General features: G+C 39.8%; 1 protein-coding gene across 1 annotated transcript; it reads right to left on the reverse strand.

The window, feature by feature from the left end:
• Nucleotides 1–28,757: 28,757 nt before the first annotated feature.
• LOC138885923 (protein pxr1-like) lies at nt 28,758–29,501 on the reverse strand. Its single transcript, XM_070166927.1, has one exon. It carries the CDS (start codon nt 29,499–29,501, stop codon nt 28,758–28,760), a length of 744 nt encoding a protein of 247 aa, XP_070023028.1.
• Between the last annotated feature and the right edge of the window lie 42,588 nt (nt 29,502–72,089).

Genomic DNA, 72,089 nt, shown 5'->3' on the forward strand with positions numbered 1-72,089 from the left:
AACAGAATTCCTTACCCAGATTTCTGGTTCGCGGACTGTTAAACAGAGTCAAACTTTTTCCTTGATTCGGGATTAAACCGGTGACTTGGGACACCATAAATCTCCCAAGTGGCGACTCTGAATTTTATTAAAAAAACAATAAATTCGGTTTCGGTTGTCCATTAATTGGAAAAACTCCCTTATATTTATACCCTTTACGGGGTGTAGAAGAAAAAAGGAGGTGTGACAGCTCTAGCGACTCTCCTGGGGATAAGAACCCAGAACTTCTGATTCAGGGTTCAGAATTTGATCTTAGATGAATTGTTATATTTGGCTTTATTTATTATCTGATTTTATTACATGTTCGGGCCTAATGTGCTAAATGTTGCTTTTACCACTTTGATATTATCTGAATTGTACATAAACTACTACGAAACCCCTCTCTTCCCTCTCCTGAGGAGTGCACGCTAGTCATGACTTCTTTCTGTTAGTGTCAAATCCCAAATAGGACGATGTTCGGACAAGTTGCAAAGCTGGATGATCTTTTGGTTACTGGTATGCAGCCCCCCCCGGCTCGAGTTGTCCGCTCGGGTAAGCCAGGTCTAGAACAAATAAACCCAAATTTTTTAAAACCTAGTATAACAATACCTTATGCCGGATCCCTAGTAGGAACGTTTATTTGCATCATGTGCATTTTGACTTAGGGAACTCAACACAGGGGTTGGGTCTGTCTAGGACAGGTATACCCCAAAAAATAAAAGACCATCCTAATGCATCTTATGTGCTACATATTGCATTTATTCAAGGGTAAAAGGGTCATTTGGCGGACCAATGACAGCTGAGGGTAGATGAAGAAATGAAAAAACAGAAAGAAGAAAAAAAAAAAGAAAAAGAGAGGGTGAAGTGTGAAGATAAAGCGAGTGGGGCCTAATTATTTTTTCTGTTACATTTTGTTAAGAAAAAAAAAGAGCTTGAAAAATTCAAAAAATTTTGTACTTTTTCATCATTTTTCAAAAATCAAAAATCAAAAAAAAGGGGAAAAAGAAAATAAAAAAAAAGAGTTTACATGTTTCATCATTTTTCAAAAAAAAAGAGAAAAAAAAGACAAAAAACATATTTTCTCTAAATTAGTTGTTATTTTTATTTTTCGCCCGTATCCAATCTTCCCGAACTACGTGAACTTGATTCTCGCCTCTCGAGGCGGGATACGTAGGCAACCGACATAGGGTCCGGTCTTCCTAGTAAATCTTAAGTTCTTGGCTTTTCGGGGTTTTAGCCAAATTTTGCACTTCTAGCCACCATTTGACCAAATAAGTAATTTTGCAAAAAATAGTCTCAATTGTGTCTTGCATGTGTCTTAGGGAATGTTATTGTCTCACATAGTGTTGGTTTAAAGTTTTCTCAGGTGTGGATTTATTTACCGAAATTTAAGCATGACAGACACCCCGTGACCATCCGGTCAGCATCGCTCAGGCAGGAGTTGCTTAAGGAGATTTGTTTTATTTTTATATTTTGAGTCTGTTCTTCACTTTATGTCGTCTTTTACTTTCTAATTTTGTACAGTAATGTCAAGCCTTTTGTTATTGTATTTTCTGCTTTATATTTGAAAAATATGCTCTAACTCAAAATTCAAAAAAAAAGAGATGTTGCATTTTATATTTTGTTATAAATTTTCTTTAGAATACTAATTCTAGAAATGAAAATTTGTTGAGGTTTTTTTTTTTCTTTTTTCTTAGGAAATTAATATCTAGGACTTAAAATGAATTGTTTTTATTCAAAAAAAGAGAATTTTCTTTTAACACTTCTTTAAAAGCTTTCTTTAGGGTGTTAATTCCAAAATCCAAAAAGGTTTTCTTTTGAGGTGTCTCTTTGAGAAATTAGTGAAAAATGAGGAAAAACCATTCTTTTATTTTCATTAGAACTTTAGGATATTGTACATGGGAAAAAATACTTTATCTTTTGTTTATCATTAGAATTTCTTTTTAGATAATCAAAATTGAAATCCAAAAATATTTTGTCTTATTGTGTTTATTGCTTGTTTCGAAATCTTGCGTCAGGATATCAAATGAAGATTCAAAATATTTTTCTGTTCTTTTATTCCTTAGATTTCCTTCACAAAAAAAAAAGAGAGAATCAAAAAATATTTTTCTCTTTTAGGGTTTTTCCTTGATAATTTCTCATAGAATATCTGTTTTAAAAAAAAGAAAAGAAAAAGAAAAGAAAAGAGAATGAAAATGTTAGTTTGTTTACTTTATTTCTGATCTTCCAAAACTACGTAAAGATCTGATTCATGCGGTGTCATGATACGTAGGCAACCTACATAGGGTTCGATCGAATCATTTTTTTTAAATGTTAAAAGAAAAGAAAAAAAGGAAAAAGGGAAAAAAGAAGGAAACAAAAAAAAGGTGAAATTGTGGGATGTGAGATATGGGAGAAAGAAAAAAGTGATAATAAAAAAAAGAGAAATGAAGGAAAATGGGCAAGCCAAGAAGTGCTAGAAAGACAAAGAAAAGAGAAGGTTAAAATGGACAAATTGGGATGATGCCAACTGACCTTTGTACCCTCGAAGTCATTTTAGAACTGATAACTGTGGTTAGGTGCATTGCACGTAAAGTGAGATTATATTATGTTAAATGCCCTAACGCTAACGTGATAGATTCTTTTTGTTATATTCATAGCAGAAGGGTGATTGGTTTGTGGTTTTTAAAGTGGTAACTCTTCTCTACAACACAAAGTCAAAAGGCAATGGCAGACAACAACAGAACTGAGTTGGTTGATACCGACGCTCGAAAGCAGTTGGTTGAATAGAACAATGGGTTGATTGAAGAGGTAAAGATGTTAAAACAACACATGGCTGACATGTATCAGGCTTGAATGACTGGGAAGGTACCACCCCCGCCACCACCTAGCCTCTTAGATGTCGTCCTTACCCAAGCTCCGAACACAATACCAGATGATCCTCCATACTCTCCAGATCTACCCGCTTATCACAGCTTTCCCAACCGTCTTAGTAGCTCCATCACTCATCCTCCAATTACCTCTCCCCAAAATCGCCCTCCTGTCACATCTACTATCCCCGATAATGAATACTCATTCAAAACTCATTATGCCCAATATTACCCCTCAGAGGTTGCCCATAAGGTTCCCAACTCATACAAGTAGGGTCCGCGGGATGGGTCTCATATTGTAAATGAAGAGTTCACAGGAAGAAAAGGGCTAGATGGGATACTCAGGAGGCTAAAAGGCATAGAACAGTCTTCAATGAACAAGCAAGGAACGGGAGACCAGGGTAGCATGTCTTACAAAGAATTGTCTATGTCCCCAGACGTTCATCTGCCTGCGAGGTTTATGGTGCCAAAGTTTAACTTGTATGATGGGTGTGGGGATCCGGTAGCCCATTTAAGGGATTATTGCAATAAAATGAGAAGTGTTGGCGAGAAAGATGATTTGGTACTTCAGTGAGAGCATGACTGGGGCAGCATTGGAATGGCATAATCATCAAGATGTTGGTAAGTGGCCTACATTGGGTGACATGGCTCAAGATTTTGTTCGATACTTTCAATACAGATCAGGTGTTACCCCAGACCGCTCCTCCCTATCTAAAATGGAAAAGAAACCGGAGGAAAGCTTTAGAGAATTTGGACTCAGATGGAGGGAGCAGGCTGCTCGAGTCAATACCCCGATTGGGGAAGAAGAAATGGTTGAGCTTTTCCTACGAGCCCAAGGGCCCACCTACTTCAGTCATTTGATCCCGGCCTTGGGAAAGCCTTTCAAAGATGTGTTAAAAATGGGGGAGCTAGTAGAAGAGGGAATCAAGTCAGGCAAAATCATGAGTTGTTCGAAAGACATTCAGAACATCCCAGTAAGCTTGGGTGGAAGAAAGACAAACAGAAAAAATGATCTGATGGGCTTTCCCGATCAACACTTTCAACCTCGACATCATCCCCATGGATATCCATGTGCACCAGATGATCCCCCCAATACCACTTCTCTCCATAGAACTCCCAAAGTCATACGGCCTTTTCCCAGTACCCAGCTCCACGAAATGCCTATCCACCCCCACGAGCCTACCGAAAACCCCCTCCATCAGGTTTCCGTCCCAATCAAGCATTTAAGAATGAGAGGTTGCTGAAAAAAGAAAAGGCTTTCACCCCTATTGGAGAATCATATGTCAGTTTATTCCAAAAGTTGAAGGAATTGGACATGTTAAAGCCGATCCAGATAAAAATGCCAAACCCTCCTCCAAAGAAGTTTGATTTTTCTCAAAGGTGCGTATATTGCTCAGATGCCCCAGGGTATGACATAGAGAAGTGTTGGAATCTGAAGAAAGCAATTCAGAAGCTTATTGATGCAGGTGACATTGTCGTGCAAAATCCCGATGCAGCAGACACTAGCCAAAGTCCGTCGCCTGAGACGCATATGGTGAGTATGATTTGTTTTGAAAAGGAATATGAAAATTCTTCTGAGATCCTCGAAAGCCCACGCGCTTCAAAGTTTTCAGTGCTATCAGAGGTTGATCTTAAGAATGAGCCAGCAAAGGGAACCCAAAAACAATTTGTTAAGAACCATGTGATGGAAGTTTGTGAAGGTCCTAGTAATGTTGATGCAGAATTCAGTGGCTAAGATGCCGAGCTTGGCAATTGGAAAGACGCTCCTGTCTTGGTTAGCCAGGGATATCGTCTTGTGACTCAAACCCTTCTTTATTTCAGGGTTATTTCAGGGTTGTAGTCCAGATATTGTCTTGTGACTCAAACCCTTCTATCCTCTTATTTTGCCTAGTTTGTTTAGTCTAGTATCCTATTTAGTGTTGTCTAGGTTTGTTCTAGGTTTATAGCCCCAGTTTAGTTTGTTTGTTTTGCTGTCCAAACCCTATCACCATCTGTCTAATGCAATTTTCTATTTTCTGTGATTTCTAGTCATTTTCGTTTAGTTCTCTTTTCTTTTATAGTTCTTTTCCTGTTGACTCTAGTAACATGACATGTATGCGTAATTCTCGGCCTGGTCTTAAAAATTCAGTTTAGTCATGAAGCAATGAATGAAACAATTTTGAAGATGATAGGGACATTTGAGGGAAACAAGTAAAGGCATGTTGAGATCACTTCAAGCCCGAATTGTGTGAAACTGGGGCAGATAGAACATAAAGAACCCCTATTGAAATGCATCATGCTGCATCAATTTGAAGATAAAAGCAAGTTTGCCCCAAATTTGTAGGGGGCCGTTCGTGGTAATGAGAGTGAGAGTGTTGTCTACTGGTGCTTTGTATGTAACAGATGTAGAATCCGAATGTGTGGATATGGTCATCAAGTCTGGCGCAATCAAAAGATGTTACGAATGTTTTCCTTGGTTTGTTTAATTGTGTTGTTTGTACTTGACATGTTTTGAAGATTGGAATGACGAAGGTATTTTGTTCTGCTATCTAAACACCTTATCCTTCGTTACCCCTTTGAGCCTTGTTTATTTTCTTTCATACCCCCCTTTCGGAATCAATAGCAAAGATCAGAAACACAAGCATGAAAGATAAGTAAAGGAAAAAGACAAAAGAAAAGAATGAAAAGGGAGATAAGAAAAAATGAAAATTGTAAAAAAAAAAAGAGAAAAAAGGAGAAAAAGGGAAAAAGAAGAAAGGAAAAAAAACAACAATTCAACAAAAAGAGAAAAAGGAAGAAAGAAAAGAAAAGAAGAGAGAAAGAGAAAAGAAAAATCACAACAACAGAGCAATTCCTATGTCATGAACTACGTTCGACCTGATTCCTTTTAAGGATACGTAGGAAGCCTCACGGTTCGGTCTCATCAAAACAAAAATCCCAAAAGTCCCCCATGCAAGAAACTGGCGTAGAAGTTGTGTATGTTGTGAGAAACCTGATTCCAAAAGTTGTAACTTTAACCCATTTGAATTGTTTTGAGTCTTTTATACCCTTTCCTTCTAACCCTGTCCAAAAGCCCACATTACGGTCCAAAGAAAGACCTTCTGATCAGTCTTTGAGAAATGCCAAGTCGAGCAAGTAAAGGTAATTCATGTCAGGGGCAACACTCTGGTTCAAGCAGGAAAATAAAAATGAGAGAGTCTTATTGGTGAAAACCCTCACGGGCACTATAAGGCGACGAGAGCTGAGAGAAATAAAAATGAGAGAGTCTTATTGGTGAAAATCCTCGCGGACACCGTAAGGCAACAACAAGTTGAGAGAAAGATCAAAATGAGAGAGACTTGATGGTGAAAACCCTTCAGGCACTACAAGTCGAATAAGGATTGTGAATCAAATTGGATAATCGGAGCATTAAAGCCCAGTTTCACGGTTCAGGGGTATAACAAGAGTTGAACATCATATTTGTTTGACAGATTAGGCCATTTAATCAACATGTACATGTCATGGTCATTAGAGTTGGTATCCATATCTGATAGGTTTCTACTCTGTAGTTTTCTTGTTAGGAATCATCTCTTTCCCTTGTCCTTTACTCTGTTCCTTTTGTCTTGTTTACCTCCTCATTCCGAGTCTGTTTGGTCAGAACAAGTAAGAAATAACTTCAAAATTTGCCACCAGTTTTTCAATTGCACAAAACGGGATCTGGCCAGTACATCAAAGTGTCATAAGTCAGGAAAGAATAACAAGCGCATTGAGCTGGTAATAATCAACATGCTATGGGATCCTTATGAAATACAAAGGTTTGTTACACATCAATTTAGTAACAATGCAACAGATGGAGGGTGTTAGGTGAACGGATCGAAGGTAGTTTCGGTGAAAAATGACGGTTTGGTACATATCAATTCATAAACAATGCAACAAGATGTAGGGGTTTGGCAAACGGATCAAAGGTATTTTTTGTGGTAAGATCGACAAAAGGTGTTTAATCAGTGACAAGCGAGGTCCTCCGAGCAGAAATCAAAGTTATCGTGGCAAGTGAAGGAACAACAGACCTCAAGGCTAGGGCCAGTGGTTTAAGTCAAGAAAAACAACATACTCGATGAGTGGGTGACAATGGTCGTGCTTTGAGATTCATGAGAAACACAAAGGTTTAGTACATGTCAATGCAATAGATGAATGGTATTGGGCTGGAATGGATCAGAAGTATTTTCCATGATAAGGGTGACAAAAAAAGTAGTTAATCAATAAACAAGGAAGGTCTTCGAGTGGAAATCAAAGTTATCATGGGAAGTGAAGGAGCAACCGTCCTCAAAATCAAGGCCACAAACCAACCACCACATTTTAAACTGACAAAATTTTTCTTTGATTAAAACAGGGGCAGAAAAGTTCGTTTGTTTCAGAGGAACTCTCCGTGGAGAAAGGCAGTCACCAAACAGGTTTGATTTTTTATTTTCAGGACCCCCTGGAAAATGGGACCTAGTTTAAAGTTCAGAAATAGCATAATCTAGCATAAATGTATCCCAAAGGAACATAAGTTGGTTTAGAAGTTTGCATGCTTGAGATAAGAATCAATTAAGAGTTTTCAGGACCCTCCTGAATAATGGGACCTAGCTTTAAGATTTCAATTAGGTAACAATATTTAGAGTAAAGTCTGTTGTAGGGTAGTATAATTCAGCTGTAAAAGTTGTCACTCTTAAGATAAAATTGGACTTTTGATTTTCAAGACCCTCTTGGATAATGGGGAGTAGTTTAAAGATTCTCTTAGATAGCAAGATTTAGCAGAAGTCACATATGTAGAAGATATAACTTAGATTTTAAATTGTCGTTTAGTTAAGAGTTGTCAGGACCCCCCTGAATAATGGGACCTAGATTTCAAATCTTTAGTAATACTTGGTAATATGATTTAGTTTTACAATCACATCTGTCCCCAGCCACCAAACTGGGGCAGAAAATTTTCTTTGTTTTTGTCTGTTTTGTTGAAGTCAGGAGCCCGCCTGGAGGGCAGGGAATACATTTCAAGTTGAAGTCAGAAGCCCGCCTGGAGAGCAGGGAATACTTTCAAGCGCAGCAGTCAGGAGCCCGCCTGGAGAACAAGGGAGTACAATTTAAATTTTAGCTTTTAAATTCTTTGTTTTGTCTAGCTTGAAGTCAGGAGCCCGCCTGGAGAGCAGGGAATACATTTCAAGTCCAGCAATCAGGAGCCCGCCTGGAGAGCAGGGAATACATTTCAAGTCAGCAGTCAGGAGCCCGCCTGAAGAGCAGGGAATACATTTCAAGTTAGCAGTCAGGGAGCCCCGCCTGGAGAATAGGGTCAGTTTTTACTTTAGTCAAGCTTAGTTTATAGTTTTCCTAGTCTATTCTTTAGTTTAATTTCATCACTGCATCAATAGTACAAGTGGTTTACAATTTTGCTAACAACCCACAAATCTTCCTAGTGCAAACTGGGGCAGAAAATTTCTTTGTTTTGTCTATTTTGTTGTAATCAGGCACCCACCTGGAGAACAAGGGAAAATAACTCAAGTTTCTAGGGAAGCAGTGTTGAAGGAAGACAACTCGAGTTTCAAGGGAAAGCAGTTTTGAAGGAAGACAGTTCAAGTTTCAGGGGAAAATGGTTCAAGGTGCAAGGGAAAATAGTGTCAAGTAACAAGAGAAGACGGTTCGAGTTCAACAGTCAGGCGTCCACTTGAAGAAAAGGAAAAGCATTTCAGATTGCAATTCAAGTCAGCAACCAAAGAATATCACGGCAAGAATGCGAGGCAACAGTCCGAGGTTATCAACAGAAGTTAGTCACAATAAAGAAAAAGAGGGAAAGGCAAGAAGTGAATCCAAATGCAGAAGTTGATGAAATATGTGAATTGCTTAAGACATGGTGGAAATCACAAGCACTACATGTCCGGTCTTGGTCCGAAAATCTGAAGAAGAACAAGCTAGCACCTGCAACTGGCAAGCGCCAAGGTTCAAATCTAAAGTCTGCATGAAGAACCATTCAAGACTCAAGATCAAGCTTCAGAAGACTTACAGATAGGAATCTTGTAACTCGTAGTTGATAGGCTTGGCTAGTCTTTTTCATGTTTTGATTTTGATGTAATAGCAGGACTGCGGACCGGAACCTCGACGGAACGGCACCTCGACCGGCTCTCCACCTCGGTACACTCCATCACCTCACCCATCTCTGAACTCCACGTGGCCTGATTCCTTTATAGCCAAGGATATATAGGCAGCCCAGATATCAGGGCTTGGTCACACTCCCTTCTCTCTTAGCTTTAGTCTCTCCAAATAAGGGTCGGGTCAAAAACCTGTCTAGTCAGTCTTTGTCTGAAAACTCTGTACGTTTCCAATCAAAGAGGGGCAGTTGTAGACAAGTGATTTTTGACCCTCCCAAAGATTTTTCATATTTTAGCGTATAAATATTTAATTTAGGCATAATATAGATATTTTAAGTAATTTTGACTCTTTTACTTTTTTTTATTACAAGAAAACAAAAAAATCACAAAAAATAGGTTCATTAATGTTTTGTAGTCATTTTTAATCTTAAAAAAATCTTAAAAAAAAATAAATACAACAATAGTATCGTATTTTTATTTTAATATGATATTTGAAAATACCAAAAATAGATTTGTTTTAATGGTTAGTTTTATTTTAATAATTATTTGAATAGTAGGAATAATTAACAAATGGGCCCGTATTTTTAATCTCGTTCGCAGCGAAAGAATAGAGCTTGGGCTCGAGCAACCTATCTTTAGGCCTAATTTTGGACCTAGCCCATAATTGCCAAGCCCATAATTCCTAGGCCCATACCCATTAACCCAAAATCCTACCTAAACCTAGACTATATAAATAAAAGAAAAAACAAAAAATAACGGAGGAGGGTTGGGAAAGCAAAATACGCAGAAGCTGCGCACCAACGAACCTCGCCCCCCTTGCGTCGTCTTCCTCGCGACCCCCCTCCCCCATCGGAGCCTACCCTTTCCCCCTTTTCCAGAACTACTTCTCCAACAACCCCCAAAACCGAGAACAACCCAGCTCGCCAGAGAAAACACCAATGACCCCTGAACGTTAATCATCAAATGACCTCGCCTCAGCCTGAAACTCCCCGAAAAAATGAGCTCCACCAGCTCGTCGGATCAACAAGTTATAGAAGCGACAAACAGAACCAAACGACCTCACCCAGCTCACCATCGTCGTTGGACCTCCGTTCACCGCGAAGCTGCCATTTCCGGTGAAGCTTCACGTCACAAACGACCAGTCAACACCATGAACAGCCACGCACAGCAGTAGCCAATCTCCTCCCGTCCATTCTGTTATGAAAAACACGACCTTCATCTCCCTCTCACCTGAAAACACTTACATATAGCCACACACACACACAGAGCGGGAAAGGGACAGTAGCGAACCCATCGAGTTTTGTGAGCATGAGAGGCACGTGAATATGGTTTCAGGCTTCGCATTGTTTATTACAGAATATCGTCCATTCAATCTGTTGAAATCGCGATCGAGGTATAGTTGGAGATTCGAGTTTGCCATTGATGTCGTCGTCGAGTTCTCAGGTCAGTAAAAGTCCCGCTAGAATCGCTGACGTATGTTTTGGTCGGGCGTAGGTCAGTTGCCGTCTTTCCATCCAAGGTCGTGGTACCATCGAGGTCCATTGTTGAGTTCCGTTGTGGCTCCGTTGAGTTTTGCTAAGCATTTTCAGATTCAATTTTAAAAAATATATTATCTCAGGTCCATTCTACTCCCTTCTTAGTTGCTTCAATGTTTGGGTACATTTTCAACGTTGAATCTTGAACTCCCCTGTATGTTTGTTTGGTTTTACTGCTTATTTGTGTTGGTTTACTGCTTATTGGTGTTGTGTTAGATTTAATACGTCTAAATCATGTTTAGTTTAAAGGAAATGGGTTGGTAATAGTTGTTTATAATTATTCAGGTTATTGTTTATCTCTTTAATTGTTGGGATCTTGTGTTGCCGTAGGGCCATTACGATGAATTCATGCTTAATTGCCTGAGAGTATTGGTTCATGTACAATATTGTTCTCGCTTACTACTTATTCTAGCCTACTTAGTCGAAACATTTACCTTTCTGCACTTAATCGAATTCATGAATGAAACTTTGGTTAGTTTATGTTGAGTTTTAATAACATAGGCATGTTGATTTTTCCCTTATAGTTAATAACATGATGTAGTTTTAAGTAGCGGTTATGGCCCTCGAAAGTTTGGTTTTGGATTTCCTTTTGAAAGTTGGAACTAAGGTGTGTCGTGCCAAATAAAAATCTTAAAACGCACGGCCCTCGCTTAATTAATACTTGAATCTTTAGAATTCAAGGCGTGCCATTTAGTAAATTTCCATGGCCCTCGCAAAGTTAAAAACGCGTAGTTGCTTTAAGTGCGACATTTTAATAAAGTTATTTCCCTAAATTTGGGTGCACATTTATGTGACCCAAATCCAAATCTTAATGATATTAAAGTATGTCAAGGACCGCGGGTGCATTTATGTGACGTGGTTCGAGACATGTTTTAATAACGTTCAATCTTCTTTAAAAATCAATTAAAAGCGGTTAAAAGGTTAAATTTGCACATAGGTTCAAAATGTTCTAAATTCAGATAATTAAGCCAATTATAACAATTGAGCGACCGTGCTAGAACCACAGAACTCGGGAATGCCTAACACCTTCTCCCGGGTTAACTGAATTCCTTACCCAGATTTCTGGTTCGCGGTCTGTTAAACAGAGTCAAACTTTTTCCTCGATTCGGGATTAAACTGGTGACTTGGGACACCATAAATCTCTCAAGTGGCGACTCTGAATTGTTTTAAAAAAACAATAAATCCCGTTTCAATTGTCCTTTAATTGGAAAAACTCCCTTATATTTATACCCTTTACGGGGTGTAGATGAAAAAAGGAGGTGTGACAGAGAGGAAAAAGAAACTACCTATTGGCCCTCCGTCTGCATAGGATCCTGAGTCTGAGTCCCTGGGTCCTCGGTCTGCTCGGGAACCTGTGATTGGCCCTCTGTAATCTATGTATCCACTGGGACCTAGGCCTGGACTGAATCCTGGGCCTGTACTGGAATCTAGGGCTGGCTAGAGGAACCTTCTTGCGGGTCCTCCAACTCTATAACAGCGTCATCAGTACGGGGAATCACCCTCTTCCTCTTGGGTGGCCTCTCTGTCTCCTGCTCTAGCTGGGGCTGGGCTGTTGGATCCAGGTCATGCAATAGAAGATCCAGAGGCAAGTGATCAGCCTTCAACCTCTCTACCTCCACCCTTAACTCCTTCACCGACTCCTTTGAAGCACGAGCCTTTCTCATTTTCTTTGCCTCCTTAGCAAGCTCCTTCAATGCCTTTCCATGAGAATCAACAGCATCCATGAGCTTCTTCTGGTTTTCCAGAAGCTCCTTGAGAGTGTCCTCCACTGACTGTGGGACCTGTGGTATAGTCGGTGCAGACTGGGCTGCCACCGAAGTAGAAAGTGCAGACAGCGTGGAAGTGGCTGTCTATATCCAGTTGTTGATACTGGCAAGGGTCTGGCTCAGTCAGTGGGCAGTAAAAGGATATGCTACGGATGATGGGATCTCCAGAACTATAGAAGTGGAGTGGCAGAGGGAGGCTGAGTAGGAGCCACTACTACTACTGGCTCTTCAGACTGGCCAGTTGAAGTAGTGGCTTTTCCCTTAGGGTCCTTGGGGTTGTCAGGACCCTTGGTGTTGTACTAGGAGAACGATGCTTTTGGTTTCACTTTCACATCAAATCTCCGCTTCTCCACATCAAGGTCCTCAAAGTACATGGTCAGAAAATTGGGGAAGCGGTAGGATCTACCACCTTCATTCACGACCCGTGTAATCACCCTCGACATCACATTCCCGATGTTAATCGTGTACCTCGCCATGATCGATGCCACCAATATAGCCCGGGAGATCGGAAGGGAGTTGTCGTAAGTGGTGGGGTCTAGCCGGCTACAAAAAAATGTCTCCCACCCTTTTCTTTCAAAATTCAATGTTCTCCTTAGAATTTTTACCAAACGTTGCCAAGTACTCAGCTAGCCACAGACGGGCATCCTCCCCCAAAGCTACCTTGTCTAAGTAAAAGGTCTCATCCTCCTCTGGGAAGCCCAGGAAGTCATTTATAGTTTTTCCAAAATTTTACTTTCAAATTCCGCACTTTAGTCATTGTGGTACCCTTTTTGATGTGGGCAACATTGGTGTAGAATTCTTTGACTAAGTGCTCATTGGCATCCTCCACTGGCCTATGAAGTAGTCCTAACCTTCTCTCTCTCTGAACTGCCTCAACACATTGGGGTTGTGAGGCATAAAGTCCCCTGTGATGAATTTTCGCTCAGGTATTAACTTCTTCTCGGGCCACCATTCTCTGAATTTGTGGTAGGCCACTTCACTCAGGAAACTGTCCTGCCATGCCTCCGGGTTCCCGGTTCTCTGTATCACTCCTACTTGGGGCTCACCCTTTCATACTTCTTCTCCTTCTTCTTCTACGGGCCCCTCCCTAGATAGTGAAGCTGTAAGTGGGGTGGAATATTCATTGGCACTACCTGCAGCTGAGCCTTCAGACGACTCAGAAGATATGCGCACTGATGCTTGGGCAGTGGGAGAGCCCAGAGATGTATCCCTCAATTTATTCCTCTCCGGCCAGTCAGGAACATACTCTGGCATGGAGTCTGAGTCAGATGCCTCCCGGGAAGGCTCACATTAACTCCCGGATTGGTCAATAGCTCTATCAGCAGCCTTTATGAGCCTTCTGGTGTTTTTGATGTTTTGTCGTGCTTGCGGGATCAATCTAATCATGCCTTGTCCCCTACCCCATGAGGGATATCCTTTCCCTTTCTGTTTATCACCTCTGCCTCGTGATTTCACCATGATCTGCAAAGAATATTCAGTTGAGCTTTGTTAGTATCAGCAGAATCAGTGAAGCATTGCAGAAAAATATTACAGACAGTCAGAATTGCAAACCACGGACCGCACAAAATGAAGTGCGGCCGCAAAGAAGCTACTGCGGACCGCATAAAATCCACCGTTGTCCGCACTGAGGTTGTGATCATACTACCCACTCTCTGATTCTAGGCACCGCAAACCGCACAAAATCCATCGTGGCCACGGTCCTCAATCATTAGATTTCAGAACATTCACCACCGTGGTCCACACAAAATAGCATTGCGGACCACACAGAAGCACCGCGAACCGCACAAAATCCACTGCAGTCTGCGGCGAACACCCAATAGCAATACTAACCTATGGTTCAAATTTTTCACGTTTTTAGTTCAAATTTTCACCTATTATTGATCCCCTAGGTGTTGAATCAGTGCTTTTAACTAACTATTCCTAATTTAAACATGATTAAACAAACCTAATTTACATAATTGAAAGAAAATGGGAAGAAAAGAAGAAAAACTAAGAAAAATAAAAGTTAAAGGAAAATAGCAAAATTAAACAATTAAGAAAGAATTAAAGCTACCAGAAGTGAGATGCAATGTTGATTAATTGAGACTTAGCAGTTGAATTCGTGCAATTAGATGAGATGAACAGTGATTTTTAGCTTTTGAGTACAAAGGGTCGAAAAGTTTAACTGAGGGCCTCAGGTCCTATTTATAGAAAAAGGAATTGGGGCCCATCTCACCTACCCACCGTGGACCGCACAAAATGGCACCACACTCTGCGGTGCTGAAAAACAAGTGGCACTGGGGAAATGACCACTACGGACTACAAGAAATGCAAAGCGGCCACAATGGTTCACCGCGGACCACACAAAATGCAATGCGGCCGCGGTGGAAAACTTCTGAGACTCCTCACTTTGTACCAATCAACTTTATGGTCCGCATTGAATTTGTGCCCCCGCACACAAAATGCAATGCGGTCGCAGTGCAAACTTCAGAGAGTGTGCATTTTTTCAACTTAGTCCTGCACTGCATCAAAACAATCTTACAGCAACTCACAACCAGTTAGTCCAAAAGCAAATCCTATACTACAAAGAAAATCAAAGAAAAATAAAAACAAAGACACATGGGTTGCCTCCCAAGAAGCGCCTGATTTAATGTCGTGGCACGACACAGGTTACCATCAAATCACTTTAGATGGAGTAGTGCCACCACTTGTCTATCATCAATCTTACCCAGGTAGTGATTGACCCTTTGCCCATTAACTCTGAAAACCTTCCCATTTTTGTTCTTCAAGTAAAGTGCACCAAACAGAGTCACAAACACCACTTCAAAAGGTCCACTCCATTTCAGCTTAAGCTTTCCCGGAAACAGACGTAACCGAGAGTTAAACAAGATAACCAAATCACCCACTTTGAACTACTTGCCACGAGCATATTTATCATGAGGGTACTTTATCTTGTCCTTGTACAAGGATGAACTGGAGTAGGCATGGAATCGGAATTCATCAAGTTCATTAAGCTGCTCCACACGAAGATTTATTGCCATATCCCATTCAAGATTCAGCTTCCTCAACGCCCACATCGCCTTGTGCTCTAATTCAACCGATAGATGGCAAGATTTCCAAACACCAACCGGTAAGGAGACATACCAATCGGAGTCTTGTAAGCAGTCCTATAAGCCCATAGAGCATCATCCAACTTCTTTGACCAAACGATCCTATTTGAATTGACCATTTTTGACAATATACTCTTGATTTCCCTATTTGAGACTTCAACTTGGCCACTCGCCTGAGGATGATAAGGAGTAGAAACTTTGTGATTGACACCATACTTTGCAAGCAAAGTGTCAAAAGCTCTATTACAAAAATGAGATCTCCCATCACTTATGATTGCACGAGGAGTGCCAAACCTTGTAAAAATGCTCTTCTTGAGAAACGCAACAACACTCCGGGCCTCATTGTTGGGTAAAGCCACGGCGTCAACCCACTTTGAAATATAGTCAACCACCACAAAAATGTATGTGTTCCCACACGAGCTAACAAAAGGGCCCATAAAATTAATGCCCCATACATCGAAAATATCAACTTCAAGAATGATAATGAGAGGAATCTCATCTTTCTTCGAAATTCCACCCGCTCTTTGACATTCGTCACATTTCTTCACAAGTTCACTTGCATCTTTGTATAAAGTTCGCCAATAAAACCCACAACTAAGAACTTTTGAAGTCGTCCTCGCCCCACCATGATCGCCACCATAGGGAGAGGAGTGACAAGCCTCTAAGATACTCAATTGCTCCTCCTCTAGGACACACCTTTGGATCACACCATCTGTGCAGATCTTCAACAAGTACAGCTTATCCCAATAGAAATCCAAACTATCCCGTTTGAGCTTCTTCCTTTGGTTAAAAGAGAGCTCACACGGGATTATACTAGTCACAAGAAAATTAGCAACGTCCGCAAATGATGGCATACCATTCACCGACACCAAAAGGAGTTGCTCATCGGGAAATGAATCATTGATCTCTAGGCCATCACGAGGCCTCCCCTCCTCCTCCAAGCGGGACAAGTGGTCTGCCACTTGGTTTTCACTACCCTTCCGGTCAACAATCTCCAAATCAAACTCTTTAAGTAACAAGACCCTTCGCATCAATCTAGCTTTGGAATCCTTCTTCAACATCAAGTACCGGAGTGTGGCATGATCGGTATGGACTATGACCTGGGCACCCATAAGATACGGGCAAAATTTCTCCATTGGAAATACAATAGACAAAAGCTCTTTCTCGGTCACCATGTAGTTCACTTGAGCATCATTCATTGCCTTGCTCACATAGTACACCAGATGAAATATTTTGTTCACTCTTTGACCCAAAACCGCCCCAACCGCAAGATCGCTCGCATCACACATGAGCTCAAAAGGCAAGCTCCAATTCGGTGCGGTAATAATAGGGGTGGTGGTAAACTTGTGCTTGAGAAGTTCAAAGGCTTGCATACATCTCTCATCGAACACGAACTTGGCATCTTTTTCCAATAACTTGCACAAGGGATTCACTACCTTTGAAAAGTCTTTGATAAATCTCTGGTAGAACCCCGCATGCCCAAGAAAACTTCTAACTCTCTTGACAGAGATAGGGGGAGGGAACCTTGAAATCACATTAATTTTTTCTTTGTCCACCTCTATACCATGCTTTGAAATTTTATGCCCAAGAACTATGCCCTCCTCAACCATGAGGTGGCATTTCTCCCAATTAAGAACAATATTGGTTTCTTCACAACGGGCCAACACTCTATCAAGATTTTTCAAATATTCATCAAACGAATCACCCACAACACTAAAGTCGTCATGAACACCTCCAAAATATCCTCCACCATATCGGTGAAAATGGCCATCATATACCGCTGAAATGTACCCGGTGCATTGCACAACCCAAAAGGCATCCTAGAAAAGGCAAAGGTGCCATATGGACAAGTGAATATGGTCTTCTCCTAATCTTCCAGAGCAATAAAGATTTGATTGTATCCAGAATACCCACCCAAGAAACAATAGAAGGCACGCCCAGCAAGTCGATCTAACATGTGATGTAGAAAAGGCAATGGAAAGTGATCATTGCGGGTCACTTTATTCAACTTGCGGTAGTCCATGCATACCCTCCAACCGGTGATGGTCTTGGTAGGAATCAACTCATTTTGTGAATTTGCAACCACGGTCATGCCACCCTTCTTCGGTACACATTGCACCGATAAAGTCCAAGAGCTATCAAAGATAGGGTACACAACCCCGACATCCAACCACTTGATCATCTCCTTTTTCACAACTTCTTACATTGCCTTATTCAACCTCCTTTGATGTTCCAAGGAGGGCTTTGCATCATCTTCCAGAATAATCTTGTGCATACGGAATGTGGGGCTTATCCCCCGAATATCAGTTAAAGTCCATCCAATTTCCTTTTTCCACTTTTGGAGCACCGCCAATATGGCATCAAACTGCATGTTAGTAAGACAAGAGGAAAGAATAACTGGCAAAGTTGAACTAGGGCCTAAGAACTCATACATGACGTGTGGAGGCAACGACTTCAACTCCAACACCGGAGGTTCCTCGATTGAAGGTTTTGTTGGTGGAGTCTTCCTATTTTCAAGATCCAAAGAGAGTTTCCTAGGCTCATAAGAGTAAGAGTCCATTCCATGTAAAGCATTCACGCACTCCACTCGTCCTTCATCCTCATTTACATCAAGATTCAACAATACTACCTCTAGAGGGTTCTCCGCATTGATCATTGCACTGGTATCATCAACTATCACTTCCGTGAAAAGGTCCACAAAAGAAGCACACCTCAGAACTGTTGGGCTGCTTCATTGACTTGCACACATGAAAGACCACTTTCTCATCATCCACCCGGAAGGTGAGTTCCCCTGCTTCCACATCAACTAAGGCCTTCCCAGTAGCAAGGAAAGGTCTTCCTAATATGATTGAACCTTTATAATCTACCTCACAATCCAAGATCACAAAATCAGCTGGCAAGATAAATTTATCCAGCCGGACAATAACATCATCAATAATACCAAATGGACTCTTCATAGTTCTATCCGCCATTTGCAATCTCATGGAAGTCGGCCTCGGTTGGCCAATACCCAAAGTCTTGAAAACTAAGTAGGGCATCAAGTTGATAATTTTCCCTAAATCACATAGAGCTTTAGCAAAGTCCGCACTCCCAATGGTGCAAGGAATGGTGAAAGCATCGGGATCTTCAAGCTTCAGGGCCATTGAGTGCACTATTGCACTAACTTGGTGGGTCATCTTGATAGTTTCGCAATCCATGGATCTTTTCTTTATCACCAAGTCCTTCATGAATTTAGCATAACCCGGTATTTTTTCTAGAGCCTCCACCAAAGGCACATTAATGGATAAGCTCTTCATCATGTCAATAAACTTTTTAAACTGATTCTCTTTTTTCTACTTTGCGAGCCTTTGAGGATAAGGTGGAGGTGGCCTTGTCAAAGGAGACTTGGATTTTGGCACAACCATTTCTGGCATGTCTATTACGTGTTCCCTAAATGGGTTCACGTCATTATGAGTCTCCACCTCGGCATGTTATATATCAACCCTCAATTCTTCATTCACCTTCTCATCAATCACATTTTCAACCACCAAAGGAATCGCATCTTCTTGCAACTCAACTTCATCACTTAAAATTTGTTTTTGTTTGGAGGCATTCACATCACCGCCTCGTCCACTCCTTGTAGTTACCGCCATAACATGATTATACCCACCCTTCGGATTAACTACCGTATCACTTGGTAGAGCCCCCTTAGGGCGAGTATTCAAGGATTGTGAGATTTGGCCTAATTGAACCTCCAAGTTTCTGATTAAAGTATTGTGGGAAGCCAACTGAGCATCAGAGTCCGCATTCTTTTTCATCATCTGTTCAAACATCATTTCGATTCTCCCCATTTCATTATTGGAAGAACTCGGACCTTGGGATGGAAATGGGGGTGGATTGTTCGGTTGTTGATACATTGGGGGCCTTTGAAAGCCTTGCCCCCGATTTCCCAGATTGACATTGTTCCAACCTCCCTGATTGTTGTTAACACCCCAGTTGTTGTTGTTGCTATTCAAATTACCCTGATTGTTCTGATTATTGTTCTGATTGCCCCAATTGGAATTTTGGTTGTTGTTCCCCCAATTATTATTCCCTTGTTATTGTTGATTTCCCTAATTGCCTTGGGGTCTCCATTGGTGTTGGTTGGAAGAATTTCCCCTTTGGCCTTGATAGTTGTTCACGTATTGCACCTCTTCATTCTACCCATCATGACCATCATCTTGGAGTCCACCACAATCATTGTCAAATTGATCCAAACTCCCTTGGTTCTGTTGACCTCTTTGTCTTCTTTTGTTGACTAGCATGTTGACACTCTCCATAGCATTCACTTGGAGAGGATTTTGAACTTGTTGAAACTGTGTCTTTGCTAGTTGATTCATTGTAGTTGTCAACTCAGCTATAGCCTGCCCATGATCATGTAACTCTTTGTGCAAATGAGTGACCATAGGGTCATCCTGGGGCACATTGGCTCTACTTTTCCAAGCAGAAGAAGTGTCAGTCATCTCATCAAGAATGTCACAAGCCTCATCATAAGACAGCTTCATGAAGTTGCCCCCAGCAAGTTGGTTCACTATGCACTGGTTTGTTATGTTAATGCCCCGATAGAAAGTCTATTGGATCATCGCCTCAGTCATATCATTATTGGGGAATTCCTTTACCATTATTCTATAGCGCTCCCAAATCTCATGCAATGGTTCAGTGGGCTCCTGCTTGAAAGCCAAGATATCATCTCTCAATGTTGTCATATGCCCCGGTGAGAACAATTTTGCAATGAACTTGTCCGCCAACTCATCCCAGGTAGTGATGGAATGGGTGGGAAGTCGCTCAAGCCAATCCAATGCCTTCCCTCTAAGCGAGAATGGGAATAGTCTCAACCGAAGTGCATCCTAGGACACATTAGTTTGCTTGCTCCCCCAACCGGTATCCACGAAACCCTTGAGATGTTTGTAAGCATTATGATTGGCAACACTCGTGAAATACCCACGCTGCTCCAGCAATGTCAGCATCACATTTGTAATTTTAAAATTGCCCGCCCAGATCCGGGGTGGGAAAATTATACTAGCATATCCTTGGTTGGGAAGCACTCTAAGAGCCACTCTTGGAGGTGGCGGGGGAGGGTCTGGAATATTATCATTGGCCTGGCGGCCTCCCCTTTGGCCTTGAGGTACAATAGGAACCTCATCATCAACATTGTCATCTACCTCCTCTCTCGGCGGAAGATCTTCAAGAGGTGCGTTGTTTGCTGCCATTTTGTACCTGAAGTTGTGACACACAAAAATTAGTTACACAAAAGGAAAGAAGAACAATACACAAAACTATTTAGATTGATAGCCAAAATTGTTAGCTCCCCGGCAACGGCGCCAAAAAGTGATCGGTGCCAGCCCTGCACTACTACAAAGTAGCGAGAGTGGTCGAAGCAGCTTTTACCCGAGATGGTCGGGATCGAATTCCAAAGGGAGATAGAAATAGGAATTGGGTTAAATTAGAGATGCGTAATTGCTCTTAGATTCACTTCTAATCATAGTTGGTCTTTTGATTACTTCTAATATTGTGCTAATAAGATGCTAAATTAAGCTAAGAGTAAGCTAAGAGTAAGATACTTGAAAGGTTGTCTACATAGTTAAGGAGACACTAGGGAAGTGACTTTCTCCTAGGTGGATATTTGACGGGTTCTCGAGTCTCAGGCAAGGTTGCCATGTTGGGGATTACGATATAACCAATGCACTAAACTTCTCACTCTATACCTCTCGGTAGTTTGAGTGATTTTGCCCTAATTGACTTTCTCAAGACCAATTGGGTATGATAATTTGTGCAAGCAATTTAGGTTGAAGTTGGGTATTACTATCTCTAGGTTTAACCCTTTAATTGGGGCAATCAATCTCTTGAATACGCCATAATTCCTTGTTGGACTAATTTTCCTAGACTCGAGCTCTCTTTCTCAAGAAGAACCCAAGTCAAATAGGCACAAATTAGTGTTTGCAACCACTAATTCAACATGGAAAACACAAATTAGTCCAAATATCAAACACCCATAGACACTCAAGCCTTAGAACTCAAGACCCATCAAATACCCACACTAGGTTTGATCCACAACCCTAGCTAATGGGTCTAGATACTCATGATAATAGAAGAAAACTGAGAAATAGATGAAGAAAAACCCATAAGATTTAATTACAAGCTAATAATTGAAGACAATGATAAAACTACTCTAAAATTACTCAAAATGGTTAAGAACTACTGTTCACGAGCGCAGCTCAACATTAGAATACCACTCATCCCCTAAAAATAGGAAAAGAAACTATTTATACTAGGCCAAATTTTCTGGACAAAAATACCCCTGCGGGGGTAGTGCGGTCCGCACAAAATTGAGTGCGGCCGTAGTGAGGCTTCTTGGCTTTATACTATGCTCTCTGAACTTGGCCATTGTAGGCCGCACAAAATGCACCGCGACCACAATGGATTCTATTGCGGTCCGCACAAAAAGGACCGCGGACTGCATTGGCATTAAGCTCCAAAACTTCAACTCTCTGAACTCCTTCTTTGCGGACCGCACAATATCGAGTGCGGCCGCGGTGAGTCCATTGCAGTCCGCATAATATGCTTTGCAGCCGCAATGCTTGAGTCTCCGAAATAGCACCTCTCTGAACCTCCTCATTGCGGACCGCACTAAATGGAGTGCGGCCATAGTGGACCTGTTGCAGTGTGTCTGACTTGTTCTTGGTACTTGTGCATGTTTCACTCCTTTGTGAGTTGGTTTTGACTAATTGTCACCTTTTTTACTAAACCCTGCAAACAAGTACAATATGTAAGCCTTTGGGACTATTTTGTACACATTTTTAATCAAAACGCAAGTAAGAAGGAGTGTAAAATGAACCAAAATCCCTAGTTATCAGATCCCATCTAGAAGAAAATCACTATACATCACATGCTCCTCATTCCACTAGGTAATATATATCTCTAACTGTAGTAGAAACCATCAAGAACTCTCCGAATCCCATTTGCACAAGACCAAACCATCAGGACTGAATCCTCCTAACTCAACCAAGCTACGCAGGTCACCAAGAACCCAAGAGCATTGCCACGAAACACCTGTAGAAACTCATTACCTTAAAAGCACCCAAAGAACTAATCATATCCCTTACCACGCTGATCCAACCTACTACCAAGTTGTCCTATTTATTCGAGTTCCTTCTAAATTACCTTCAAATTGATACTTCTCCTTGCCATAATACCACCATCCTCAACCCAGACTCACCACACAAGACCCAAGCATAAAACCAGGCCGCCCTAAGGCCCATAAGCCGCTGAATACTCTCTTAAATAACCCTAAAAGTACCACATTCAAAATACTTACCATGAAGAGACTTCCTGCGAATCCAAAGACATTACCTTCCTGATACTGATATGTAGAATCCATAATGATATAGGAATGCCACAATTCATGACACCATCCAATGTAAACCTCAGTTTCTAGCCAATTATACATTCTAAAGATCCCCACTTGTTACATATAAATCTTGAATCCATTAGAACCATTCTCGAGAGTTATCCACACTACTCAGGTCTCAATTAACTAATCAAATGAACCGAACGACATGAGGCCCATTAGTACAGCAACACCTAAGGAAGTAACCCACTCTTCTAAGCCACCGAGTGATTTCCTACTCCATGAACGTTACATCCCTTACAAACAACAACTAAATCATCCAATGTTTCTCAAATACCCATAAAGCATAACACAAACCTTATCCAAAATTTCCTTTACTAAAGTCGTCCTCGATCTCAACCTCTATAAGCCATAACGGATTCACAGTATACCCCAAACTAAAACCAATACAACACATAACCGTGTAATCAACTAATCAATAGCAGACTCCCCCACTTTTCTCAAAGCCATATATTAAAACACAAAATAACTCATGATGCCCATACTCTATCACTACCATAATTCCATAGTGAGATTCAACTAAATCCTTCATAAGCTCATGCAACACAACCCATCTAATGCCTCAAATCATTTGTAAAGCTCGTATTCATCCTCGTAGCAGTCAGCCAACTCTCATGAGTGATCCAAACTCAAACTGCAGGACATATAATTCACTGGTAAAAGAGGACTCACTAAAAAATAACATAGGGATCACACACCCTCAGGACACCCTACAGGAGATAACCCACCTGCTTCGCCTCAAATGAATATGTCTTTATACCCTTCCACTGTCATAAACCTTACGCAATCACTTAATCTTCCTGATTCTAAACTCATATCACGACATGAAATCTACTTCACTCCCCAACTAAACAACATGAAAAGATCTTTCAACACACCCATAACCTGGGGCTATACTTTAAATCAAGATGGAAATCAAGCTCCAAATAGTTCTTTCTACACCTCACGCAAACCCTTCTCATCACATGAACGGATCTCATAGTCACTTCATACTCATCACATAGCCATCCAACCATCAATTCCACTAATAGGGACACTATCGGACATATAAATCCAAAAGCACGTGCTCACACAATTAATACCTTAGTGTTCGAGCTACAGTCATAACCCAGTATCAAGTCCTCCAGACCGGCCCATCATCAACATGCAAAAATCACATCTCGCACCTCAACCATGCAACTCACAAGCCGTCAATGCGCAGCTAATACCGAGCATTCATATGCGCACTGAATGCGTGGAAGGAATTCAAGGAGTTACACTTCAAGCTAAATCAATGTCGCATGATAAGAATTTAGGAATGTGGAATTTCTTAAAGGTCCTACAGACTCTTGAAGATAAGTACAAACGTCTCTATACCAATCCGCAAGACTCTACTAAACCTGCTGATGACTCGTGATACTAACTTCTCACGACCCAAAAACTAACCATGTCGTGATAGTGCCTATTGTGGTACTAGGCAAGCTGACACATTACCAAAACAAACGATATTTTCATTTTATTTTCAAGATAATCCCAAAGACATTTAATATAATACCTTCATAAGAAGTTCAAATCAAAACAAAAGTGCGGAAAAAGAAAGCCCGACATCAGGGTGTCACTAGTCATGGGCATCTACTACAATCTTCTGACAATATCAAGACTAACATAGTCTGGAAATAACTGAATACAACTAAGGGAAGATAAAGAGGGAGTAAAGAAGGGTTGCGATCGCCAGGCAGCTACCTTGCTAACTTCGATGGATCTATAACTGAATAATCAACACCCGCTACCTGGTCCAGAAATGCCTAGATCTGCACACAAAATGCAGTGAGTGACATGACTATGCCAACTTAGTAAGTAACAACGGTAAATAAAGAATGAGAAGTAGTGACGAGCAATAATGCAAGTAAAGTACATATCACAGAAACTCAGTAAAATACAGCATGCTTTTAAAACCATAGTTATCAACTTGTCTAAAACCAGTTCCAGTAAAATCTTTTAAAATATCTTCCAACAGTTTTCGAACAAAGGTTCAATGCAAAAGTGAGTAAAATGATGAAATCATGAACAACCCTCAAGCAAACATCACTCTTATACAGCCCCTCGGGCAAACATCACTCATATACAGCCCCTCGAGCAAACCTCACCATCACTCGTATACGACCCTTAGGGCAAACCTCACCATCACTCATGCCTCCCAGTCACTCGGCACTCGACATCGCACTCAGTAGGTACCTGCGCTCACTGAGGTTGTGCAGACTCCAGAGGGGCTCCTTTAGCCCAAGCGCTATAACAAGCCAATCATGGCATAAATCAATTAGGCCATCGGCCTCAGTCATGAATCAGTAAAACATACTACGACATGCAGCCCGATGCCATAAATATCCTCACAAATTAGTCCCTCGACCTCACTCAATCATAAATCAATAAAACATGTTGGGGCGTGCAGCCCGATCCCATAAATATCCTCACAAATCATGCCATCGGCCTCACTCAGTCATAAATCAGTAAAATAACATTTATATGATGCATCAAAATGGAGTAATAGAGACTGAGTTATGCAGTAAATAAGTATAAACATGATTGAGTATAGATTTTCAATCGAAAACAAATGAGAGGATAGTAATAAAAGACCTCTAAGGGTCCAAACAACACTGCCATAAGACTTAAACATGGCATCTAGCCTGATTTACATAAATTCTTCTAAAAAAGTAAGAAGCATGTAGTTTCAACAAAATATTCAACTTTACAGTTAATATGGGATAGACCAAGTCAAAAATCCCTAATGGTACATGCCCACACGTCTGTCACCTAGTATGTGAGCCACCTCAAAATAGTCACATGACACAAAATCCGGGGTTTCATACCCTCAGAACTAGATTTACAATTGTTACTTACCTCAAATCTCTACTTTGCGATGCTTTTTCCCCTCGACTCGCCCTCCAAATGCTCCGAATCTATTCACAACCAGTACAATAACATCAATATGTGATAATGGAATGAATTCCACAAGGAAAACTATCAAATTAGACCAAGAACCCAAAATTGGTTCAAACCCGACCCCAGGGCCCATATCTCAAAATCCAACAAAAGTCACAAAACTATAAAGCCATTCAATCACGAGTCCATACATACGAAATTTATCAAAATCCCACTCCATTTGGCCCCTCAAATCCTCAAATCAAACTCTCCAATTTTCAAGCCCTAAATTCCCAAATTTCTAGCTCAAACTCCCTATTAAATGATGAAAAAAGCCATAGATTCATGAAATTTATACCATTATAGGTTAGAATCACCTACCCCAACGTTGCTCCTTGAGATCCTTCAAAAGTCACCTCTCTCCCAAGTTCTTCAAACTCAAAATCAAAAATAGAGAACAAAATCTCGAGCTGGGGTTTTCTACCTAGAAAAACCGCACCTACAGTCCCATTTCCACATCTGCGGGACTGCTTCTATGAAGAGGGCTCTGCTTCTGCGGAATTTCATTAAAAGTCTGCTTCCGCTTCTGCGATCGCCTGACCGTATCTGTGGTCATCGCAAATGCGGGGACCAAGCTGCACCTGCGATCCAGCTGCACACCTGCACCTCAAATCTGCTTCTGCGAACCTCGCACCTGCGGTTCCCACTATGCAAGTGCGGTTAAGACAGAACCCGCAGCTTCAGCTACATTTTCCAAATTCCAAACGCTCTATTAACCATCCGAAATCATCTCGAAGCCCTCAGGACCTCAACCAAACATACCCAACACATCCCATAACATCATTCAAACTTAGTCGAGCCTTCAAATCACTCAAAACAACATTAAAACACCAAATTACCCTCAGATTCAAGCCAAAGAACTAAACTTTCAAAATTTCACAAACGACACTGAAACCTATCAAATCACGTCCGAATGACCCCAAATTTTTCACACACATCAAAAATGACACTACGAACCTACTCTAGCTTACATAATTCCATTACGACCCCGATATCAAATTGTCCACTGCCGACCAAAATCGCTAAATTCCCAACTTTCGCCAATTCAAGCCTAATTCTACCACGGACCTCCAAATCACATTCCGGACATGATCCTAAGTCCAAAATACCTAACAGAGCTAACGGAACCATCAAATTCAAATCAAAGGTTGTTTACACATAAGTCAACATCTGGTTATCTTTTCCAACCTAAGCCTTTACAAAAGAGACTAAGTATCTCAACTTACTCCAAAACCACTCTAGACCCGAACCAACTAACCCGGTAAGTCAAAGTACAGTTGAAGAACACGAAAGAAATAGGAAATAGGGAAATGGGACTATAACTCTTGAAATGACCGGTCGGGTCGTTACAAGTAGCGTGTGCAGGCAGCAACTTTCTAGCTAGAGATTTGACTTCGTACAGTCTCCTCAAGAACTAGTAGGGACCTGTTCCCTCAGTTGTTCCTTCCACTCTGAAGAGTTAAATCATATCCCATGCTAGATCTCAACCTGGAACCTTGTGATCTTAAGGTTTTGTAAATGTGTAACTGGTTCCGTATCTAGTTCTGGATAGTATGTTTATTAGATCATCAAAACATAAAATAAAGTACTTATGACCAAAGTGTTTGTTAGATCATCAAAACACAAAATAAGAACTTATGACCAAAGTACTTGTAACCTATCAATTTCCTCCTTTTTGATGATGACAAACTCATAATTGAAAATCCCAGAAAGACCCATATAGAACCAGACTACGAACCAGAAAGACCTTAAGTTTCCCACTGAATCTCTGCACCCTCCCCCCTCCCTCTTAATCAGTACCTGAACCTCTGTGAGTTCCCCCTAAATATGTTAATCTGTTACCTCATTTATTCTCTTTATTATTCAATTAAATCTTCCCCCGTTTTGGTAATCATAAAAAGCACATAACAAGTAAGTAGCATAAAGAAGTCTAGCATGGTTAAATCATGTCACTTGTGTGCACACAACATGATAGAAAATAGAAACAAAAGAGTAGCAGCATAAACAGCAAAAAGGAAATCACTTGCATTAACTAGATTTGGACTTTTACATGTGGGAGCAGAATCATTGTTATCATCCATAGTAAAAACAAACAAAAACAATTCCCAGAAACAAAGAAACATCACTGAAAACAACAAAGAAGATGGACATGGAAACTGGACACTAAGGGGACATTCTTTAGGGGACACTAGAGGAAGGGGGCTTGGAAGAGGAAGCAAGGGTTTGGAGGACAAGATTCATGCAAGCATTCATAGACATTTGCTCATTGAGCAGTTTTTCTTTCAGGTCCTCCACCTGTTTCCTGAGCTCATCATTCTCTTTTGTTAGACGTGCAACTTCTGAGCTGTGAGAACTACTGGAACCAAGTGCCTCTTGTATCTAATAGAGCTGACTCTCAAGAATTACGTTCCTAGCCTTCAACTTCAAGATCTCCTCAGTGATAGTGTTCTGAGCATTTATCAGTTGAGAAATAGTGGAAGTGCTTCCAACTCCTCCGACTTTGTCAATACACTTACACTCCTCAAGAGTAGTTTTTGAAAAGGATTGCTTTTTAGTGCCCACTTTGGCCTGTCCCAAAGGTAGTTTGAAGAACTCAAAGACCTTTGTGAGAAGAAAACCATAAGGTAGTCCAGGATTCCCATCCTTAAGATTTTCCACCTTCTGTATATGCTCAATCATTATGCCAGGCAAACTAATAGTGGTAAAATTATCCAAGGCTCCCATAAGGAATAGGTCAGCTTTGGATGCAATAGATCTTCTGTTAGCGAGGGGAAGCAAAACTTTGTTAATCATCTCAAAAAGCAACTGATATACTGGAAAGAGTGCCTTCTTATGCACCTACTCCCTATGTTGTATTGCCTTGTCCTTGGTAGTGGCATTTTTGAAGTTTAATGTGCAGGCACCATGAAAAGACGACAGTCCTTCAGAAGGAACACCCATAATTGACCCCAATAAGGAAGAGTCCATCACTATGTCCACCCCATATATCAAAAAACAAATTTGATCACCCTCTACTATGAAGAGGTTGGTATAGAAACTTTATACCTCCTCCTCATACACTTTGGGAACCTCATTTGTAAACAAATTTGTCCATTGTTTAGAATCACAAATTTCCACCAATTGTCTCATCCCAGCAAGTTCTAGAACGTCAGAGGCAAATGTGCAGCCCCACAGTACTTTCTGATTTCTCAATTTCCTTTTCTCAGAACTCAGAGACTCACTAACTTTTTCTTTCTTGATGGAATCAGGTTCCTCATCATCATCCATTTTTCTTTTTACTAACTTTCGAATAGACTTTCCCTTCTCCACTGACTTTTTATGCATATGTTCACCAGATTTTTCCACTTCTTCATCATCATACTTGTCACTACTCTCTTTCACTATCTTGTCACCAGAAGTTTTCACCAACTTTTCACTGGAAGTAGAATCAGCACTCTTGAAAGTACTTTCAGCATTTGAAGAAGTGTGCTTTATAGATTGAGAGTGAGAGTGCTTCTGCTTCGAGAACTTGTAGATTAAGGAACTAGGTTCCTCTTCTTCTTCCTCATCAACATTTACCACAGGGACGACCTTTTCATGCACAACTTTTCCATCCTTTACCAGCATTCTCTTTATTTTGCTCCTTTGACTCTTCTTGAGAGCAAACTCTAGAGCCTCATTTTGTTGCAACCGAGTAGTGGATCGCTTAGGTATTGACTCTATAGTTGCAACTGGCTTACTCCTAGACCTAATAAAAGTAGCATATGCAAAATCATATGTGTCTTCCTCGCTATCAGAATTCATCTCAGGCACCACTATATTCAGAGGCTTGGCATAGAAGTGGGGAGAAGGAGCAGGATCAACACTGACTTGGGGAGATGACCCCTGACCTTGATCCTTCGTGGGGGCTCAGGTTCATCACTTGGGACCCCAGTAGTGTCATCTTGAGTCAGTTGTTCAAATGAAACAAATGCTCCCCAGTCTTCTGTAGACTAAGGCTCTTCCCCCTGAAACTCAGACCCTCATCCACCTTCCTCTACAATAACCCCTTTTGAAGCAATAGAGAGCATATTTTCTATTCCCTTCTTTTCTTGTGGTTTCATGGAAATTTCAATAGAAAGAGGAGTGATGCCTGTAGAATCGCAGCCTGTCGTGGTTGTCTCAGTCTTTTCATGAACAATCACTGGATTTTCCCTCGAGTGCCCAACCCTGGAGAAGGTTAATGTTTCCTGAACAACATTTCGTTGTTTACCCTATTCACCCTGTTTACTCCATTTGATCGATGATACTGGAGGAGGACAAATATTCTCAAACTTGCTCATATAAGGAATAGAATTGGAGTGGGTAGGAGAAGGATTGGAGTATGGAGGAGACTCTTCTTTAGGGTTTGGACTAGTGATTGTGTCGAGGAAAGAGTTTACCGCTGGAATGCTGACTGGTGTGGACTTAATCACAGTATTGTCGGGTACACTGGAGGTTGCTTGATTTTCAGACATGGTGAGACTGTACTCAAAGGGTTGTGGATTGAGAAGAGAGAGGGCAAAAATAAGGTTTTGAATTTGGAAATGAAGGGTTGTGATGTTGATTTATTTATGATGAGGGACCGATTCTGAAATGGCGGCAACCTTTTTCTTGGGGAGTTGTATCATTCAAAAAAGGTGTGACGCTTTAAATGAAAGACACAACTTAAAGAGACTGTCACGATGATGATGTGGCATTGTTTTTGTCCATTTTAAATTGTGTATGAAAGAGCAAAGAAGCTACTAACTTGTATCAAGAAAACCAGGTTCCCTGATAGGTCTGGCAAGTGAGTTTAACCCCTTTTTCAGCATGCACTGCAGCATCTGCTTCTGTAGTCATCATGCGTGTCTACTTGTAACGGTATAGAGGTGAATTGGACTTAGCCAGAAAACACTTTAGCTAACTTTTACCTGAGTATGACTTTCATAACCAATAATGAGGAACCAGATCCTTAGTTGGGTTTTATCATCTCCAGTGCAAGGTGATTTTTCTCGGAATGTTTTCTTCTTAGAGCTTTGGTAAAGATGTCAGCAACTTGAACTTCAGCAATCAATGTATTTGACCCTCTTGAGTTGGACTCAAGGTCTTCCAATTTGTTGTTTTACCCACAGCATTAGAGCACAACAAGAGGCAAATGGTACATATACGATTTTAGCTATTGAGATTGCCATTGAATTTTGCTTCCTTGTGCCTCATGAGACAAGACATGAATCCAAAAAATGTCCCTTTTCTGACGTGTTTTTACTATCCATTACTTGAAGGATAGTAAAGAACAAGGTCCTATGTTCCTCTAAGATATCTCAAAATTCTTACAACAGCCTTCAGATGAGACTCCTTTGGATTTGACTGAAACCTTGCACAGAACCCAACTCTGAACACAATGTCTGGTCTACTTGCAGTGAGATACATGAGTGATCCAATGATGTCTCTATGCATGGTTTAATTTAGAGGAGAACCAGGTTCATCCACGTCTAGGCGTGTAGCTGAGGCAATGGGAGTGTTGATTACTTGTGATGCTTCTATGTCGAACCCTTTCTGACAACTAGATTTTCAGCTTCTGTTCTTGTAGTCGTGAGACCAGGTTCCTTGTTGGAATCAATGAGCGTTCTCCACCTTGATCAGTATTTTTGTTCCCTCTTGAGATGAGTATATCAGAAGGATTCCTCCATCTCTTTTAAGCATCAAATTTTCAAAGTTGATCCTTCCCATTGTTGAGAACATAACAATTGCACCCAGATATCCTCTAATGAGTCAGCAACTTTGGTCAAGATGTTTGCAAACCCTCTATCAAATAATATTGACTGTGCCAAATATTCAAGAGTCATATTCTTCTTTTCCACAACTTCATTTGTTGCGGTGTTCTTGGAGCGAAGAGGTTGAGTAATTCTTCTTTGAATGCAGCATTCATCGACTCTGGCATTATCCAAACCTGTTCCATGATCTGACCTGATGCAAGCCATGTTTGTTTCTATCTATACTTAGATCTTCTTGACCAAAGCCACAATTACTTGAGAGATCTCATCCTTGGTTCTGAGGAACAGAGTCCAAGTGGACTTGGAGTAGTCATTCACAGTCAATAGATATATCTTCTTTCTTTCTTGTTTGGCTCTCTCACTTCTCCACATTGATCCATATGAAGAAGATCAATTGGCTTTGAGGTGCTGATTGCCCCTTTTTGGGCTTGAATGGAGATCTGACATACTTTTCTATTGCACACTTCGTGTTCCTTGATACTCAACTTGGTTAGACCATGAACCGGGTCCTTCAGGACCGGTTTATTCATTGATGAAAAACTTGCATATCCTAGCCTTCTCACCCATAGTTCAGCATCATTTTCAACAGCTCTCAGACAACTTGTATCACCACTTCTGCAGAGGCTCAAGCATAGCACCATAAGTATTCTTGCATCTTTTGGCTACATATATTCCAACTTCTATAGTTTACCCCTTTTGTTGTTTTCAAAGGGTTCACTCTCTCCTTGCAGGGCTTTTACTGAAGGAAAGTTGATCGTATTTCCAGTCATGTGCTTTGAGAGCCCCTGTTCATATATCATTATAGGTTGCCCCCCTTCACTGCTCCTTGTACGAGGAAATCAAGGGTTATATTTAGGAACCCAAATAAGTTTGGGTCCCTTGTTATGAGAGAAGGGATGAATGAGTGCTCTTATTGTCCAAGAAGACATTATATGTTTCCTATTTGACGGACCAGGTCCTCTAGCAGTAGTTACTCTCTTAGCAAAGACTTTATTTTTTTTATGAGACTGAACCCTGGCCATACAGTTTTCCTTGAGATCTCCGTTGTTACCACAGTGGGTACATAGCTAATTGTCAATTACAGTAACATACTTGGTATAAGGGTTGTAGGGAATTTTTTTCCCTTTGAAACCCAATCCCCTGCCTGATTCCTTTGTTGTTGGTGTACATGGCAGTGATAGCATCAGAGGACAAGGTCCATTTAAGCGATTTTTCAAGGTCATTTTTTACTTTCCCTAGTTTTTCCTGAAGCTGTTTTTTTTCTTCTCAAGTTCAGCACACAGACTAGTCTTTACTAAATTTAACTTATTTTCAAGCTTAATGTGTGCCTCACTTGCAACTTCCTTTCCCTTTGCAGAGTTTCCAGGCCTATTTACCATTATTAATTCCTCAATTGTCTCTTTTAGGTCTACTATCACCACTAATAGGTCATCTCTCTCTTGTTCAATGATAGCGACTCTCTCAGTTAAGGTTTCTTTTTCTTTACTTACACACTCAATGGTTTCTTTTAGGTCTACCACAACAACCATTCGATCATCTCTTTCATGTTCTATACTAGCAATTTTCTCTTCTAAGGCATTCTTTTCCTTTTTAAGGTTCTCTATTATTTCTTTCAAATCAACAACAACGACTACTAAGTCATCTCTGGTTTGTTCATTTTCCCCTAGTTCCATAGTTAATGCATATTTATCATTAATAAGGCTGTGGTACACATTAATTAGTACATTTGTTAATGACATGAGCTTTCTAGGAGAGTAAGATAACATATTTCTCTGAACATCTAGAAAATTTACCTCATCGTCGTCGTCATCTTCATTGTCATCATATTGAGCCATTAAAGCAAAAATTGAATCATACTCAGTTGTTTCATTTTCCACTGCCATCATTGAACTACCACCATGGTCGTTTTCTTCTTCAGATTCGGTGGAGGAGTCTCTCCATGCAGCAAGAGCTTGCTTTATAACATTGTCAGCATCATTTTTTCTTTTGAAGCATTTGTCAGGAACCTGGTTTCTCTTGGTGGATTTGTATTACACCCTATGTTTTCGTATGTTAGAGTATCCGTAAGTCAATTGATGTAAGCTCAAAAATGAGATCAACTTTGAAAGTACGTAAAGTAAGTTAATCCTTTTATAATGGAGGTTACAAATCTTTATGATCATGAATAACGAGTACCAAAAGGGTTGGAAAGCTTAGGCTCTAAATGAATTATAGAAAATAACGTTCGTCGAATGTCGACAAGTTTGGAATGTTATAACCTACACTTTTGGGGTTAGAAAAGGGTGGTTAACATGATGATGAGGTTATGTTATGAGTTAGTTTAGTCGTATGATAGTCGTGTGATATGTTTTTAAGTCAAGCAAGTTGTGGAACAAAAGTTGGAAAAGGTCATCACAAGTTACATTCAAGAATGAGTTGAAACTTAGGTTAAATGTAGATGAGCTTTTCTCCAAACATTCTTTGAATCAAGGGATGATCTACATATGAAATTGAAGATATCTGAGTCTAGTTTTCAACTCATTAAACTGTTTATCAATACGATCTCGGAGTATAGAGATATTCGCATTTTCGCGAGACCGCGCAGCTAGTAGGTGACAAGTAGGTGCATCACCTACTTGCCAAAAAGAGAGGCCTCAACTAAGTCGGTCAAGAGGGGAATTTTAAGGTATTATAAATTCAGTTATTTCACCTATCTTTCAGACCAAGAAAACCTAATTGAACCCCTGCAACTCCTCCCCAAAAATCCCATACAAACCCTAGGGTATTCCGGGTGTTACGACGCGATTCTAGTGCTGAAAAGTCCGGACAGCTTGCTAGTTTCTCTTTCTCCTTCTTGTAGCCGTGTTGAGGAACTTATTTTTGATGAAAAAGGACCAGGTTTCGTGGGTTATACTCAGTACAAGGTAAGTTTATGCTTCTCCTTCCATTATCTATGCGTTTGCGAGTTGTAACTCGATCGTAAAGAATAGACCTAGCTAGTTTCGAAAGAATGGTATGTTGTTTGTTCTTGTGTAATGGTTGGCTGGTTGTAAACTTATTTTTAAGTTGAATTCATGGCTGGTTTATTGGATAAGAGGTATAATGATGTACTTTTGGTTGTATTTCCCAATTTGAAAGAAAAGACAAGTCGAAACGTGTTTAAGTAAACTGAAAAATTATTTTTGAGTTGATGAACTTGTGGGAATATTTTTGGGCTGTTTCGTGTTGGTATTGGGTTGTCTCTTTTACTAATATTTTTATGGAGTTGAGAGAAGGAAGGTTGTGGAGAAACACCACATAATGACAAGGTTGTTTGTTGGTCGTTCGTTGTAACATTTTCGGGTTGGTTGACACTATTATGGTTGTTGTGTTGTGTATGAAGTGATAGGGGTATGTTGGGCTGTTTGTGATTGTTTTGACAAGTGTGAAGTCATATATATAGGGGAGGTTCTGTCCGTTTCATTGTAAAATAGGTTGTGGTCGATACATAATAGTTACGACGCTTAAACGATAACGAGAGTGTCATTTCTCTTATTGTAGACTAAGGAGCCGTGAAATTGCATAGCTTGAGGTTGGGAAGAATATACAAGGTATGTTAAGGCACTTACTTCTTTCTTTTGGCATGATCTAAAGTGACATGAACATAAACGGTACGCTAATTCATAACGGATCTACTCCTAGAAACTAAGGTTGTCCATGTTGTTCTTTCCTTATAAAGTTATTCTAAACAAGTGTGTATGATCCTTAAATCCCACTAAGGTTCATATTGATGGTAGGGATGTCCATAATGTTAATCGAAGGTGCAATGACCTTACATCACTCCGAAAGGGTTAGAACGTGATTCCATGAGTCGAGCATGCATTATATATATGTATCTATTTTACTCTACCGAGCCGCGCTATAGTCGGCCGAGTATGGCACCTATTGTACAACCACTGATCAGTTGGGTTTACCTCGTTCTAAATTGGGATTTGACACTATACAGAAAAGAAGTCGTACGAAGTACACCCTTCTTCATGATTTAGAAGACTCAGAGAGGAGATGGGTTTCGGCACAGTTTATACACAGTTCACGTAATATCAAAGCGGTAAAAGCAGCATTTAGCACATTAGGCTCAAACATGTAAAAATCAGATAAAACCAAATATAACAATTTATATGAGCTCGAATTTCTAACCCTGAACCACTGGTTCTGGGTTAAGTCCCCAGCAGAGTCGCCAGAGCTGTCACACCTCCTTTTTCCGGCACCGCGAGGTGCGTAGGGAGTTTTTTCCAATTAAAGGACAGTCGAAACGGGATTGGTTTAATTATTTCAGAGTCGCCACTTGGGAGATTTAGGGTGTCCCAAGTCACCAATTTTAATCCCGAATCGAGGAAAAGAATGACTCTATATTACAGTCTGCGTACCAGAAATCCGGATAAGGAATTCTGTTAACCGGGAGAAGGTGTTAGGCATTCCCGAGTTCCGTGGTTCTAGCACGGTCGCTCAATTGTTATATTCGGCTTGATTATCTGATTTTATACAAGTATGAACTTATGTGCAAATTTATCTTTTAACCGCTTTACTATTATTGTTTTTAAAAGAAATGTGAACATCATTTAAAACACGTCTTTGGACTACGTCACATGAAATGCACCCATAATCCGGAACACATTTTATTTGATGTTTTGGGATCGGATTTGGGTCGCATGAAATGCACACCCGAGCTTAAGAAAGTAAACTATTAAACACGCACCTAAAGAGACTATCGCGTTATTATTTTGCGGAGGCCGTGAAATCCGCTAAACGGCCCTCCTAAATTCTAAGTAATTTTAAACAAGTATTTACTGAGGGCGCGCAATTTGTATTTTTATTCGGCGAGGCTCATCTCATTTTTATTTTTATTTTTTAAAGAATTTGCAACGTCATGGAAATGCATCTCGGACCTCGTCACAGTCAATGTACCCGTGATTAGAGACACATTTCGATTTCGTTGAGATTTGGATTTGGGTCACATAAATGTGCACCCGAGTTTAGGGAGATAACATTATTAAAGGCGCTCCTAAAGCAACTAGCGCATTATTATTTTTTGGTAGGGCCGTGAAATTTGCTAAACGGCCCGTCCCGGAATCTAAGTATTTAATACATATATTTTGTGAGGGCCCCGCAATCTGTACATTTTTTCCGGCGAGGCTCGTCTCATTTTATTTATTTTTATTTTTATTTTTTATTCATTCATTTTTTTTTTAATTATTTATTTATTTTTAAAGGATGTCATTTCTACGCCTTTAACAATACTAAAACTTACGGCCTCTGTACAACTAAAATCTCATAACTTGTCAAGATTTAATAAAAGAAGTTAGGCGAATGAGTGTTTCGGGCGTAGTAACAACAGGTACTAATATTAATTTTGTCCAAATAAACTAAGACAATGAAGGGACGAGCGAATCAACGTCAAGCTGTGTCTTAGGACTACTAATACAACTAAATCAAACGACATCAAGTAAACAATAATAACATAACCCAGAAATGAACTAAAATGCATACGGTGAAACATGGGCAGAAAATTATCATATCAATCGATATATTGCAACTTCGAACATTGAACGTAAAATTTCTTTATCTAATACAGTGAAGCTTACTAACCTGAACAGACAGAAACGAATAGAACCAGGGACCAAACCTCTACATCGACTTCAACGGACGGACTCGACGCGCCGGACCTCGACGAAGAAAGACGACCTCAACGGACTGCACGACAACAGTGAAAGAACAACGATAACATCAGCTGAAGCAGTGGTGGTCGCGTTTGGACGGTTGGGTTGCGGGCAGTGGTTGACAGGCCTGTTTGGTGGTGGTTTTTGTTGGTTCCACAGGTGGTTTTTAGGCGATAGGGGAGGTGGCAGACTGGTGGTTTTCGGACGTGAGGCTGGTGAAGCTGGGACGGGCAGCGTTGGTGGTCGACGTACGGACTGGGACGACGAACAGCTGAGGTCGTCGGGGTGCTGCAATGGAGGGAGTTTAGTGGTCGTCCATGGTGGTTTTGGGTGCGACGGAGGGGAGGTGGTTATGGTCGTTTGAACCGTTGACGGAGGTGGAGGGAGCTGGTGGTGATTGGTCGACGCTGGGGAAGGTGACGAAGCAGCGACCAGCAGCTCGGCGGAGCTGGTACGTGGGGGGTTTACCGGTGGTTTTGGACGCGAGGATTTTAGGGTCGTTGGTTGGACAGGGACGACGAGGGAGTCGGGGAGCTGGTTGTTTGGACGTGGTGTTTATGGAGGAGGGAGAAGGTGGCGAACAGTGGTGACGAGGGGGTGTTCGAGCGTGGGGGTGTTGGTCCGGTGCTCGGGGAAGGGAGGTCCGACTGGTTGGGGATGATGGTTATGGCGTGGAGGTGACGGGGATGCGACGGGGTGGTTTTGACGATGGTGGGGCTGGTGGTTATGGAGGAGAGGGAGCTGGGGGAGGTCTTTGGGTTTTCGACGCTGGGGGGAGTTCGGATCTTCTTTGTAGGGTTTTGCCCTTTTTTCTTCAGAAGAAGATGATGAAACAGTAGTCTGTTTCCCTTTTTTAAAATTTTCCAAAAAAAAGTCCTCCAGTCCTTTTCGTTTCATCCGTGTATTTAGCATGGGTTTGCCCAGAAAAATGAGCCCACGCGTGGTGGGGTTCAAGGCATATGTCCCCCACGCGTGGTGGGGTTCCCCATGTGTCCTGGACACGGTTTATTATGGGCTAGGTCCGAAAATTAGGCCTAGAACCGGGTAGTTTGAACCCGAATATTATTCTTTTGCCCGGACCCGAGAAATAGGAACACGTTGCTTAACTAGTCCTATGTAAGCAAAATAACTACCAAAAATAAGACTAGTATTTAAACAAAACTATATCTTTTTAAATATTTTTCAAGGTTTAAAATAGCTACAAAATATTAATAAAACTATTTTTTTTTGTAATTTTCGTTTTAAAATATTAAGATAAAATATGAGGTAATATTTTTGTATTTTTTCAAAGTTAAAAATGCCTATAAAACTTTAATAGAATTATTATTTTTGTATTTTTTCGAAATTATATAAGGTACAAAAATAAAGTGCAATTTTTGTATTTTTCAAGTTTATGAGAAATACATAAACTAAAATTTATATATATATTTTTTGAAATTTTCTTTTTGCAACGAAATAAAGTAAAAATAGTTAAAATAGCTATACTAGACCCAATTTCACATATTCACGCTAAAAATGTGAAAATTCTCGGGGAGGGTCAAAAATCACGTGCTTACAGCTGCCCCTCTTTGACTGGAAACACGAAGAGTTTTCCGACAAAGAACGACTAGACGTGTTTTTGACCCGACCATTACTTGGACGGACTACACTTAAGGAAAGGGAGGGAATGTGACCGAGCCCTGGTATCTGAGCTGCCTACATATCCTTGGTTATACAGGAATCAGGCCACGTGTAGTTCGGGAATGAGAGAGATAGTGAAGTGTACCGAGGTGAAGAGCCGATCGAGGTGCCGTTCCGTTGAGGTTCCGGTCCGCGGCCTGTCATTACAACAAAAACGAAAACTGAAAAAGACTAACTAAGCCTATCAGCTACTAGTTACAAGGATTCATATCTCTTAAGTCTTCTGAAACTTGGTCTTGAGTCTTGAATGGTGCTTCATACAGACTTTGGATCTGAACCTTGATACTTGCTAGTTGTAGGTGCTAGTTCTTGAGCAGATCTCATTCGTTCTCCACTTCCGTGCTTCGGATTCATTCATTTTTTTTCTTTTTCTTTTTCTTTTTTCTTCTTCTTTTTTTTCTTTTTTTCTTTTGTGACTAGATTTTGTTGACCCTCTCAGACTGTTGACTCGCATTCTTGAGGCGAGCTTCTAACTTGGATTGAATGCTGGGGATTTCTGTTGTAATCCTTCTGCTTTCCAGTGGGTCACTGCTTGATCTTTGACAGGCGGACTCCTGACTTCTTCGATCTTTGACATACCACAAACTCCGTTCTACAGGCGGGTCCCTGACAATCAAAACAATCAAAACAAACAAAATTTCCTAACCCAGTTTGCACTGGGAAGGTTTGTGAGTCGTTAGCAAAATCGTAGCCCACTGATACGACTGATGCAGTGCTGAGAGTGAACTAAACACTAGATTAGGATGTATTCCCTTGTTATACAGGTGGGCGCCTAGCAAGAAATTTAAAGACTGAATGTATTCCTCAGTTATTATGGGCGGGCTCCCAATTTCAACACCTGAAAAGTAAAGACTGAAATGTATGCCTCTGTTATTATGGGCGGGCTCCCAATTTCAACACTTGATAGTAAAACTGAATGTATGCCTCTGTTATTATGGGCGGGCTCCCAATTTCGATACTTGAAAGTAAAAACTGAATGTATGCCTCTGTTAGTATGGGCGGGCTCCCAATTTCAACACCTGAAAGTAAAGACTGAAATGTATTCCTCTCGTTATACAGGTGGGCGCCTGGATTTAGGAAAATGACTCTTTTTTCAAACGTTTTTCTTTTCTTTTTTTTTCTTTTTTTTTTTTATCTTAGGAGAAAGATTCATCAGACTAAGATTTTGATCCTAGGAGAAGGTTCGTCAGATTAGGTCTCTATCTTAGGAGAAAAATTCATCGGACTAAGATTTTGATCCTAGGAGAAGGTTCATCAGACTAGGTCATTTTCTTTTTGGTATCTCAGGAGAAAGATTCATCAGACTGAGATTTTGATCCTAGGAGAAGGTTCGTCAGACTAGGTCTCTATCTTAGGAGAAAAATTCGTCAGACTAAGATATTGATCCTAGGAGAAGGTTCATCAGACTAGGTTTTTTTTTTTTGGTATCTCAGGAGAAAGATTCATCAGACTGAGATTTTGATCCTAGGAGAAGGTTCGTCAGACTAGGTCTCTATCTTAGGAGAAAAATTCATCGGACTAAGATTTTGATCCTAGGAGAAGGTTCATCAGACTAGGTTTTTTTTTTCTTTTGGTATCTCAGGAGAAAGATTCATCAGACTGAGATTTTGATCCTAGGAGAAGGTTCGTCAGACTAGGTCTCTATCTTAGGAGAAAAATTCATCGGACTAAGATTTTGATCCTAGGAGAAGGTTCATCAGACTAGGTTTTTTTCTTTTTGGTATCTCAGGAGAAAGATTCATCAGACTGAGATTTTGATCCTAGGAGAAGGTTCGTCAGACTAGGTCTCTATCTTAGGAGAAAAATTCGTCAGACTAAGATTTTGATCCTAGGAGAAGGTTCGTCAGACTAGGTCATTTTTTGTTTTTGGTATCTCAGGAGAAAGATTCATCAGACTGAGATTTTGATCCTAGGAGAAGGTTCGTCAGACTAGGTCTCTATCTTAGGAGAAAAATTCATCGGACTAAGATTTTGATCCTAGGAGAAGGTTCGTCAGACTAGGTCATTTTTTGTTTTTGGTATCTTAGGAGAAAGATTCATCAGACTGAGATTTGATCCTAGGAGAAGGTTCGTCAGACTAGGTCTCTATCTTAGGAGAAAAATTCGTCGGACTAAGATTTTGATCCTAGGAGAAGGTTCATCAGACTAGGTCATTTTTTGTGGTATCTCAGGAGAAAGATTCATCAGACTGAGATTTTGATCCTAGGAGAAGGTTCGTCAGACTAGGTCTCTATCTTAGGAGAAAAATTCGTCAGACTAAGATTTTGATCCTAGGAGAAGGTTCATCAGACTAGGTCATTGTTTGTTTTTGTTGTTTTTTTTTTTAATATCTTTAACAACCACTTAGGAGGAAATGCATCTCCTATGGGTAAAACATAAACTTAGAAGGAAATGCGTCTCCTATGGGTGAAACTTAAACTTAGGAGGAAATGCATCTCCTATGGGTAAAATTAAAACAAACCTAGGAGGAAATGCATCTCCTATGGGGTGAAACTAAAACAATCTTAAGAGGAAATGCATCTCCTATGGGCAAAACTAAAACTTAGGAGGAAATGCATCTCCTATTGGTGCAACTAAAACGAACTTAGGAGGAAATGCATCTCCTATGGGTAGAACTCTAATGATTTCAAACTAGGAAGTGCGTCTCCTATTAATGAAACCTTCGCTTCTTTTTTTTTTTGAATTATTTACTTACCTGCGTTGTCCTCCCTCGAAACTGTTGGGGATTATTTAGATGGGGATGACTTTTTACCCCCCCTTTTTTTTGTTTTTTTTTCATTATTATCTTTTTATTCTTCTTTTTTGATTTTATTCTTTTTTTTCGCATAGCTTCTTCCTTCGAAGACTACCTCCCTTGAGAGTCGTTTTGCCTTTCCCTGAAAGGAACCGCTGAGGATACCGCCTTTCCAACCTTGTGTTGGACCCCTCGCAACTGCTAGGGATAACACTTTTGAGGAATTATTTACTTACCTGCTAGGGATAACACTGTTGGGTAAAATGTTATCAGCTGGGGGTACCTGACTTCCAGAAAATTTTCTAAATGGAAGGAAAATTTTCTGCCCCAGTTTGATAATATCCCTTGTGGCATGCAGTTCTGGCATCAATGCCATTTCCTTTACCTGTTTCAAATCAAACAAAATTGTTAGTTTAAAACATGGTGGTTGGTTGTGATACTCCCAACGGGATGGCTTTTCCTTTTTTTCCTTCCTTGCTTTGCGTTGCACAACTTGTTGGGGATGATATTATGTGCTGGGGATAATCCCTTCCTGCTGGGGGATATCCCTCTTCTTTTGTGGCATAGCTTGGAAACTGGCATTTTCCCCGACCTTTTAGTCTAGTATGGATTCCGCCAAATCATGCTCACTGCTTTCCTTGCTTTGTTCATGGGCCTTGGCCTTGAGGCTTATAACTTTGATTAAGGCAATGGTATCCCTCTTGACGCTTGTCAATCCTTCTGTCAATTCCCTTTTGCTGGGGATACCTTTTTGACACTGGCTTCGCGTTTGTTCCCTGCTGACTATACCACTTGGATGTACTAGTCAGATCTCATTTTGGAAAGCTGATGGCCTATTCGAAGTCATTTCATACTTGTTCTGACCAGACAGACTCTATTGGGGGTTTTTCCATGAAAGGAAAAAGATAAAAAGGGAACAGGATAAAAAGACAAAGGAAAAAACATGACTCTTTAACAAAAGAAACTATAAATAAAAACCCTATCAAATGCAGATACCGACTCTAATGGCCATGACATGCGTATGTGGCCTATCCTTTACCGTCAATCCTCTTTCAAGATCTTCAATTGGCGATTCCCCATCTGATTCTCACTCTTATTCGACTTGTAGTGCCCGAAGGGTTTTCACTATCAAGCCTCTCTCATTTTGGTTTTCTCTCAGCTTTCATCGCCTTATGGTGCCTGTGAAGGTTTTCACCAATAAGACTCTCTCATTTGTATCACTTTCCAGCTGGGAATTTGGAGTGTTGCCGGCATGACTCTTTTTGTTGGAGATTAGAGTCCTTTCTGTTGTGGAAACAGAATGTTATGTTCGCCGGTAAGAATCTTATTTGTCTGACTTGGCATCTTTTGAAGACTGGTCAGAAGGTCTTTCTTTGGACCGTAATGTGGGTTTTGGATAGGGCTAGAAAGAAAGGGTATTAAAGGCTCAAAAATGCATTAATTTTGGGTTATTAGTTACAACCTTCGGAATTAGATTTATTTGCAACAAACGCAACCTTTGCCCCAGTTTCTTGCTTGGGGATATTTTAATTGATTTTTTTTCATTTTTCAAAATTATGACCGAGCCGTGAAGCGCATACGTATCCTCTTTGAGGAATCAGGTCAAACGTAGTTCCCAACTCCTCTTTTCATTCCGACTTTCTTTTGTTTTTCTTTGTTATCAATTTCTTTTCTTTTCTTTTTCTCTTTTTTTTTCTCTTTTTTCGTTTTGTTGTTTTCTTTCTTTCTCTTTTTTTCTTCTTTTTCGTTGCTACTGATTCCGAACGAGGGGTATGAAAGAAAATAAATAAGGCTCAAAAGGGGTAACGAAGGATAAAGTGTTTGGGTAGCAGAACAAAATGCCTTCGTCATTCCAGTCTTCAAAACATGCCAAGTGCAAACAACACAATTTAAATTTGTAGTCTCTTCTGATGGTGCTGGACTTGACAATTATATTCAACATCTGTTTGTTCATTTGTCACTTCTAAAGCACCGTTGGGCGACACTCTCATTCTCATTATTATGAACGACCCTCATGCCAATTTAGGCGAATCTTTCTTTAACGGTTTTCTTTGTGTTTAACTTGCCCCAGTTCCACATGACTCGGGCTCCAAATAATCTCAAACCGTTCTTATTTCCTTTAAATGCTTTGATCACCTTCCCAGGGTTTTATGATTAACTTTTAAGATTGGGCCCAAACTGGGTGCATGTCATGTCCCTAGAATCGGCATTGAACGAAATGATAAAAGGACTAAACAAAAAGACGACTGGAACTTAACAAAAGACCGGCTTTGCATTAGACTACCGGCGAAATGGTTTGAATAATAAAACAAACAAAACAACCAAAATAAAATCCTAACACAACCTCGACAAAACTTAAACAAACTGATATGACAAAATGGAAAAATAAGAAGGTTTGACGCCAGAAAATATTCGGATTACAACTCTAAGAATAACCCGGACAACAGAAATGACAACAAAATAAGCCACCACCAGCTTCTCTTTCTTGCTAACCAAGGAACGGAGCGTCCTCCCACTTTATCAAACTTGGCATTTTAGCCACTGAGCTTTGCATTAGTATTGTCGAGACCATTGCCAGCTTCAATATCATCAACCTCCGTCAATAAGTTCCCCGATAGGATTTGAGTGCTTCTGCTATCAGCCCAATCCCCGCAGAGTGTGTATCATGAGATGCAAGTGAAGGACTCTGAGTGTCATTGTTCGGCTTACCACAAACCAACCACCTTAACTTTATTTGCGAAACAAACAGGTTAGAATGGACTCAGTCAGTCCTCATTATTGACAACATCTTTTCTTTTCTTTTTTCTTTCTTTTTTTTTCCATTTTTTTTTCTTTTCATTTTTTCATTTTTTTTTCATTTCGTTTTTTTTCATTTTTTTTCATTCTCTTTTTTTCATTCTTTTTTTTTGTTGTGGTCGAATCTTATGGAGATTGCCTACGTATCATGACCCCGCATGAATCAGACCTTGCGTAGTTCGTGCCATAAAAAATAAACAATAATGAACATTGTTTCAATTTCATATTAAACAAACTGGGTTTCAAAGATTTAATTATTAACCCACAAACTTGAAAATTAAACAACCCGCATGTTCTAATCAAAAGATTGGTATACTTAAAAACAAAATTCCAGCTCCCTTTCTCTGTTCGACAAATGCAACCAAATGGTTATTTTTTGCAAATGTGGCCCCTTCCAATTTTCACATGAATTTTGAGGCCGGGGAGGATTATTTGTGACACTTTACAAACTTGTCCGTTCTTTTACGAAAATAACCTTTCGACAACTGACAGATACTCTAAGGCTACTTCGGCAAGAACGGTTTAAGACGCGGCCGAAACTGGCTCGGCTTATTTTATTTTATTTTCATATATTTTTTTTTTTGACTAAACATCCAAACGGCATTCACCCGGCTGTTGACTCTTTATTTTATTTTTTTCAAATTATGATAAAAACCTTGTATTGCAAACACGGCCTTTCGACGTCTCGGGGACGAAGCTTTTTAAGGCTGTGTGGGTCCATATCTCAAAATGACCCAAAGGTGGCTGTTTATGCCAAGTCAGCCTTCCGGCGTCCCTTTCGGGAACATTCAGCTGTTTATGACAAACAGCCTCCTGACTTAGTTATGACTCTTTTATTGTTTTTCAAAAATAGGAAACTCAATATTGCAAACACGGCCTGTCAGCGTCTCGGGGACGAAGATTTTTAAGGCTGTGTGGGTCAACTGGACCAAATCTTAAAATGACCCAAAGGTGGCTGTTTATGCAAAGTCAGCCTTCCGGCATCCCTTTCGGGAACATTCGGCTATGTCTTGATAAAACAGCGTCGCCCGACTTCTTTATGACAAAAACTAAAATTTGACCTGTATTTTTTTTTATGCTTATTATTTGTTTGTTTTTGGCTTTTTAGCAAAACGGTGGGGTTGGACCCGATGAGGGTTGCCTACGTATCTCACATCCGGTGAGAATCAAACCCGCGTAGTTCGGGCAAATAAACTATTTTTGAGAAGACCCTTTTCCATTTCTATTTTTTATTATTATTCTTCTTTCACAACAATCAAATAGACTATTATTTTTCATTCATAACAAACAAACAAATTAACGAGAAACATAAAACATTCCTTCTTTTTTGAGAAGGTGGGGTTGGACCCGATGAGGGTTGCCTACGTATCTCACATCCGGTGAGAATCAAACCCGCGTAGTTCGGTCAAATAAGAATAAGTAGGCAAATAATAATAAGCAGATGAACTAACTTTTTTTTGAATTTTCGTTTAAAGGAACTACTTTAAAAGAAGCAAGGAAATATTATTTTTTGATTGGTTTTCTTTTTAAAAGAAAGACTAATATTTTTTTTGAATTTTCGTTTTTTTTTTTATTATTCTAAAGAAAAGAAGAAAATATTTTCGGAATTTTACCTTTAATATAAGAAATGCTTCTAAAATGTTTTTTTTTTGAATTTTGAATTTTCTAAAGAAGAATCAAAATATTTTCGGATTTTTTTATTTATCTATTTTATCTTTTTGAATTTTGAACTTTCTTTTGAATTTTTTTTGGATTATATATATACTTATTTTTGGAACAAATAATAAAATCACATTCAACGCCGGACTCTTTTTATTTTTATTTCTGGCATTTTCATAGACAAACAAAGTAAAATAAAATAAAACATTTTTAAAAAAAAAAAAAAAACCAGACTCTTTTTCATTTTCATTTAATGGCAAAACAAACTATTTTCTTTAATATTTTTTAAAAAAACCAGACAGAACAATGATGATTTTTTTTTATTTTTCCTTTGCTTTTAATATAACAAACTAACAAGACATTTTTTCATTTTCAAAATTTCGGCAGAGTTTCGACTCTACTCGGACTTCTATGCTGTTATTTTCTCCTTTTTTCACGATTTTCTTATATGTGGAAAATGATGACAACATACAAAATCTTTTTGAATTTTCATGCTTTGTTTTTATTTGTATTTTTATTTTTTATATTTATTATTTCTTTCAAAAATGTGGCATGGGAGACATAATGATTTCCAAGACTTCTTGGATTCCGCAAATGCTCCCCATGCGCTTTTCCCAACATATGAAGCGTGGGGGACATAGGGGAATTCCAAGACTTCTTGGATTCCACAAATGTTCCCCATGTGCTTTCCCAAAAAGCAAGCGTGGGGGACACAGGGAATTCCAAGGCTTCTTGGATTCCACAAATGTTCCCCATGCTTTGATTAAAATAACATCATGCTGGAAATGACCAAATGACCCATACGCCTTTGACTAAATACAACATGTAGCACATAGGATGCCGAAGACGGTCTATTATTTTCAGGTTGCTTGTCCTAGACGGACCCAACCCCTGTGTTGAGTCCCCTAAGTCAAATGCACATGATGCAAATAAACGTTCCTACTAGGGATCTGGCATGAGGCTTTGTTATACTAAGTTCAGAACCTGGGTGTTTGCTCTAGACCTGGCTTACCCGAGCGGACAACTCGAGCCAAGGATGGGAGCTGTGTACCGGTAACCAAAAGGCCATCCGATTTTGCAACTCCTCCGAATCCTCGTTCTATTTTGGCATATGACACTAACAGAAAGAAGCCACGACCAGCGTGCGCTCCTCAAGAGAGAAAAGAAGGGTTTCGGCACAGTTTATATGTACAGTTCAAACAATATCAAAGCAGTAAAAGCAGCATTTAGCACATTAGGCTCAAATCATGTAATAAAATCAGATAATAAATAAAGCCAAATAATAACAATTACACTAAGCTCGAATTCTTAACCCTGAACCAGTGGTTTTGGGTTTATCGTCCCCAGCAGAGTCGCCAGAGCTGTCACACCTCCTTTTTCCGCACCCGAGAGGCGCGATGGAGTTTTTTCCAATTAAAGGACAATCGAAACGGGATTGGTTTATTTATTTCAGAGTCGCCACTTGGGAGATTTAGGGTGTCCCAAGTCACCAATTTTAATCCCGAATCGAGGAAAAGAATGACTCTATATTACAGTCTGCGTACCAGAAATCCGGATAAGGAATTCTGTTAACCCGGGAGAAGGTGTTAGGCATTCCCGAGTTCCGTGGTTCTAGCACGGTCGCTCAACTGTTATATTTGGCTTATTTATCTGATTTTAAATACAATATGAACTTATGTGCAAATTTTATCTTTCAACCGCTTTTATCATTTACAGTTATTTTTATCAAGAATTGCAACGTTATAAAAATGTATCTCGAACCACGTTACAATCAATGTACCCGTGGTTGTCGACACACTTTGACTCCGTTGAGATTTGGATTTGGGTCACATCAATGTGCACCCGAGTTTAAGGAAATTAAATTATTAAAGGAGCGCCTAAAGCGACTAGCGTATTTATTTTGGGAAGGTTACGAAATTCACTAAGCGGCCCTCCTGAATTCTAAGTAATTTAAAACAAGTATTTACTGAGGGCCCCGCAATTTGTATTTTTTATTCGGCGAGGCTCATTTCATTCTTATTTTTTAAAAGAATTTGCAACGTCATGGAAATGCATCTCGGGCCACGCCACAATCAATGCGCCCGTGACTAGAGACATATTTCGACTCCGTTGAGATTTGGATTTGGGTCACATAAATGTGCACCCGAGTTTAGGGAGATAACATTATTAAAGGCGCGCCTAAAGCAACTAGCGCATTATTATTTTTGGGTAGGGCCGTGAAATTTGCTAAACGACCCATCCCAGAATCTAAGTATTTAATACATATATTTTGTGAGGGCCCCGCAATTTGTCCCTTTTATTTGGCGAGGCTCGTCTCATTTTATTTTTTTTATTATTATTATTTATTATTTTTTTTTTATATATATTTTAAAGGGATGCCATTTTTACGCTTTTAACCATACTAAACCTTACAGCTTCTTTACAACTAAAATCTCATAACTTGTTAGAAGTTTAATAAAAAGAGTTTTAGCGAATGAGTATTTCGAGAGTAGTAATAACATGTACTAATAATAAATTTTTTTTTTTTTTGAATGAACTAAGCGAAGGAAAGGACGAAAAAATTAACGGCAAACTTGTGTCATAGAACAACTAGTCAAACTTAATTAAATGACATCAAATAAACAAGAATCACATAACGCAAAATGAGCAAAAATGTATACGATGAAAACATAAGCAGAAAATTATCATACCAATTTCTATATTGCATTTTTTGAACTTTTGACATAACATTTCCTTATTTAATGCTTGAGGTTTACTAACCTTTGAACCTCGGCAAACTTAGGACGACAAACACGATTCCGACGAAACTCAAACCGGACCTCTCTGAACGAAGAACAACGACGGAACCTCGGACAGCACCTCGACTTGCCGGACCACGACGAACCAAAGACGACCTCGAAGGAAATAGAAAGCTCGGACCCACAACTGTCAACAACCAAGGATTGTTTGGTTGCTGCGGAGGGAACTGGGCTATCGACGGGGGACAACCAATGGTGACGAGATGGAGGGAACTGGGCTAAGATGGTCGATGGTCTGTTTGGTGGAGGACAGCGACAACGGGGGGGGGGGGGGGGGGGTTGGACGATGCAGCAGGTCGGAGATGTGTCACGATGGGAATGTTAAGACGCGCAACGAACAGCTGCTCAGAAACGCAGCCGCAGCTGCTTGGCACGCAGCAACAGCTGCTCGTCGGACTGAAAATGGGGAAGCTGCTACGGTCGGGACTGTCCGGTGGTGGTTTCGGGGTGGAACGAGGGTGGTCGTTTGAGAGGCTTGGTGGTCGACGGACTGGTGTTTGGTTGGTGGTCGTGAGCAGTTGACGGAGTTGGAGGGGACGGGTGGTGTTGGGTGGTTTTGACGATGGTGGGGAACTGGTGGTTGACGGCGCCTGGTGGTGGCGTCCTCGCCGTGAAGGAGTAGGGTTTCTTAGGTTTTTTCTTTTTCAATGGAGGAAGAAGAAGAATGAACAGTATTCTCCTTTCAAATTTCCAAAGTCCTCCCCTTTTCCAGTCCAAGTCTCGTGCATTTGTATGGGTTTGCCCCAAAAAATGAGCCCCACGCGTGGTGGGGTTCGAGACTTATGTCCCCCACGCGTGGTGGGGTTCCCCATGTGTCCTGGACACGGTTTATTATGGGCTAGGTCCGAAAATTAGGCCTAAAACCGGGTAGTTTAAACCCGAATATTATTCTTTTGCCCGGACCCGAGAAATAGGAACACGTTGCTTAACTAGTCCTATGTAAGCAAAATAACTACCAAAAATAAGACTAGTATTTAAACAAAACTATATCTTTTTAAATATTTTTCAAGGTTTAAAATAGCTACAAAATATTAATAAAACTATTTTTTTGTAATTTTCGTTTTTCAATATTAAGATAAAATATGAAGTAATATTTTTTTGTATTTTCAAAGTTAAAATGACTATAAAACCTTAATAGAACTATATTTTATTTATTTTTCTGTAATTTTCGAAATAATATAAAGTACAAAAATAAAGTGCAATTTTTGTATTTTTTCAAGCTTATGAGAGATACATAAACTAAAAAATTATATATATATTTTTTGTGATTTTTCTTTTTGCAACGAAATAAAGTAAAATAGTTAAAATGACTATATTGGACCCAATTTCACATATTCACGCTAAAAATGTGAAAATTCTCGGGGAGGGTCAAAAATCACGTGCTTACAGCTGCCCCTCTTTGACTGGAAACACGAAGAGTTTTCCGACAAAGAACGACTAGACGTGTTTTTGACCCGACCATTACTTGGACGGACTACACTTAAGGAAAGGGAGGGAATGTGACCGAGCCCTGGTATCTGAGCTGCCTACATATCCTTGGTTATACAGGAATCAGGCCACGCGTAGTTCGGGAATGAGAGAGATGGTAGAGGGTACCGAGGTGGAGAGCCGATCGAGGTGCCGTTCCGTTGAGGTTCCGGTCCGCGGTCCTGTCATCAAAAATGAAAACTGAAAAAGACTAACTAAGCCTATCAGCTACTAGTTACAAGGATCCCTATCTCTTAAGTCTTCTGAAACTTGGTCTTGAGTCTTGAATGGTGCTTCATACAGACTTTGGATTTGAACCTTGATACTTTCTAGTTGTAGGCGCTAGTTCTTGAGCAGATCACATCTGTTCTCCACTTCCGTGCTTTGGATTCATTCATTTTTCTTCTTTTTTCTTCATTTTTTTTTTGTTTTTGTGACTAGCTTTTGTTGACCCTCTCAGACTGTTGACTCGCATTCTTGGGGCGAGCTTCTTGTTGCTTCTATCTTGGATTGAGTGCTGGGGATTTTTGTTGTAGCCTTCTGCCTTCCAATGGGTTACGGCTTGACTTTGAACGATCCCGCTGTTCTACAGGCGGACCCCTAACTTCTTCAATCTTTGACATATAACAATCTTCTGCTCTACAGGCAGGCCCCTGACAATCAAAACAAACAAAACAAACAAAATTTCCTAACCCAGTTTGCACGGGGAAGGTTGGTGAGTCGTTAGCAAAATCGTAGCCCACTGATACTACTGGTGCAGTGCTGAGAGTGAACTAAACACTATCTTAGGAGAAAAATTCGTCAGACTAAGATTTTGATCCTAGGAGAAGGTTCATCAGACTAGGTCTTTTCTTTTTGGTATCTTAGGAGAAAGATTCATCAGACTAAGATTTTGATCCTAGGAGAAGGTTCGTCAGACTAGGTCTCTATCTTAGGAGAAAAATTCATCGGACTAAGATTTTGATCCTAGGAGAAGGTTCATCAGACTAGGTCTTTTATTTTTTGGTTATCTTAGGAGAAAGATTCATCAGACTAAGATTTTGATCCTAGGAGAAGGTTCGTCAGACTAGGTCTCTATCTTAGGAGAAAAATTCGTCGGACTAAGATTTTGATCCTAGGAGAAGGTTCATCAGACTAGGTTTTTTCTTTTTGATATCTCAGGAGAAAGATTCATCAGACTGAGATTTTGATCCTAGGAGAAGGTTCATCAGACTAGGTCTCTATCTTAGGAGAAAAATTCATCGGACTAAGATTTTGATCCTAGGAGAAGGTTCATCAGACTAGGTCTTTTCTTTTTGGTATCTTAGGAGAAAGATTCATCAGACTAAGATTTTTTCTTTTTGGTATCTTAGGAGAAAGATTCATCAGACTAAGATTTTGATCCTAGGAGAAGGTTCATCAGACTAGGTCTCTATCTTAGGAGAAAAATTCATCGGACTAAGATTTTGATCCTAGGAGAAGGTTCATCAGACTAGGTCTTTTCTTTTTGGTATCTTAGGAGAAAGATTCATCAGACTAAGATTTTTTGTTTTTGGTTATCTTAGGAGAAAGATTCATCAGACTAAGATTTTGATCCTAGGAGAAGGTTCGTCAGACTAGGTCTCTATCTTAGGAGAAAAATTCGTCGGACTAAGATTTTGATCCTAGGAGAAGGTTCATCAGACTAGGTTTTTTTTCTTTTTGGTATCTCAGGAGAAAGATTCATCAGACTGAGATTTTGATCCTAGGAGAAGGTTCGTCAGACTAGGTCTCTATCTTAGGAGAAAAATTCATCGGACTAAGATTTTGATCCTAGGAGAAAGTTCGTCCTAAGTTTTAACAACCACTTAGGAGGAAATGCATCTCCTACGGGTGAAACTAAAATGAACTTAGGAGGAAATGCGCCTCCTAGGGGGTGAAACTTAAACTTAGGAGGAACTGCGTCTCCTATGGGTAAAACTTAAACTTAGGAGGAAATGCGTCTCCTATGGGTAAAAGTGAACTTAGGAGGAAATGCGTCTCCTATGTGTAAAACTTAAACTTAGGAGGAAATGCGTCTCCTATGGGTAAAATAAACTTAGGAGGAAATGCATCTCCTATGGGGTGAAACTAAACTTTAGGAAGTGCGTCTCCTACTGGTAAAAACTTGCTTAGGAAGTGCGTCTCCTATTGGGTGCAATAAACTTAGGAAGTGCGTCTCCTATGGGTACAATAAACTTAGGAAGTGCGTCTCCCATGGTAAAACTGAACTTAGGAGGAAATGCATCTCCTATGGGTGAAACTGAAACAAACCTAGGAGGAAATGCGTCTCCTATGGGTGAAACTAAACAAACTTAGGAGGAAATGCATCTCCTATGGGTAAAGACGTGGAATGTATGCCTCTGTTATCTGGGCGGGCTCCCAATTTCAACACTCGAAATAAAAAGACTGAATGTATGCCTCTATTATCTGGGCGGGCTCCCAATTTCAACACTTGAAATAAAAAAAGACTAAATGTATGCCTCTGTTATCTGGGCGGGCTCCCAATTTCAACACTTAAAAGTAAAAAGACTAAATGTATGCCTCTGTTATCTGGGCGGGCTCCCAACTTCAACACTTAAAAGTAAAAAGACTAAATGTATGCCTCTGTTATCTGGGCGGGCTCCCAACTTCAACACTTAAAAGTAAAGACTGAATGTATTCCTCTGTTATTATGGGCGGGCTCCCAATTTCAACACTTGAAATAAAAAGACTGAAATGTATTCCTCTCGTTATACAGGTGGGCGCCTGGATTGAAATTTAAAGACTGAAAAGTATTCCACTCGTTATACAGGTGGGCGCCTGGTTTCAACAAAATGTATTCCTCTCGTTATACAGGTGGGCGCCTGGTGGTAAAGATATGAAACATGATATGCCCGCATTATACTGGTGGGTGACCTAGAACAGAAATGAAAAGACAGAAATGTATTCCCGCATTATACTGGTGGGTGACCTAGAACAGAAATGAAAAGACAAAATGTATTCCTCTCGTTATTCAGGTGGGCGCCTGTCTTCAACAATAACTTTGAAAATAAGATCCTATTTGAGGGCGGATGAACCCGACATATCCTGTTTGAGGGCGGATGAACCCAAAATATCCTATTTGAGGGCGGATGAACCCGACAGATCCTATTTGAGGGCGGATGAACCCAACATATCCTATTTGAGGGCGGATGAACCCGACAGATCCTATTTGAGGGCGGATGAACCCAACATATCCTATTTGAGGGCGGATGAACCCAACATATCCTATTTGAGGGCGGATGAACCCGACAGATCCTATTTGAGGGCGGATGAACCCAAAATATCCTATTCGAGGGCGGATGAACCCAACATATCCTATTCGAGGGCGGATGAACCCAACATATCCTATTCGAGGGCGGATGAACCCAACATATCCTATTTGAGGGCGGATGAACCTGACATATCCTATTTGAGGGCGGATGAACCCAACATATCCTATTCGAGGGCGGATGAACCCAAAATATCTTTAAGACTTGAAAATGTCTTACCTCGAATACTTGCTGGGATTTGGGATGAATTTTCCTTTTCTACCTTCCCCATTTTTATTATTATTCTTTTTTTTTTATTCCTTTTTATTTTTGTTTTGTTTTTGCATAGCTTCTCCCTTCAAAGAATACCTCCCTTGATTTACTTACCTGTTGGGGGGTAAAATGTTATCAGCTGGGGGTACCTGACTTCCAGAAAATTTTCTAAATGGAAGGAAAATTTTCTGCCCCAGTTTGATAATATCCCTTGTGGCATGCGTTTCTGCCTCAATGCCATTTCCTTTACCTGTTTCAAATCAAACAAAATTTGTTAGTTTAAAACATGGTGGTTGGTTGTGATACTCCCAAATGGATGGCTTTTCCTTTTTCATTCCTTGCTTTGCGTTGCACAACTTGTTGGGGATGATATTATGTGCTGGGGATAATCCCTTTCTCCTGGGGGATATCCCTCTTGTTTTGTGGCATAGCTTGGAAACTGGCATTTCCCCGACCTCTTAGTCTAGTATGGATTTTGCCAAATCATGCTCACTGCTCTCCTTGCTCTGTTCATGGGCCTTTTGCTGGGGATATATATTTTGACACTGGCCTCGCGCTTGTTCCTCGCTGACTATACCACTTGGATGTACTAGTCAGATCTCATTTTGGAAAGCTGATGGCCTATTCGAAGTCATTTCATACTTGTTCTGACCAGACAGACTCTATTGGGGAATTTTTTATGAAAGGAGAAAGATAACAGAAACAAAATAAAAGACAAAGGAAACAACGACTCTTTTACAAAAGAAACTATAAATAAAAACCTATCAAACGCAGATACCGACTCTAATGGCCATGACATGCGTATGTGGCCTATCCTCTACCGTCAATCATCTTTCAAGATCTTCAATCGGCGATTCCCCATCTGATTCTCAATCTTATTCGACTTGTAGTGCCCGAAGGGTTTTCACTATCAAGTCTCTCTCATTTTTGGCTTTTCTCTCAGCTTTCATCGCCTTATGGTGCCTGTGAAGGTTTTCACCGATAAGACTCTCTCATTTGTATCACTTTTCAGCTGGGGATTTGGAGTGTCGCCGGTATGACTCTTTCTGCTGGAGATTAGAGTCCTTTCTGCTGTGGAACAGAATGTTATGTTCGCCGGTAAGACTCTTCATTTGTCTGACTTGGCATCTTTTGAAGACTGGTCAGAAGGTCTTTCTTTGGACCGTAATGTGGGTTTTGGATAGGGCTAGAAAGAAAGGGTATAAAAGGCTCAAAAATGCATTAATTTTGGGTTATTAGTTACAACCTTCGGAATTAGATTTATTCACAATAAACGCAACATTTTCCCCAGTTTCTTGCTTGGGGATATTTTAATTGATTTTTTTTTCATTTTCTCAAAACTATGACCGAGCCGTGAAGCGCCTACGTATCCTCTTTGAGGAATCAGGTCAAACGTAGTTTCCAATTCCTCTTTTCATTTGATTTTCTTTTTTTTCTTTGTTATCAATTTCTTTTCTTTTCTTTTTCTCTTTTTTTTCTCTCTTTTTTTCGTTTTGTTGTTTTCTTTCTTTCTGCATTTTTTTGTTTTGTTACCGTTTCCGAACGAGGGGTATGAAAAAAAAATAAATAAGGCTCAAAAGGGGTAACGAATGATAAAGTGTTTGGGTAGCAGAACAAAATGCCTTCGTCATTTCAGTCTTCAAAACATGCCTAGTGCAAACAACACAATTTAAATTTGTAGTCTCTTCTGATGGTGCTGGACTTGACAATTATGTTAAACATATGTTTGTCACTTCTAAAGCACCGTTGGGCGACACTCTCATTATCATGACCGACCCTCATGCCAAATCGGCGAATCTTGCTTTTAACGGTTTTCTTTGTGCTTAACTTGCCCCATTTCCACATGACTCGGGCTCTGAATAATCTCAAACCGTCCTTATTTTCTTTAAATGGTCTGATCGCCTTTCCAGGGTTTTATGATTAACTTTAAAGACTAGGCCCAAAGTGTGTGCGCATGTCATGTCCCTAGAATCAGCATTGAATGAAATGATAAAAGGACTAAACAAAAGACGACTGGAACTAACAAAAGACCGACTTTGTATTAGACTACCGGCGAAATGGTTTGAATAATAAAACAATCAAAACAACTAGAATAAAATCCTAACACAAACTGGACAAAATTTAAACAAACTGCTATGACAAAATGGAAAGATAAGAAGTTTTGACCCATGACAAAATCCCAATTACAACCTTAATAATCCGAACAACAGAAATGACCACAAAATAAGCCACCACAAGCTTCTCTCTTGCTGACCAAGGAACGAAGCGTCCTCCCCAAAAAATTGGCATCTTAGCCACTGAGCTTTGCATCAATACTGCCAGGACCATTACCCGCTTCAACATCGTCACCCTCTGTCAACAAGTTCTCGATAGGGTTCGAGTGCTCCATGTCACTGTTATTGATCACAATCCGCCCTTCTTGGATCATTCTTTCTATTTCTCTTTTCAAATCCCGACAGCTTTCAACATTGTGCCCCTGGACATTGGAATGGTATTCACACCTTTTAGAAGGGTCAAAGCTTCTTGCACGTGGGTCCACACGATTTGGAGGAATAGGTGCAATCATGTCATGATTCCTTAATTTCTCAAATAAGCTTTCATAGGACTCTCCTATTGGTGTAAAATTATCTTTCAACCTTTGTTCCCCTTTATACCACTGGCTTGGCTGTGGGTTATAGGGTACCTGAAAATTTTGTGGAGACTTCTGGAGATTTTGTGATGCTCGTGCTCGCCTCCTGGGGTGTTTTGGTGGCTGGACAACATACTGAGGTGGAGCGACAGAGTATTGAGCGTCCTGAGGTGGATAATACTGCTCAGGGGAGCCATGGAAAATTTGAGGAGGCTGCTCATACCTTCGAGATGTTCTTCTGGGACCTCTTCTAGACCCTGATGTCATCATGATTTCTTCAATCTCCTCATTTGCGTCGCTAAGATTATCTGACTCAACCCGGACAGCCTGAGTTGCGGCTTTAAGAACAGCTTGACTTATAATTTTGCCTGTCTTAAGACCATTCTCTACCATTTCTCCAATTTTGATTGCTTCCGAGAAGGTTTTGCCAACTGCGGACACCATGTTTTGAAAGTAATCTGGCTCTTGCGCTTGAAGGAAGACAGTAATTAGCTCGTGGTCATCCATGGGTGGCTTAACTCGAGCTGCTTGCTCTCTCCATTTTATGGCATATTCCCTGAAACTTTCACTTGGTTTCTTCTTCAGGTTTGAAAGGGAAATGCGGTCTGGGGGAATGTCGATGTTGTATTGGAACTGTCTGACAAAGGCCTGTGCCATGTCATCCCAGACATACCAGCGAGACGTGTCTTGATCCATAAACCATTCGGAGGCTACTCCCGTAAGGCTTTCCACAAAATAAGCCATCAATAATTTTTCATTTCTTCCTGCCCCTCTCAGTTGATTGCAATACCTCTTCAGGTGGGCTATGGGATCTCCATGTCCATCGTACTTTTCAAATTTTGGAGTCTTGAAACCAGGCGGCAAGTGGACATCGGGGAATATACATAGATCTTTGAAGGCAACACTCTTTTGGCCTGCCAACCCTTGCATGTTCTCCAACCATTGTTCTAAGCTTTTCACTCTTCGGGTCATTTCTTCCCGTACCATCTTTCGGGCAGGCTTCTCAGTTTTTGCAGCAAGATCAAACGAGTACGAGTGGTACTCAGGAGAGTGGTACTGTTCTTGTTGTGTCGCAAATTGTGACTCATGACGAGGAACCTTCCCACTCTGAGTCTCTGGAGCACTTGTAACAGCTTCGACGTTAGTTGTCATTTTCTTTGAGGCACAAACCAACCACCTCAACTTTCTTCACAATTCAAAACCAAATATGTTAGAATGGACTCAGTCGGTCCTTATTATTATCAATATATATATATATATATATATATATATATATATATTTATTTATTTATTTACCTTTGTTTTTGTTTTTCTTTTTTCTCTTTTTATCATTTTTTTTGTGTGTGTGGTCGAATCTTATGGAGATTGCCTACGTATCATGACCCCGCATGAATCAGACCTTGCGTAGTTCGTGCCAATAAAAGATAAACAATACTCAACATTTTTCATTTTTCATATTAAAACAAACTGGGTTTCAAAGGTTTAAAGATGACCTACAAACTTGAAAATCAAACAACCCGCCTATTTTAATCAAAAGGTTTACAAACTTCAAAACAAATGGCCAACTTCCTTCTTCCATTTGCTAATTTTAACCAAATGGTTGTTTTTTGCAAACGTGGCCCTTTCCAACTCTCACATGAATTTTGAGGCCGGGGAGGATTATTTTGACACTTTACAAACTTGTCCATTCTTTTACGAAAATAACCTTTCGACAACTGAAAGATACTCTAAGGCTATTTCGGCAAGAACGGTTTAAGACGCGGCCGAAGCTGGCTCGGCTTATTATGACAAAATTCAAACGGTATTCACCTGACCGTCGACTCTTTTTTCAAATTATAATAAAAAGTTGGTGTTGCAAAACACGGCCCTTCAGCGTCTCGGGGACGAAGCTTTCTTAAGGCTGTGTGGGTCCATATCTCAAAATGACCCAAAGGTGGCTGTTTATGCCAAGTCAGCCTTCCGGCGTCCCTTTCGAGAACATTCGGCTATTTATGACAAAACAACATCACCTGAATTATTTATGACAAAAAATTAAAATTTGACATAATTTTTTATTTTATTATTATTATTTGTTTTTGGCGTTTTAGCAAAAGGTGGGGTTGGACCCGATGAGGGTTGCCTACGTATCTCACATCCGGTGAGAATCAAACCCGCGTAGTTCGGGAAAATAAACTATTATTGAGAAGACCCTTTTCCATTTTCTATATATATTTTTTTATTATTATTATTTTCACAACAATCAAATAGACTATTATTCTATTATTTTTCATTTATAACAAACAAACGAATTAACGAAAAACATAAAACATTCCTTATTTTTGAGAAGGTGGGGTTGGACCCGATGAGGGTTGCCTACGTATCTCATATCCGGTGAGAATCAAACCCGCGTAGTTCGGTCGAATGAGAATAAGTAGGCAAATAAGAATAAGTAGATGAACTAACTTTTTTTTTGAATTTGCGAAGGAAGGCAAATAAAAGAAGCAAGGAAGTATTTTTTTTGATTGATTTTCTTTTAAAAGAAAGACTTCTAAGATATTTTTTGAATTTTCATTTGCTCTTTTTTTTTCTTTATTCTAAAGAAGAAGAAGAAAAATATTTTTCGGAATTTTGCTTTTAATAAAAGGAATGCTTCTCAAAAATGTTTTTTTTTTGGATTTTGAATTTTCTTTTCAATTTTGAAAAAGAATCAAAATATTTTCGGATTTTTTTTATATTATATATACATGTTTTTTTTTTTTTAAAACAATTAGAAAGAATTTCTAAAGAAATCAATAATGGAAAGTATTTTTGGATTATTGTAATTTCAGCATTTTCATAAACAAGTAAATAAACATATTTTTTTTAAAAACAAGACCCTTTTTTACTTTTTTTTTTATGGCAAGACAAACTATTTTTTTTTTGAAAAACAAAACCAAACAATGATGATTTTTTCTACTTTTCCTTTGTTGTTAATAAAACTAACTAATAAGACATATATTTTCCTTATTTTCTCAAAAATTCGGCAGAGTTCCGACACTACTTGGACATTTGTTTTTTTCACATTTATAAACTGTTATTTTTTCCTCTTTTCCACTATTTCTAACTTGTGGATGATGATGAAAACATACAAAATCTTTTTTTTTTGAATTTTTCAACGTTTTTTTTATATATACATATATACATATATATTTTATTTTTTATATTTATTATATTTTCAAAAATGTGGTATGGGGGACATAGGGAATTTCAAGATTTCTTGGGTTCCGCAAATGTTCCCCATGTGCTTTTCCCAAAATGAAGCGTGGGAGACATAGTGGATTTCCAAGGCTTCTTGGATTCCACAAATGTTCCCCATGTGCTTTCCCAAAAAGCAAGCGTGGGGGACATAGGGAATTCCAAGAATTCTTGGATTCCACAAATGTTCCCCATGCTTTGATTAAAATAACATCATGCTGGAAAAACGTGCGGCCTTCTTATTTAAATGTGATCAACCTAACAAGGTGTGTTATTTGTCCGCAACTATTATTGGTCCGCCAAACGACCCATTCACCCTTGAATAAATACAACATGTAGCACTTAGGATGCCAAAAGATGGTCTATTATTTTCAGGTTGCTTGTCCTAGACGGACCCAACCCCTGTGTTGAGTCCCCTAAGTCAAATGCACATGATGCAAATAAACGTTCCTACTAGGGATCCGGCATGAAGCTGAGTTATTCTAAGTTGATAACCTGGGTATTTGTTCTAGACCTGGCTTACCCGAGCGGACAACTCGAGCCAAGGATGGGAGCTGTGTACCGGTAACCAAAAGGCCATCCGATTTTGCAACTCCACCGAATCCTCGTTCTATTTTGGTATATGACACTAACAGAAAGAAGCCACGACCAGCGTGCACTCCTCAAGAGAGAGAAGAGAGGGGTTTCGGCACAGTTTATATATACAGTCCAAATAATATCAAAGCAGTAAAAGCAGCATTTAGCACATTAGGCTCAAACACGTAAAAAACCAGATAATAAATAAAGCCAAATAATAACAATTATTTCAAGCTCGAATTCTTAACCCTGAACCAGTGGTTCTGGGTATAATCCCCAGCAGAGTCGCCAGAGCTGTCACACCTCCTTTTTCCGCACCCGAGGGGCGCAGGGGAGTTTTTTCCAATTAAAGGACAATCGAAACGGGATTGGTTTAATTATTTCAGAGTCGCCACTTGGGAGATTTAGGGTGTCCCAAGTCACCAATTTTAATCCCGAATCGAGGAAAAGAATGACTCTATATTACAGTCTGCGTACCAGAAATCCGGATAAGGAATTCTGTTAACCCGGGAGAAGGTGTTAGGCATTCCCGAGTTCCGTGGTTCTAGCACGGTCGCTCAATTGTTATATTCGGCTTGATTATCTGATTTTATACAAGTATGAACTTATGTGCAAATTTATCTTTTAACCGCTTTACTATTATTGTTTTTAAAAGAAATGTGAACATCATTTAAAACACGTCTTTGGACTACGTCACATGAAATGCACCCATAATCCGGAACACATTTTATTTGATGTTTTGGGATCGGATTTGGGTCGCATGAAATGCACACCCGAGCTTAAGAAAGTAAACTATTAAACACGCGCCTAAAGAGACTATCGCGTTATTATTTTGCGGAGGCCGTGAAATCCGCTAAACGACCCTCCTGAATTCTAAGTAATTTTAAACAAGTATTTACTGAGGGCCCCGCAATTTGTATTTTTATTCGGCGAGGCTCATCTCATTTTTATTTTTATTTTTTAAAGAATTTGCAACGTCATGGAAATGCATCTCGGACCTCGTCACAGTCAATGTACCCGTGATTAGAGACACATTTCGATTTCGTTGAGATTTGGATTTGGGTCACATAAATGTGCACCCGAGTTTAGGGAGATAACATTATTAAAGGCGCTCCTAAAGCAACTAGCGCATTATTATTTTTTGGTAGGGCCGTGAAATTTGTTAAACGGCCCGTCCCGGAATCTAAGTATTTAATACATATATTTTGTGAGGGCCCCGCAATCTGTACATTTTTTCCGGCGAGGCTCGTCTCATTTTATTTATTTTTATTTTTATTTTTTATTGATTCATTTTTTTTTAATTATTTATTTATTTTTAAAGGATGCCATTTCTACGCCTTTAACAATACTAAAACTTACGGCCTCTGTACAACTAAAATCTCATAACTTGTCAAGATTTAATAAAAGAAGTTAGGCGAATGAGTGTTTCGGGCGTAGTAACAACAGGTACTAATATTAATTTTGTCCAAATAAACTAAGACAATGAAGGGACGAGCGAATCAACGTCAAGCTGTGTCTTAGGACTACTAATACAACTAAATCAAACGACATCAAGTAAACAATAATAACATAACCCAGAAATGAACTAAAATGCATACGGTGAAACATGGGCAGAAAATTATCATATCAATCGATATATTGCAACTTCGAACATTGAACGTAAAATTTCTTTATCTAATACAGTGAAGCTTACTAACCTGAACAGACAGAAACGAATAGAACCAGGGACCAAACCTCTACATCGACTTCAACGGACGGACTCGACGCGCCGGACCTCGACGAACAAAGACGACCTCAACGGACTGCACGACAACAGTGAAAGAACAACGATAACATCAGCTGAAGCAGTGGTGGTCGCGTTTGGACGGTGGGGTTGCGGGCAGTGGTTGACAGGCCTGTTTGGTGGTGGTTTTTGTTGGTTCCACAGGTGGTTTTTAGGCGATGGGGGAGGTGGCAGACTGGTGGTTTTCGGACGTGAGGCTGGTGAAGCTGGGACGGGCAGCGTTGGTGGTCGACGTACGGACTGGGACGACGAACAGCTGAGGTCGTCGGGGTGCAGCGATGGAGGGAGTTTAGTGGTCGTCCATGGTGGTTTTGGGTAGTGACGTTTGGGTGCGACGGAGGGGAGGTGGTTATGGTCGTTTGAACCGTTGACGGAGGTGGAGGGAGCTGGTGGTGATTGGTCGACGCTGGGGAAGGTGACGAAGCAGCGACCAGCAACTCGGCGGAGCTGGTACGTGGGGGGTTTACCGGTGGTTTTGGACGCGAGGATTTTGGGGTCGTTGGTTGGACAGGGACGACGAGGGAGTCGGGGAGCTGGTTGTTTGGACGTGGTGTTTATGGAGGAGGGAGAAGGTGGCGAACAGTGGTGACGAGGGGGTGTTCGAGCGTGGGGGTGTTGGTCCGGTGCTCGGGGAAGGGAGGTCCGACTGGTTGGGGGTGATGGTTATGGCGTGGAGGTGACGGGGATGCGACGGGGTGGTTTTGACGAAGGTGGGGCTGGTGGTTATGGCGGAGAGGGAGCTGGGGGAGGTCTTTGGGTTTTCGACGCCGGGGGGAGTCCGGATCTTCTTTGTAGGGTTTTGCCCTTTTTTCTTCAGAAGAAGATGATGAAACAGTAGTCTGTTTCCCTTTTTTAAAATTTTCCAAAAAAAAGTCCTCCAGTCCTTTTCGTTTCATCCGTGTATTTAGCATGGGTTTGCCCAGAAAAATGAGCCCACGCGTGGTGGGGTTCAAGGCATATGTCCCCCACGCGTGGTGGGGTTCCCCATGTGTCCTGGACACAGTTTATTATGGGCTAGGTCCGAAAATTAGGCCTAGAACCGGGTAGTTTGAACCCGAATATTATTCTTTTGCCCGGACCCGAGAAATAGGAACACGTTGCTTAACTAGTCCTATGTAAGCAAAATAACTACCAAAAATAAGACTAGTATTTAAACAAAACTATATCTTTTTAAATATTTTTCAAGGTTTAAAATAGCTACAAAATATTAATAAAACTATTTTTTTTTGTAATTTTCGTTTTAAAATATTAAGATAAAATATGAGGTAATATTTTTGTATTTTTTCAAAGTTAAAAATGCCTATAAAACTTTAATAGAATTATTATTTTTGTATTTTTTCGAAATTATATAAGGTACAAAAATAAAGTGCAATTTTTGTATTTTTCAAGTTTATGAGAAATACATAAACTAAAATTTATATATATATTTTTTGAAATTTTCTTTTTGCAACGAAATAAAGTAAAAATAGTTAAAATAGCTATACTAGACCCAATTTCACATATTCACGCTAAAAATGTGAAAATTCTCGGGGAGGGTCAAAAATCACGTGCTTACAGCTGCCCCTCTTTGACTGGAAACACGAAGAGTTTTCCGACAAAGAATGACTAGACGTGTTTTTGACTCCACTTGCTCCGGAGTTTCCTAGTTGGTCAGTATGCTTTGGATATATATTGATTGGTATGGCGGGGCCCTATCCCGATCTTTATGATTTTATGTACTCTTAGAGGCTTGTAGACAGATGTCAGGTGTAGGGACACTTGTATGGCCTTGTCGGCCTATGTTTTGAGTTTACAAATGGTCATGTCGGCCTTATAGGCCCGTATGTCACATATATAAGTTTGTATATCATTTTGGGTCTTCATATGTTGAGTATTCCCTTATGTTTTATTCTTGTTATCTCATGACCGGTTTTCTGGCTCATTTACTCATGATAGTATGATAAGAAAGATATGTTACGTTGGTACTCAGTTGAGTAAAGCACCGGGTGTCCATCGCGGCCCTCTGATTCGGGTCGTGACAAAAGTGGAATCAGAGCAGTTCTGTCCTAGGGATTCTACAAGCCGTGTCTAGTAGAGTCTTGTTTATGGGTGTGTAGTGCACCACACTTATAAGTGGGAGGCTAAAGGGCATTTAGGACTGTCACTCTTTCTTCTTATTCTAGATCGTGTGGTAGAGCTCTGTTGTAAGAATTCAAACTCCTAAATTCGACTTTAGTCGTAATACAACGATACCTACATTTAAAAAGATGGTTGGTAAAAGATTGTATGTGGCTGTGAAATAGTTGAGTTAGAGGAGCTCGATTTTGCATGATGCATATGATGGGTAAATATAAGGTCTTCAGTAGATCATGTGTGTACTAAGAAGTGTAAGCTTCTCGATAAGGAGCCTTAAGGCAAAGAATATCTATCCACCCCTAAAGGCAATGAAAGATTCAAAAGATAGATACAAGCTTCAACAAGTAAAAGGAGCAAGATGGGAAGGGTACAAGGCACCTAGTTAATAAAGATTATCGGTATTTTCATCTCCGGCAGAAAAATATAAGCATTGTAAGTTACCGTCAACAGTAACAGAGGTATGTATAATTGACCATACCCATATCAGTTATACCCTATTAGGGGCTAACATGTGTAGATTAAGAAAAGGACAAGATATCAGGATCCGGTTGGGGTTAGGATCACCCATAATGGTGAATTGATTGTTTGTGTTAGTTGACAATTTCTGAAGGATAATGCAAATGTTCTAATAAATCTCCTTGTGAGATACCCAGATGGCGCACTCTAAAATAGTACAGCTAGATATGAGTACTATAAAGATAGCCACTGGAAGCCTTGAAGGAATAAATATTACCTTAGCATGGCTCGTGTCCCTAGGAGAGAGAATTTTAGGCATCCCGGAGAGCCAATGAGATGAAGCAAGGGGAGCTAAAAGCAAAAGAATGTCTTGTTGATGTTTTCAGAATAAAGTGATAGACATAAATGTTAGTAGGAAAATAAGAATAGAGTTAATGAAGAATTATGAGTAAGATGTCCACATGGATGACAACGGTGGAAAAAAAATGATGATGAAAATGACAGAATTATAGAGTCTATAGTTAAGTGAAGGAAAATGATGAGAGGTGACAGGCCTTGAAACAACAAAGGAGTATAGGCCATAAAGTCATATATTCTTTTCGAGAAATAAGTTCGCAACTCTAATACGATTACCAGCAGGAAAAGACATACCCCAGAGTAGTAGAAATCAGTACGGGCTGGTAAATAAGATAAACTAAACGTGAACTAGGGACTAAATGATATGATAATAGTCGGCATCATGAGAATTTCAGAGGTTGCATTCCGGCGATAATAGAATGGATGACAAAAGAATGCCCTTTAATGGTCATTCAGGAAGTCACTTCTCTAAAGCAAGCAATATGAGCAAAGTTAAGCTTAAGGGACTATGTGCGCCAGTTACACTAAGTGTCATCCTCGCGAGCAAGGAATTTTACTATCCTTGGTACAAAAAGCATTACCACAAGGCGAGTAAGGGTAATCGATGATGTGAAAAGACGTCAAATATATAGAGGTAAAATATCTATAGGTAGATCGTCGTAGCTCCAGCTCTTAGTACTCCTCTAAAGGGGGGAATATGGAGTGATGTGGCATGAAGTCGGAATTTAGTTGTTCTACTAATCATGGAGTGGTAGAAGAATAATGTGGTAATGTGAAAAAGGGATGAGATTGTATTTATTCAAAGCCTACAGATATGCTACGATATCAGTGCATTATACAAACACGACGTCAAGGAAAGGTAGTAAGGGTTCCTACCCGAAATGTCATTTATAGATCAGAGGCCAATGCATGAGGTAACTTAAAACAAAGGAAATAACCCAAGAAAGATTACGCAGAAAATTAATGTGAGGATAGGCCAACGAGTATTTGGGATTTGATTAAGGATGAGCCCAGTTATAGCTAAACAGGAGGTCATAGACGAGTCAACAGATCATACAAGATAAATGTAGTGAATCCTAATATAGTGAATTCAGTCTCGCAAATATGACATCGTAAACCTTGAGAAATGCTCAGATAGGAGTTGGGGTATTTAAAGGTATTGTATAAGTATTACGGGAATAATGGAGGGTGCCACTTGTCACACCTCCTTTTTGCGCGCCCGCCCCGAAGGGTTGAATGGGCGAGGGAGTTTTTCCAATTTAAGTGACAATATTCGAAATGGGATTATTTATTTAATTCAGAGTCGCCACTTGGGAAAGGTTTGGCTTTTGGCGTCCCAAGTCACCGGTTTATCTTAAATCCCAAATCGAGGAAAATATTCGACTTTCCAAATGAAGTCTACGAACCAGAAATTCTAAGTAAGGAATTCTGTTGACCCGAGGGAAGATGTTAGGCACCCTCGAATCCCGTGGTTCTAGCACGATCGCTTAAATTGTTATAATAGCTAGATACTAATTTATTACATGTTATTACTTATGTGCTTTCATTAAGTTTAAAACCTCTTTTATTATTATTTATTTTTTTATGGAATTGCAACATTGTAAAAATGCATTTCGAACCATGTCACAATCAATGCGCCCATGGTTGTTAATACATTCCCACTCCGTTGAGATTTGGATTTGGGTCACATAAATGCGCACCCGAATTTAAGAAGGTAAGATTATTAAAATGCACGCCTGAAGCAATTATCGTATTATTATTTCTGGGTAAGGCCGTGGAATTTTGCTAAACGGCTCATCCCGAAGTCTAAGTAATTTTAATTAAACATTTATCGAGGGCCCCGCAATTTGCGCGTTTTATTTGGCGAGGCTCATCTCATTTATTTTTATCAGGATAATCCTAAAATGCCTACATTTTCTATAAAAATTGTCTCTACAAAAATGAAAGAGAAAAGGTCTTAATTTATTTACATGCTTGAGTTGTTATAGTTGAGTTTCGAATATGATTCGTAAATTTGGAAAAATGATACAAGCAAAGCAGTCCGTTGCCAATACGGGCACAGGCTCGCGTATTACTACCTAATGATATTATACAAGGCATGTTCTCAGTTTGTCAAAAATAAAAAAAAAAACTTGGCAATCTAATTTTAATCCTAAAACAATTACATGCTGGAATTAACCAATATTATTTAACTAAACAATTTTCTTACAAGTTCCGAAATGGTCTATTCGTTTGATTTTTAACTTAGACGGAGTTACTACACCATTTATTTATTTACTTGGCAATCTAATTTTAATCTAAAACAATTACATGCTGGAATTAACCAATATTATTTAACTAAACAATTTTCTTACAAGTTCCGAAATGGTCTATTCGTTTGATTTTTAACTTAGACGGAGTTACTACACCATTTATTTATTTACTTGGCAATCTAATTTTAATCCTAAAACAATTACATGCTGGAATTAACCAATATTATTTAACTAAACAATTTTCTTACAAGTTCCGAAATGGTCTATTCGTTTGATTTTTAACTTAGACGGAGTTACTACACCATTTATTTATTTTTAAGCAATATATAGATAGTTCATCCGTTAAGCTATCGTTGGATGTTCCACTATATATACATTAAATAGCTACATGATTCCAATTTTTGTAAGCTAAATAATTTATATATACAAATAAAATTAAGAATATAATTCAAAATAAATTTAGAACTTCAATTCTTCATTTTTTCGTATTCATGCTTCCTGTTTCAGTTTACAATAATCAGCGTGTCAATTGTGTACCTGATATTGGAAGCAAAAGAAAAGTGAGAGATCAGCAGAAATTCAGTAGCATACAACAACAGCAATCCCAGCAACTAGTAACAACCAGCGACGAGAAACTTAGTGACAGATTTTAAAATCAAGACAAAATCCGGAAACAACAACAACCAACGGACAGAAGCAAAGGGAAACTTTTCAGATTTTTGAAAGACTAGTTAGTGTTTAACCCTTAATTTCTCAATCCGTATCTCAGAATATTTGGACTATATATCAGGTGTATATTCTTCTTCTTTTGAATTTCCAGAATGTTTTTCTTTTTGTTTTTCTAAAGTCTTAGTATTTTTTTTCGGAATTTTTTTTCTCTTAAATTTTTTCTCTCTCTCCAAAATCTAATTCAAGACCTCTCTATATATCCCCCAACCCATAAATCTTTTAATCAATTAAAATCAACCCATTTTCTCTACCAAACCCATTATCTTCCACTCATCCCCATTACATTAAATAAATATATCACACCACCCCATTATATTTTGTCCCTCATGCCTAACATAAATAAATGCAAGATTCCCCCCACTAAATTTTATCTTGTCCCCCCTTTATATTAAACAACTATATCACAACCTACCCCATTTCATTTTGTCCCCCATGCTTCATATAAACAATTACAAAATGTATAATTCCTAAACTACCCCTCCGACCCTATTACAAATTACTATTTTACCCCCGAAAGTACTATGAATTACCAAACTACCCATCAGCTATAACACATCAATTAATCAAACTTAACCAAAATATAGACAATATGATTAATTTCTAACAATGTTCAAACAACAAATTTCATGAACATGATTTCTTCAACATTTCAACAACAAATCACATGAACATGATTTCAATCCACAAATCATATGAACACAAATTGAACAACCAAGAACAACTAAAATTTGATTGAACAACATTTTTAGCAACAACAAACCTATTTTCGGATTTAAACAACAACAACAATCAAACAAGTATATTTAGATTTCTAAATTCAATAATATTGAACTCAAAATCAACCATAACAACATTACAACCAACAATTCCTATATCAAACTTAAACAAGATTATGAGACAAATTCAAGAGATAATCATAAATGATAAACAAAAAATCAAACTATACAAATTTCGGATTCAAGATCAACAAACATAATATGAACATGAATTAAATCTAAAAATAAAAACGACGGATTCAAATGATTAAAACCAACATACTTCCCTTATTACAACTAAATTCTTTTAGGCAAATGACAAAACAAAACCTAAGAAGAAACAATTATGAATTTAAACTTGAACTTAACAATATTAACAATTTCCGGAAAATACATAAAATACATTAAACAAATTGAAGAAACAATTAATTAAACTTCAATTTGTATCTAACTAATATTAAACTAACAAATATTCACTTAAACAATAATACAAACATGAAATAAACATGAAAACAATTAATTAATCTTTCATTTGAAATCTGAAAAATTAATTTAACAAACAACACATGAACATGAACTAAAGATTAATTCAAACGATAAACAAAACAAACATTTGCCGATTTTAGATTCGAAAATATCAAAACAAAATACGGACAAAATAAAACTCAAAAAAAAACTACTAACCGGATCGAAACGATGAACAATGATCAAACAAACAACGAACTTGACGAGCCTCGACCAAAGCTCAAACCAACGATGGCGAACACGAGCAGACGACGACGAACATGAACCTACGAAGCAATATCGGCGGTTGACAACTGAAAACCACGCCGAAGCTAAACCGGCAGTTGGTGCGGCAGAAGTGAAGCAGTAAAAGCATCCGTGGATGACGAGGTTTCAGTACAAACCCATATGAGAGGTCGACGGACAGCGGAGACGCGACAGCTGGGGACGGGGCTTCAAACTGGACGATGAGCTTGGCCAATGGAAACAGCGGAGACGCGACAGAACTAGGTCGTGACGATGACGAGGAGGCAGCTGGAGGCGACGGGTTCTTGTTCGTTTTCTGGGTTTTTGCCGGAGAAGAACGTGACGCAGCAACAGCATCAACATCTGCTACTCGACAGGGGGGTCCGATGGTTCGAGCATTGGGGGTGCGAGGGTTCGTCTGGGCAGTGGCGTTTGGTGGTTGTTTGGTCGTCGACTGGACAGTGACGACGAGGGGGAAGCTGGTGGTTGACGAAGGCAATGGCGGACTGCTTGGTGGAGCTGGGCAGCCATGGATGTCGAGCTCAAGCTCGAGCTTGACGAAGGACGAAGAAGATGAAGTGACGACGCAGAGACAGCTACGCGGACAGCAGTAGCTATGGTTCTTGGGGTCGTTTGGTCATGACGAACTGTTTGTTGATGGTGTTTGGATGAGAGGGAGTGGGGTCAAGGGCAGCCATGGTTGTGCTTTGGAGTTTTGAGGAAGAAGAAGGAGAATAGGGGGGGCGGATGCTTTAGGCATTTTTAGGGTTTTCTTAATTTTTTTTTTGTTTTATTTTGTTTGTACAATAATAGGGGTGTTGGGTTATGGACTGGGTCGACCAAGTTCGAAATGGACTGGGTCATAGGGAAGGTTGGGCCATTTTTTGGGCCTGTGGCTTGAAATCGAAGAAGAGGCCCAATTCCTACTTTCTTTATATTTTCGCTCTCTTTTCTTCTTTTATTTTTCTAAAACTAAATTATAAAAATACTTAAACTATTATTAAGAACTAAATTAAGTTATAAAAGCGCAAATTAACTCCCAATATCAATTAACGCACAATTAAATAATAATTAAGCATAAAATTGTATATTTGGACATTAAATGCTAAAAATGCAAACGATGCCTATTTTTTGTAATTTTTTTAATTTTTGTAAAACACATCTAATTACTAACAATTGTAGAATTAAATCCTATATGCAAAATGCGACATATTTTTGTATTTTTATTAATTTAGCAAATAAACATGCACAGACAAATACAAATAATTATTCAAAATATCACAAAATTGTACGCCAAAGAAAAATCATTTTATTTTTGAATTTTTGGGAGTAATTCTCATATAGGGCAAATATCACGTGCTTACAGCTGCCCCTCTTTGCCCGGAGACACGAAGGGTTTTCGTGCAAAGATAAAGCGAGCGATTTTTGCCCATCCGAGTACTCCGTGTGAAGCATTTTTTTTGAAAAATATTTGACCGAACCTTTGCTTCAAAGGTTTCCTACATATCCTGGGCTAAACAGGAATCAGGTCAATGTAGTTCGGGAAATTTTGGTAGCTGGGACTACCATGGGATTGCAATGCTTGCTGTTACTGTTGTTGCTGTTGCCACTACTGCTTTACTGACCTCCTTATTACAACCAAAGGAAATTGAAACTGAACTAACTACTTATGCCTGTCAACCTCTAGTTACAAGATTCCTATCTATAATTCTTTTGCAACTTGATCTTGGGTCTCAGCTAATTCTGCTTGTAGACTTCGATCCGAATCTTGATGCTTGCAAGTTGTAGGCATTTGTTTATTTCTGCAGTATTGAATGAAACGGGATTGGCGGAGCTCGGGAATTTGATCCAATTTTTGAGCGACCTGCCCTTTGTTTGTTCCAATATGTGGGAACATCTTCTTTTTTTTCTTTTGTTATTTTGTTCTTTTCTTTATTCTGGATTGAGACTCACCCCGTAGGTCGTCTCGATCCATGCACCTCAGGGTCAGACCTGCTGAGACAACAAAACAAACGAACGAAATTTCTACCCCAGTTTCACTAGGAAAATTTCGTGAGTTAATTGTCATGAAAATTTACAGCACTGATGAGGGGATTGGAAAAAACCCTAGTCTACAAAGCGCAACTCAAGTATTGGAGCCCTAATGTCGCAAAAGGTAAAAGTGCACAACTCAGGGATTGGATCTCTAATGTTGGCTAGAGGAAGGTTGCTCAACTCAGGGATTGGAGCCCTAATGTCGGCTAACAGAAAAAAAAAAGCTCAGTTCAGGGATTAGAGCCCTAATGCTGACTAAATAGAAACTTGTTCAACTTAGGGATCGGAGCCCTAAATTGGGAGAATTGCCAGGTTATGCTGGAAAGGGTCCACGGGTTATGCCGGGAAGATTCATCGGGTTATGCCGGAAAAGTGGTCCCTGGGTTATGCCAGGGAGGTCCACGGGTTATGCCGGAAAATTCAAAAAGGTCCCTAGGTTATGCCAGGGAGGTCCACGGGTTATGCCGGGGAAGTCATCGGGTTATGCCGGGAAAGGAAAAGAGTACTCGGGTTATGCCGGGGAAGTCATCGGGTTATACCGGAAAAGGAAAAGAGGTTCCTGGGTTATGCCAGGGAGGTCCACGGGTTTTGCCGGGGAAGTCATCGGGTTATGCCGGG

The sequence above is a fragment of the Nicotiana sylvestris genome, chromosome 2, assembly GCF_000393655.2.
Source record: "Nicotiana sylvestris chromosome 2, ASM39365v2, whole genome shotgun sequence".
NCBI lineage: Eukaryota > Viridiplantae > Streptophyta > Magnoliopsida > Solanales > Solanaceae > Nicotiana > Nicotiana sylvestris.

Bases quoted from the DNA above. Each gene is read 5' to 3' on its own strand.
- LOC138885923 (XM_070166927.1), bottom strand. From the start codon at position 29,501: ATGAATTCTGATAGCGAGGAAGACACATATGATTTTGCATATGCTACT.